The sequence below is a fragment of the Dipodomys spectabilis genome, unplaced genomic scaffold, assembly GCF_019054845.1.
Source record: "Dipodomys spectabilis isolate Male_0828 unplaced genomic scaffold, ASM1905484v1 ptg000091l, whole genome shotgun sequence".
NCBI classification, from domain to species: Eukaryota; Metazoa; Chordata; class Mammalia; order Rodentia; family Heteromyidae; genus Dipodomys; species Dipodomys spectabilis.
Window position 1 is genome coordinate 2560205 of NW_024870768.1, and position 72089 is coordinate 2632293.

The following is a 72089-nucleotide window of genomic DNA, read 5'->3' on the forward strand; positions in this document are numbered from 1 at the left end:
AACCTATATACAGGTGATCATTTGATTTTTGACAAAGTTGGCTCTATAGAGTTGTAGAGAGCAGTTTATGAATAAATGATTTCAGATTAATCAGGTATTCATATAAATACATCTTGAGTCTTATATCACACAAACATCCCTAAATCAATTTACCACGTATTGAGGTGTTAATATAAAAGACAGGACAATATGATACAGGAGAATACTTTTGTAACCTTGGGGTAAGAAAAAACTTAAGACAAGAGGTAATTATCATAAAGAAAGGGCTGGGCACTAGTGGTACATGCCTGTAATCCTAGCTACTCAGGAGGCTGAGATCTAAGGATCTTTGAGGTTCAAAGCTAGCCTGAACAGGAAAGTGTGTAACTCTTATCTCCAATGAACCACAAAAAGATGGAAGTGGAGTTGTGGCTCAAGTGGAAGAGCACTAGCCTTGAATGACAAATCGAAGCAAGAGCCTGAGATCTTGATTTCAAGTTCCGGTACGAGCGTGCATACTTGCATGCATGCATTAGTGCGCACATGCAGGCACACGCACACACGCATGAGCGTGCGCACACACACACACACACACGAGAGGTTGGAGACATGGCTCAGTTGGTAGAGCACTAGCCAATGAGCAAAAGCATCAGGATTCAATTTTGAGTTCCCATTTAGAACTAAAAAAGGAAAGGAAAGTGCTAATCCATTGAATATTAAAATTAGTAACTTCTGGTCATTAATAAAGAGAACAAAACTGTAATTTGGAGGCTGGGAAAAATATTTGTGACACATATATCAAAAGATGTACACTATGTAAAAACTGAAATATGTAACTTGAGGGCAGAGATAGGATGGGGAAAGAAAGGAGAGAAACATGGAAGCAGTGACATTGACCAAGATCCATTGTACTCATAACCTGACTTCTGGAATTGAAACCTCTTTGTAAAACTGCTTACTAATAATAAATAAATATTTTTAAAAAGTGAAATAGCCATTTGAATCCAGGTTGCATAAAAAAACTTCATCTGGAATATACTGCTCCTCAGAACTAGTAGGAAAAATAGGAGAATCCAATAGAAATAAAAGGGAAGAGGTTCAAGCCTTTAAAAAAAAAAAAGGTTGAGCTGGGCGCCGGTGGCTCTCGCCTGTAATCCTAGCTACTGAGGAGGCTGAGATCTGAGGACCATGGTTCAATGCCAGCCTGGGCAGGAAAGTCCATGAAACTCTTATCTCCAATAATCCACCAGAAAACTGGAAGTGGTGCTGTGGCTCAAGCGGTAGAGTGCTCATCTTGAGCTGAAGAGCGCAGGGACAGCGCCCAAGCCCAGAGTTCAAGCCCCACAACTGACAAAAAAAAAAAAAAAGGTTGTGTGTGTGTTGGGGGGGGGGAGGAAGATAGCCAGCTGACCAAAAACTTAGGAAGATGTGCTCAACCTCAGTGGTCATCAAGAAAACCTAAACTAAAGCTTCACCCATTAAAATGACTAAAAGGAGAAAGACAACACTGAATGTTGGTAAAACTGGTGATGAGAATATAAATAAATATAAACATTTTGGAAACTGTCAAGCAATATTTACTGAAAGTGACCATATGCACAATTCATACCCCATTCATTCTATATTTAGCTATAGTTTAGGTATACATAAGCATCAAAAATGCTTATACAGCTGGGCACTAGTGGCTCATGCCTATAATCCTAGCTACTCAGGAGGCTGATATCTGAGGATCACAGTTCAAAGCCAGCTCGGGCAGGAAAGTCTGTGAAACTCTGATCTCCAATTAACTACCAGAAAACGGTGAAACTGTTATCTCCAATTAATTATCAGAAAATGGAAGTGGCTCTGTGGCTCAAGTGGTAGAGTGCAAACTTTGAGGTGAAGAGCTCAGGGACCGCGCCAAGGCCCAGAATTCAAGCCCCACGACCAACCAAAAAAAAAAAACAATGCTTATAGACTCATGTGCCACATAATGGCATTCCAGCCAATGATGAAATACATGCCCAACAGCAGTTCCACAGTTTTATCACCTAGTGACATTGTGGATGTCTTAATGTGTGTAGGTACACCTCTAACATGTTTATAAAATGATGGAACCAACTGACAAATATCTAAGAACTTTAATTGATGCAGGGCTATGTATGTTTACCAAAAGACATATATGATAAAGCCCTATCTATTTTATGTGCTGTTACTGGGGTTTGAACACAGACCCTTATGCTCTTCCTTGGCCTTTACACTCAAGATTAGTGTTTTGCCTCTTGAGCCACACCTCCACTGCCAGCCGTTTGCTGGTTAATTGGAGATAATCTCATGGGCTTTTCTGTCCGGGCTGGTTTTGAACTTTGATCCTCAGATTTCACCTTCCTGAGAGTGAGCATTACAAGCAGGACCCACCAATGCCCAGCATAAAACATGACTTATAATAAAGCCAATGGGAAGCAACCTAAGTGCCATCAGTATAAGAATGATAAATAAGATGATAGGTTTGCACAATACAGTATGACACATCAATGAGAAATGTCCCACATCTACAATGTGGATGAATCCCACACAACCAATTAATGAAATAAATTCTACATGAAAGAGCACATACTGTATGATTCCATTTACATAAAGCTCTAAAAACAGGCAAAGCTGATTGATTATAATAGAAATCAGATGGCAGATTATCACTGGTGTCTGAGTAGAAGACTCAAGAAAATTTTCTAGAGCCATAGAAATACTCTTTCTTGACTTTGGTGCTTACTACATTACTTAGAAACAATTCGTTATGGCTGCACATTCATGCCTTCAGTCTTTTTTTTTTTTTTTACTCTACTGGGGTTTGAACTTCACCTTGCATGTGCTAGGCAGGCACTCATCCTCTTAAGCCATGCCCCCAGCCCTTGAGTACTTTTCTCTCTGTGTATTATGTTTCAGGGTTCTGGGCATCTGGATGCCAGGAGCTCATGCCTATAATCCTAGCCACTCAAGGGGATGAGATGTGAGGATCACAATATGAAGACAATCCTGGCAGGAATGTCCATAAGGCTCTTGTCTCCAATTAATGACCAGAAAACTGAAAGTAGAGCTATAGCTCAAGTGGTAGAGCACCAGCCTTGAGGGGAAAAAGCAAAGGGACAGCACCTAGGCCCCTGGTTCAAGTCTCAGTAGTGGCAAAACCAGAAAAAATACAAGAAAATTTCTACTTGGTATGTAAATAGCTGAGAATGGCATGATACATTTCTCATCCATGTTAGCTGTCCTGGTTACTGAATCTAAACAGGCATTTTACTTCAGACTTGAATAAAAATCCTCCTTTACACTTTCTCTGAAGTTTTTGTGTTTTTTTTTTGGTCCAGTCGTGGGGCCTGAACTCTGGATCTGGGCGCTGTCCCTCAGCTCTTCAGCTCAAGGCTAGCACTCGACCACTTGAGCCACAGCACCACTTCTGGCTTTTTTTCTTTTGGCTTATGTGGTGCTGAGGAATGGAACCCAGGACCTCAGGTATGCAAGGCAAGCACTCTACCACTGAGCCACCTTCCCAGCCCTGAAGTTTTTTTTTTTTTTAAAGAGATGGGGTCCTTATTCATTCTCTCAAAAAACCTTTCATTTATCTAAAATGCATTGGGATACAATGAATTATACAGGATTCTAGATACTCGTACACAGTAAGACCAAAAGAGGATATTCTTAGGAGAGAAACACAACGGCACAATGTCTAAGTGCCTCTTCATATTTATATAACATACATACCGAAATGAACTCCAAGTGTGGGAAACAAGGGCCTTCTTTTTATTTTCTCCTTTCTTTTTTGTTTTTAGGTTTTTTAAAAAATGGTTCTGTCTTCTTTACCTTATGCATGGTGTATTCACATGTATATCTTCAGAAGGGTGGAGGAAGATTACAGAACTCCAGGGAAAAAGAGTGAAAAAGTGCAGCAGTGGAACTTGCTGGACACTGATGAAAGTGAACTATACAACTCGTGGGTGGAAACAAGAAAGAGAGACTGGAAGAAAATGAGGGAACAGAAGACACTGTACTAAAGGAAATGTACTCATTACCTGACTCATGTAATTGTAATCACCTCTATAATCACAATAAAGTAAAAATAAACTTTCATTAAAATTATTAAGATTTTCAACATGAATAGAATAATAACCATAGACATACACACACACTACTTACTTTGGAAAATGAATAAGATTCTAGTCACATTTGTTTCATTTATTACATTTTTCTTTTATTGAACTTTTTCAAAGCAAATCTCATATATTGTATCAGATCACACTTCAGTACATATTTATAAAAACAGGCATATTTTAATAAAAAAACTACTCTATCATTATTACATTTAAGCATAGCAACAATTCTTTGGTAGTGCCTAATTATAGCAAGCCCACAATTATCTAATAATCTTAGAATCAAATAACGTTTTATAGTGGTCTTGTTCTAACCATAGCACGCTGATTTCCAGTATACTTCTTAATTTGGAACAGATCCTTGTAGCACTCCTTTAATTTTATTGTAAAGATGCTGTACAGAGGGATTATAGTTACATGGCCTCTTAGCACTTCTTGTTCTGTGCATTTAACATGCTCTTTCTGCCTCCATTTTTCTGGGAAACAGAAGTAAGTTCTCAGGATGCACATTCAGGTTATTTATTATTGTTACTGTGCAAAAATAACAATAACAAAACCATAGATAGTGATGTGATGTGCCTATTTCATCACACATAATACCTGGTGGTCCTGCTTATAATGATGAAAAGATTCATAAGTAGCCTAATCCCTCTATGCTAAATTTCTCTACCAATCTATTATCTAATGATTTTTAATCTATCAATTACTACTTGAATCAGTTATTTTATTAGGACTTTCAAAATGGTGATCTTTCTATCACATTTCTAAGTTTATTAACCATAAGTAAAACTTTTCTTCATCAAATTGGGCTATTGTGTGATCCCCAAATACAGTTTATATAAGAAAAACAATGGCCAAGAGCCAGTGGCTCACACCTGTAATTCTAGCTACTCAGGAGGATGGATCTAAAGGGGTATAGTTCAAAACCCAGCCCAAGCAGATAAATCTGAGAAATTCTTATCTCCAGTTAACCAACAAAAAGCCGGAAGTACAGATGTGGCTCAAGTGTTAGAGCACTCAAGTGTTAGAGTGAAAAAGCCAGCAAGAGAACAAGGCCCTGAGTTCAAGCTGAAAACAAAAGCAAAAACAACAAAGCAAAACCTAAATAGTGTGTTCTTATGTTTCCAAAAGTAGTACACCTATCCTCTCTGGAAGCTATGACAGCAATGTGATAGAGAGAGGTTTATAATCACAGTTTATTTTCAATTGTTAGAGGCTGATTCTTACTTTGGGGGTGGGGAGGGGAGTCCTGGGGTTTGAACTCAGTGCCTGGGCACTGTCCCTGAGCTTTTTTCACTCAGTGTTAGTGCTTTATCACTTGAACCACAACTTCACTTCCAACTTTTTGGTAGTTTATTGGAGGTAAGAGTCTCATGGACCTTCTTGCCCCTGGCTGGTTTTGAGTTGCTATCCTTATATCACAGTCTCCTGTGCAGTTGGGATTACAGTCATGAGCCACCACTGACTAGCTTAATTCTTTTTAATTTGAATTTTAACTTTCTAATATGTAAAGTATTTTCATTTCCAAGGTCCCATCTGTATAACTACATAAGTTTACTTTAGAGATGTCATTTCATCTTCCCTACATTGTGTTGGGCCCCCTCCCTTGTAGGTCACCTTATTTATTAATTATCCTTGCAGAGCTGATCTATCTCTACATAGATAGTTATATATCCTAAATACATAAGATACTTAGACTTTGCATTACTCCCACTTTTTTGGTGCCAGTCCTGAGCTTCTGAGCTTCTTTAGCTCAATGCTAGCACTTTAACACCTGAACCTGAACAGCTCCACTTCCAGATTTCTTTTGTTGGGTGTGTATGTGATTTATTGGAGATAAGAGTCCTACGAACTTTTCTGCCTGGAATGGCTTTGAATCACAATTCTCAGATCTCAGCCTCGTTCATAGCTAAGATTAGAGATATAAGCCACTGGCACCTAGCTTCTTACCCCCCTTTTTTTGTTGGTTGTGGGGCTTGAGCTCTGGGCCTGTGTGTTGTCTGAGTTCTTCAGCTCAAGGCTAGTGCTCTACCACTTGAGCCACAGCACCACTTCCAGTTTTCTGGTGATTAATTGGAGATAAGAGTCTCATGGATTTTCCTTTCCCCAGCTGGCTTTGAACTGCGATCCTCAGATCTCAGCCTCCTAAGTAGCTAGGGTTACAAGGTGTCAGCCATTGGTACCTAGGCCCCCTGCCCCGCCCTTTTTTATATCAGACTGGATATATTGCTTTCCCCCTTCCACAAGTGTCTACAGAGTGTTTGTTATGTTCCCAGCTCTGAGCTGAGGCAGTCAGGCAAGATCCTACTTATCACCATGTCCTAGTGTGTTTTTTGTGTTACAGTTAATTAGGGTTGCCACTCTTATCTCTGTCACTCAGGCGACAGTATTCTCAGGTGCCACCTCAGTGCTGCTTATTTATCTCCACTATCTTATGTGAGCACAGACAGTGACAAACACTTGTCTTTCAGTATGCCAAAAGAATACACATATTTTTAATAACACAAGTAATGCATGAGAACATGCACATTGTGAGACACTGGGACACCCCTAGAAGTGTATGGAATGAAAAGCCACCATTGCCCCTTTGCTCTCTTGCAATCAATCTCCTTTCACTGTCTGAAACAGATTATATTGATGTGAAATGTTGCTTTCTTGATTCCATTATTTATTCTATATTTATCAATTATCATTCTAAAGAAATGTGTTCTTCTCTATATTTACTCATATATTCATTCATTCATTTAGCCAGTTTTATCACAGAGCTTTGTGTATTTTTCTTTCATTTGATGGGTTATGAACTGCTATGTTCATTATTTTTTTTTATTTATTATTTTTTTTTATTGTTCTGGGGATCCACAGAGCTCAGGACCTCAGACATGCTATGCAAGCACCTACCATTAAGCAACACCTTTTGCAGGAGAGGAGAGGAATCTGTGTGTGTGTGTGTGTGTGTGTGTGTGTGAGAGAGAGAGAGAGAGAGAGAGAGAGAGAGAGACAGAGAGAGAGAGAGAGACAGAGAGAGAGACAGAGGGAGACAGAGACAGAGACAGAGACAGAGAGAGAATGTCCTGTGTCTTGAACTCAGAGCCTAGGTGCTGACCCTGAGATTTATTGCTCAAGGCAGGTGCTTTACCACTTCAGCAACAGCATCACTTCTAGCTTTTTGGTAGTTAATTATAGATAAGGATCTCCAGAAAGCACTTCAGCCACTTTTTACCTCAGGGTAGCTACTATTCTGACTTTCAAGGGTATGGTTTAATTTTGTGTGCTTTTCTTTTTCACTTTATGTAAATGAAAAACTAATATATTTCTTTTATTTGATTTTATGTTTGTGAGATTTAGCCTCTCTGTTGACTGAATAGATCTTTTACTTCATTGAATAGCATTTTATCACATGAATATGCCACCATTAAAGAAAACATCCAATTTACTGGCAGTGTTGGGAGTTTGAGTTGTATATACACAGTTTATAAAAGAGGGAAAATGTAATCTGTCTACCTCACATTAGACAGAAAGATGAGGTAGAAAGTTGCAGGGTAACCTGGGCACTGGTGGCTCATGCCTGTAATCCTAGTTACTCAGGAGGTTGAAATCTGAGGATTACAGTTTAAAGCCAGCCTAGACAGGAAAGAGAATCTTATCTTGAATTAATCACCAGAAAACTGGAAGTGGCACTGTGGCTCAAAGTCGCAGAGCACTACAGCCTTGAGCAAAAGAACTCAGAGACACCATGCAGACCCAGTGATCAAGCCCCACAATGTACAGTATGTTCTCAAATAAAATAAAATAAAATTAATTATAAAAAAAAACCAAAAAAAAAAAAGAAAAAAGGAAAAGAAAAGACAGTTGCAGAATAAGTTCTCCATGAGCGTTTTATACATATTACAGATATGAACCAAGAAACCTAGAGTTATTAGAGCTAAAATTTGAAGGTTGACAAAATTGGCTCTCCTTAGGATAAGGGAGAGCCCCAGAAAACATGAAACTATTAGCATTTTTGAAAGACTGGGTCAGAAGTTTTATTTGGAGGTGGAGTGAAGAAATGAGGTTGCATGATTGGTTGGTCAAGCACAAATATGCTTACAATGCTAATTTAAGAAGATGGGTTTATTTATATATTATGTTTTGTGCTGGTACTGGGGCTTGAACTCAGGGCCTGGAAGGTGTCTTAACTTTTTTGATCAAGGCTGGAACTCTACCTATTAAGCCACTGCTCTATTTCTGGATTTTTAGTGGTTATTTGAAGATAAGAGTCTCACAGACTTTGTAGCACAGGTTGGCTTTGAATTGAGATCCTCACATCTCAGCCTCTTGAGTAGCTAGGATTACAAGTGTCTGGCTAAGAGGGGTCTTATAAATTTTAGCATTTTACTAACTGTGTAGTGGTACTGAACCACAGTTTCAATTTGTATTTTCCTATTGACCAACAAAGTTGAACATTTTTATTATATATTTTTTATTGTAAAGATACTGTACAGAGGGGTTACAGTTATATGAGTAAGGTAATGAGTACATTTCCTATTGAGCATTGTTACCTAATCCTTTGTTTTTCCCCTGCCATCCCTTCCTTCCCTACCTCTCCAACTCCTCCCCCCACCCAAGTTGTAAAGTTCATTTTCAACATAGTATCTTGTACATCTCATTGTTACAATGGGCCAACCTGTATCCTTATATCAACTTTTGGTCTTTCTCTTCCCCTCGCCAAATTAGAAAAATGTGTAAACAAGATGTAGGGCACCAGAATCAAATACAGTGATAACAAGGGTTATACCATGGGGGAAGAACATATAAAAGAAACAAAAAAAATCACATAGTACATTATAAATACATTAAAAACAACAGCAAAAAAGATAAAACCTCATGTCCCTAACTTGGGGTTCATTTCACTTAGCACCATCTTATATGGTCATATGTACATGGCTTTTGACCTTTTCTGCTTGTCCTAGGCATATACTAGTTATTGCAAATAAGGGAAAACATGGGACCTATGTTTGTTTGGGCCTGGCTTACTTCACTTAATATAATTTTTTCCAAGTCTTTCCATTTCCTAACAAATGGGGCAATGTCATTCTTTCTGATGGAGGCATAGAATTCCATTGTAAAAATATATCACATTTTCTTGATCCATTCATCTACTGAGGGGCATCTGGTTTGGTTCCATATCTTAGCTATGGTAAATAATGCTGTGATAAACATAGTTGTGCTGGTAGCTTTAGTATGGCCTTGTTTGTAATCATTTGGGTAAATGCCCAAAAGTGGGATTGCTGGGTCATAGGGGAGCTCTATGTGGAGTCTTTTGAGGAAGCACCATACTGCTTTCCAAAGTGGTTGAACAAGTTTACACTCCTACCAACAATGCAGTAGGGTTCCCTTTGGCCACATCCCCTCCAGCATCTGTTGTTATTAGATTTCTTAGTTATAGCCATTCTAACTGGGGTTTAGTGGAATATCAATGTTGGTTTGATTTGCATTTCTTTTATGGCTAGAGAAGTTGAGTAATTCTTCATGTATCTATTGGCCATTTTTCCTCTTCAGAGATGTTTCTCTTTAAGTCTTTAGTCCACTTATTAATCGGGCAGTTGTTTCTTTGAGGATCTGTTGTTAGGGTATTTAAATTTTTTTAGTTCTAAGTATATTTTAGATATGAGACCCTTGTCCATTGTATGGCTAGTTAAGATCTACCAATCGGTGGGCTTTCTATTGATCTTGCTAGCTATGTCCTTTGCCATGAGGAAGCTCTGCAGTTTCATGCAATCCCATTTGTCCAACCTTTCTTTGATTTGTTGTGTTTCTGGGTCTTTATTAAGAAAATTTCAGCCTGTGCCAAGGAGCCCTAGAGATTCTCCTATTCCTTCCTGCAATGTTTTCAGGGTGTCTGCTTTGACTTCGGGTTGGAGTTGATTTTGGTAGAGGGTGATATATAAGGATCTAGCTTTAGTTTTCTACAGGTGTTTAACCAATTTTGCCAGCATCATTTACTGAAGAGTCTGTCTTTCTTCCATTCTATTGTTTTAGCTCCCTTATCGAAGGTTAAGTGGCTATGGGTCTGTGGGTTCACTTCTGGGTCTTCAGTTCTATTCCACTGGTCCTCAGGTCTGTTCTTATGCCAGTACCAAGCTGTTTTGATTACTATGGCTTTGTAGTAGAGTTTGAAGTTTGGTATTGATATTCCTGTTCTTTCTGGTGTTCTTTCTGCTAAGGATTGTTTTTGATATTTGGGTTTTTTTTATTGTTCCATATGAATTTTTGGGTTGCTTCTTCTATTTCATTGAAGAATGAGGTTGGGATATTGATAGGTATGGAATTGAATTTTTAGATAGCATTTGGCTGTATTGCCATTTTCACAATGTTAATCCTCCCAATCCAGGAGCATGGGAGGTTTTTCCACTTCCTTAGTTCTGCTTTAATTTCCTTTTTCAGGTTTTTAAAGTTTTTTTGTTGGTCATGGGATTTGAACTCTGGGCTTGGGTGCTGTCCCTGAGCTCTTCAGCTCAAGGCTAGCACTCTACCACTTGAGCCACAGCACCATTTCAGTTTTCTGGTGGTTTATTGGAGATAAGAGTCTCACAGAAGTCCTGCCCTGGCTGGCTTTGAACCATAATCCTCAGATCTCAGCCTCCTGAGTAGCTAGGATTACAGGCATGAGCCACCAGTGCCCAGCAGGTTTTTAAAGTTTTCATCATAGAGGTTCTTCACTTCTTTAGTTAACTCCTAGGTATTTTATTTTTTGTAGGGCTGTTACAAATGGAGTTGCTTTCCTGGTTTCAGTCGCGTACTTCTCATTATTGGCATACAGAAAAGCCATTGATTTTTTTTTTTTTTTTGGTCGGTCGTGGGGCTTGAACTCTGGGCTTGGGCGCTGTCCCTCAGCTCTTCAGCTCAAGGCGAGCGCTCTACCACTTGAGCTACAGCGCCACTTCCGGTTTTCTGGTGGTTTTTTTTGGAGATAGGAGTCTCACGGTCTCTCCTGCCCGGGCTGGCTTTGAACCGCGATCCTCAGATCTCAGCCTCCTGAGTAGCTAGGATTACAGGCGTGAGCCACCAGCGCCCGGCAAGCCATTGATTTTTGAGGGTTAATTTTATACCCTGCTACTTTGCCAAAGTTTCAGATCAGCTTGAGTAACTTGGGAGTGGAGTCCATGGGGTTCTTTAAATACAAGATCATGTCATCTGCAATGAGGGTGAGTTTTACTTCATCTTTCTCTATTTGGATCCCCTTTATGTTTGCATCTTATCTTATTGCTGTAGCTAGGCATTCTAATACTAAAATGAAGAGAAGTGGAGAGAGTGGACATCCTTGTCTTGTTCCTGAATTTAGAGGAAATGGCTTTAGCTTTTCACCGTTAAGTATAATGCTGGGTGTAGGTTTGCCATACACAGCCTTTATTACATGTTCCATGGATTCCTATTTTTTCCAGAGCTTTCATTATAAAGGGGTGCTGCATTTTGTCAAATGCTTTTACTGTATCTATTGAGATAATCATGTGGTTCTTATCCTTGCTCTTGTTGATGCGATGAATTATATTAATTGATTTGTGTATATTGAACTAGCTTTGCATCCCTGAAATGAATCCTGCTTGGTCGTGGTGTATGATTTTTTGATGGGTTGTTGAATTCAATTGGCCAAAATTTTGTTGAGAAGTTTTGCATCGATGTTCGTCAAAGAAATGGGTCTATAGTTCTCTTTTTTTGATGAGTCCCTGCCTGGTTTTGGGATGAGGGTTATGATGGTTTCATAGAAAGAGTTCGGTAGTGAGTTTTCACTTTCCATTTCATTGAAGATTTGGAGGAGTATTGGTGTGAGTTCTGCTTTGAAGGCCTTGTAGAATTCTGCTGTAAATCCATCCAGTCTTGGGCATTTCTTGGGTGGAAGGTCTTATATTGCTGTTTCTATTTTGATGCTTGAGTTGAACATTTTTTAATGTTCTTAAATTGTCAGCTACAGATTTTCTTTAATGGAGTACACTTTCAGATATTTTACCAATTTAAGAAATTGGATTGAACGGCACATGTTTTCTCTCATATGTAGAAGCTAGATCTACAATGTCCCAAGGACATAAGTTATACAGGACTCTGGCATTCGAACACAAAGGTGTAATGCCTATGTGCTTCTTAGCATATAAAATAACATTAATTGAAATGAAATACAGGAAATGGAAATAAGAGACTTTTTGTTGTTTTGTTTTCTTTTTGTCTGGTTTGTTCATTTATATGTCTTTGGGAGGGTAAGAGGGGACACAGAAATGGAAGGACAAAGGGTGAACACATGCAGTAGTAATACTCACTAGATACTATGTTGAAAATGAACTATAACAATTTGTGTGTGAGCAGGAGGGAATAACTGGGAGAGCGCAAGGAAAAAGGGGGGTATTGTCCAAGAAAGAAATGTACTTATTACTTGATTTGTATAACTGCAACCCCTCTGCGCATCACCTTTACAATAACAATAAAAATTTAAAAAAGAAATTGGATTTAAAAATATTTTTATTACTAAGTTTTAGATTTCTTTACATATTCTTTTTTTTTTCCAGTCCCTAGGTTTGAACTCAGGGCCTGGAAGCTGTCTCTGAGCTTCTGTGCTCACAGATAGACTCTACCACTTGAGCCACAGCACCACTTTCAGCTTTTTGGCCATTCCCACAGTTTCTTCCTTCAACCCACAGACTCAGCTCTGCATTGTTGTCCCATCACACAATGCAACACTCAAACAGCTCCTCCTATAAGGAATCAGCACTCTCCCCTCACCTTTCAGTGAGGAGGGCTGGGGAGGGCTCTGAGGACCTAAAATGAGAATGAAAGTGTGAAACTGAGACCTGCTGACTAGGGTTGGGAGAAGGGGATAAAAGGTGTTCTGGCGTGGAAGGGAGGACTTGTGGCCCATAGTGGAAGGTATTTGTGGAGACAGAAGAGATGTGACAACTGTTACCAGGAGAGGTAGTTTGGGAAGAAGACTGGGATGTTTAGAGATTTAGGCAGTGTGAAGAAACAACCTTGGGCTGGGAAGGTGGCTCAGTGGTAGAGCGCTTGCCTTGCATGCCTGAGGCCCTGGGTTCAATTCCTCAGCACCACATAAGCAAAAAGAAAAAAGCCGGAAGTGGTGCTGTGGCTCAAGTGGTAGAGCGCTAGCCTTGAGCTGAAGAGCTGAGGGACAGCGCCCAGGCCCAGAGTTCAGGCCCCACGACCGGACCCAAAAAAAAAAAAAAAAAGAAAGAAACAACCTCCCCCTTTCTGAAATCCAGCAGCTTACAGTGAGTACTGAGTGGTAGGGATGTCTGGGCCCATGGATCTTCCTCTGTGCTATGGATTTACTCTGAAGTTCACATGGGGCAGGACACAAAATTCATCATAATCAGGGGTGACCAGAGATGGTCAGATGATTACCATTTCCAGAACCCAGACCTTTTTTTCCTTTCTTTAAATTTTTTTTGTTATTATGAAGGTAAATGTCCAGAGGGGTTACAGTTACAAAATTCAGGTAAAGAGTACTTTTTTGTCAGTCATAGGGCTTGAACTCAGGGCATGGGTGCCATCTCTGAGCTCTTTTTGCTCAAGGCTAGCATTCTACCACTTTGAACCACAGTGCCACTTCTGTTTTTCTGGTGGTTAATTGGAGATAAGAGTCTCATAGACTTTCCTGCCTAGGCTGGCTTTGAACCATGATCCTCAGATCTCAGCCTCCTGAGTAGCTAGGATTACAGGCATGAGCCACTGGCACCTGGCCCAAGATTACATTTCTTTTTGGACAATGTCAACCTTTCCCTCACTCTCTCCCAGTTTTTCCATCCCATTCCCACCCACAAGTTGTATAGTTGATTTTCAATATAGTGTCTAGTGAATACTAATGCTGCATTTGTTCACCCTTTGTCTCTCCATTTCTGTGTCTGCCCTTTGCCCTCCCAAAGACAGACAAATGAACAAACAAGAAAAAAAAGAGCAGCAAAAAACTCTCTTGATTCCATTTCCTGGAGTTCATTTTGATAAATACTATTTTATATGATCAGATGCACACAGCATTGTGCCTTTGTGCAGAACCCAGAGTTTTGAGCTCATTTTTAGAATCCTGAAGTCCCAGGAAGTATTCCTCATCCTCAATGCAAACTTGACTTCTTATGACAATGTTGTGGCAACTGAAGACAGGGGGAACTGTGACACCTGAGCCATCTATCCAACAGGGCTCAGTGTCCCTGATCACTGTAATCTTTTAGACAGGAAGTGTATCTTAAAGTCTCCTGTATTGAGCGCTTGGTTTCCAGGCAATGATCTTATCTAGTGAGTGATTGAAAGCTAGGTGCTGGTGGCTCACACCTGTAATCCTAGCTACTTGGGAGGATCTGAGGATTGCAGTTCAAGACCAGCCTGGGAAGGAAAGTTCCTGAAACTTTTATTTTCAACTAACCACCAGGAAGCTGGAAGTGGAGCTCTGGCTCAAAGTGGTAGAGTGCTAGCCTGGAGCACAAAAGCTCAGGGACAGCAGTCAAGCCCAGAGTTCAAGCTCCAGGACTGGCAAAAAAAAAAGTAATTTGATCTTGAAAATGATAACTTTATGAAAGAGTTGACTAATTCATTGATGAGTTCATACTGACTGGGCTGTTAGGAAGTAAACTCTGGCTGGAGGAAATGGTATCATGGTTTTGAAGGGTGTATCTTCTCCCTGGCTTTTCCCCCTTTTACTGCTTCCATTCTGTCATGAGGTAAGCAACTCTGCTCTGTCACTTGCTCTCTGCCAAGAAGTTCTGCATTATCATAGCCTAGAAACAACAAAGCCAAGGGATCATGGACTTAAACTTGTGAAACTGTGAGCCAAAATAAATCTTTCCTCCTGTAGTTTGTGTGTGTGTGTGTGTGTGTGTGTGTACACATATGTACGCACACACACGTGCATGCTCATGCTGGTACTGAGGCTTGAACTCAGGGCTCGGGCACCGTCCCTAAGCTTTTTCATTCAAGGCTGGAGCTCTACCATTTGAGCACATTTCCACTTCTGGCTTTTTGCTGGTTAATTGGATTTCAGCATTCTGAATAGGTAGTATTACAGGCATGAGTCACTGAATCCCAGCATCAATTTTTCTTACTTCACTGGTTTTTTTTTTTTTTTTTGTTGGTCGTGGGGCTTGAACTCTGGGCCTGGGTGCTGTCCCTCAGCTCTTCAGCTCAAGGCTAATACTCTACCACCTGAGCCACAGAGCCACTTCCTGCTTTTTCTGCTTACTTTGGTGCTGAGGAATTGAACCCAGGGCCTCATGCATGCCAGGCAAGCACTCTACCACTAAACCACATTCCAGCCCATCTTTTATTTTTAATGTGTGTCACTCCTGGGACTTGAACTCAGGCCTGGTCACTGTTCCTCATCCTTTTTTTTGCCCAAGGCTGGTATTGTACTACTTGAGCCATAGCTCCACTTCTGACTTTTGGTGGTAAACTAGAGATAAGGGTTTCACAGATTTTCCTGCCCAAGCTTTTAACTATGATCCTCATATCCCAGTCTTCTGACTAGCTAGGATTACAGCCATGAGCCATCAGCGCCATTATTTTATTAGGTACTTTGTCACAGTGATGAAAAACTGATGAACATATTCACATAGCAGCCCTTAACTGAATATTTGTTTGTCTCTGTCCCAGGTTGTATCTTCACAAATGGTTCAGACCTAAGGTTTGCCCAGAGATCCTTTTGGTATCTATGCAGCTAGGGAGCTGTTACCTAGATGTAGAAATCTCTGAGCTGGTTGAGAGTCTATGTCTTTAGGCATAGCATCTTTGAGGTGTTTGTTGGTTATTGTCTAGGATGAGAGATCTCTGAATTGTTGGAGATCTCTGTCCAGAAAGTTAGATATCTGAACTGCTCATGTACCTGCATCCCAAGGGGTTTTTTTTTTCTTGAGGGAGGCAGGATAGAATTTTCCTATAGGATTTTACAGTGCTTAGAACAAGACTTTTGATGTCACATTTGATATGATTTTTTCTCTGAAAGCATTCTCAAGGAGAGTAAGTTCTCAATAATATACAATTTGTAGATGTCCATTGTAATAATTCTAGTAAGAATAAAAATACCTGCTGACCTTAACCCTGTTCTCACTAACAGCCAAAACCTGAGACAAAGTCATATACAAATACTAACTCAATCTTCCAAACACACTATAGAGAGGTTGCCTGTTGCAGATTAGGAGGCTTAAGCCAAGTGAGCATGGGCGATATCTTCCAATTTTCAGTTCATGGGAAAGGAGGAAACTGGATATAAACTTGGATTCACTAGAGAAGTCAAGGGAAGGCTTAAGTACTGCTGAGGTCAAGTGGGAAATGACAAGGAAATGAGAAAGGCAAAGGTTCTCCAAGGATCATGAGAACCCTGCAAAGGACTCCAGGATATTTGTTTCTCTGTCTCTCTCACACACATTGTTGGTACATTCTCTGTGGTGGTAACAGTATAAGGCAGAAATAGAGTATCTCTATAGATGGGGAAATGACTCAGAGTCATCAATTTTCACAAAGCTCCACAGCAAATGTAGGGATCCCTGCATCTCTTTCTTTCTTTTTTTTTCCTGTCAAAATAGGTCCTGAACTCAGGACTTAGTTTGGCTTTTTCACTAGAGGCTCAGGGCTCAACCACTTGAGCCACAGCTCCACTTCCAGTATTTTGCTGGTTAGTTGGAGATAAGACTCTCTTGGGTTTGTCTGCCAGGGCTCTAGCCTCAGATCTCAGCCTTCTGAACACCTAGGATTAGAGGGATGAGCTGTGGGCACTCCAATCATTTTTTCCTCTTTTCTTTTCTTTTCTTTCCTTCCTTCCTTCTTTCCATCCTTCCTTCCTTCCTTTCTCCCTTTCTCTCTCCCTCCCTTCCTCCCTCTCTTTTCTTTCTTTCTTTCTTCTTTCTTTCTTTCCTTTTCTTTTTCTTTCTGTCTTGTCAATCATAAGGTTTGAATTCTGGGCCTGGGCACTGTCCCTGAGCTCTTTTGCTTAAAGTTAGCACTGTGCCACTTTGACCTAGAGCACCATTTCTGGTTTTCAGGTTGTTAATTGGAGATAAGAATATCATGCACTTTCCTGCCTGGGCTGGCTTTGAGTTGCAATCCTCAGATCTCAGCCTTCTGAGCAGCTAGGATTACATTCATGAGCCATCAGCTCATAATAAATAAATAAATGCTTGGCACTGAGAGTCAGCAGGAGAGCAGAAAAAGGCTTGCAGTGGTGTGGTAATATGCTGTGTATTGCATGGGCTTCCCATAGCTGGAGCATTAGCTTGTCTTCTTATATAAAAGGTCCTAATGTGTATCAAGGCAGTAGGGAGGGTCTTCTCTCATGATGCAGGTCTAGGCCAAGGGAAGCTGAGTCAGTTCTTAGAACCAGTTCCTAGGGGGAGACTCAGTTTCTACTGTAGAGACGGGTATAGTCCCCAATAGCATGGATGGGAGTGGCCAGAATTCTGATTGCAATTCAGGGGGACAGTCAGGTACAAGAAATAATCTCTCTGTCCTAGGCTTGCTTTCTCTGTGTCTGTTACTTTGTTCTCTCACACTTGGAGCTATGTGTGATTTCATTCATACCAAAAGGACCTTGCAAAGTCTCTCCTGAGTGTACGGTCATTTGACATGTCATTTAGGGGGAAATTTGGGGGGAAATCTATGGTCTGGAAAGGTGCGTGTACGCAGTTGCAGAGTAGAGTATAGGGTCCTTGATGGGGAAACCAGGTGTTCTTCCCTTGTATTGGTAGATCTGAAACTCTAGCCTCTGAACAGAAGAGGCATAGGAGCTCTTCTGCTAAAAATTCTCCCCCCAAAGTTCACTCAGAGTAAATCAAAATCCTCAGAATGGCCTAGAAGGCCCTATATAATTTGGCTTCCCTTACCTCTCTGACTTTATTTTCTACCTCTTATTCCTTTGATCACTCCATGTCAGCAACAATGGCCTCCTCACTGCTTCTCACATATGGTAGCAGAATTCCACTTTCACATGTTTTCACTGGCTCTTACCTTTACCTGTAATGCTTTTCTCCAGGATGCTAATTTCCTTTAGGTTTCCATTCAAATCTTATATTCTTTTTTTTTCTTGCCAGTCGTGGGGCTTGAACTCAGGGCTTGGGCACTGCTCCCGAGCTTCTTTTGCTTAAAGCTAGCCCTCTACCATGTGAGCCACAGTGCCACTTCTGGCTTTTTTTGTTTATGTGGTACTGAGCAATTGAACCCAGGGCTTCACGCATGCTAAGCAAGCACTTTACCACTAAGCCCCATCCCCAGCCCTCAAATATTATATTCTAAGAAACCTTCCCTACTCATTCTAGAAATGTTCCTATCACATTTATTCTACTAACACTGACTTAATTTTCAGTACAATTAGGATTACTTGACAAATTATATACTTACCTTTTGGTGCTGTATGATCCCAATAGAACATTAGCTACACAGGGGCAATGTTGTTTTGTTTTTGTCTTTTTGCACAGCTATATTCCTAATGCCTATATGGTGTGTGACATATAATTTGTGCAGAATGAATGAATGAGGGACTGACTAAGCAAAGTTGTGGAGATATAACTAGACAAGTGGAGCAAGGTCTGTTTTGTTGTGACAGGACGATGACAGGATTAATTTGAACTACTTAGAGTCCTTTCCCTGACAGAACTCAAAGGTCTTCCTGACTCCTCTCACTAACTACTGGAAGTGTGAGACAGAGACCTTGTTTACATCAGGCATTCTAACTTCCCAAGAGCTCCACCTCTCCTGCCCTTTGGAAAGCTGTAGCTGGGTTCTCAGGACAGCAGCTCTTCCTCCATTAGACTGCATTACCTAGGGAGGCACAAGGGGGCACAATTGACAGCACATAGTAAGCACTTAATAACGCTCACTATGATCACAGTGGACACTGCGGGGAAGTAAATTTCAGTTTAGGGGACTTTCCCTAGGTTCTAGAGAGCAGCAAACAACGCAGTCATAACCTTTCATCCTGATTTTGCCCTCTCATTCTTTGGGTACTACACTGAAATGGTCTGATGCATGGGCATCAACCAGTAATTCCTCGTTTGCACCACGAAGGGGCGTGCGAGATGAAAAAAAAAAAAATCAGTCTTGGGACATACCACTCCGGGAAGCAGAGGTAGGACAGTCCACTCCGGAGGTGTCTCTGAAGGGTAAGGGTCCATTAATTTCTCGCAGGTATGAAAGGACTGAAGATCTTAAATCCACGTGGAGGATCAACTACTGTCCCCAATACAGGCACAAATGTCCCCGTTGTTCGGTCCCTATTCCTACCTCTTGGTTCTGGCAGACCGTACCATTTTCACATTTCCAACCCCGCCCCCTTCTAAGTAGTCAAGTCTAACCGGAGACCACAAAGGGCCTAGCTATTGGCTCTGAGATTTGGGGGCGGGGTCAAAGGCTGTCTGGCCGAAGGTAACCTTCCAAGCATTTCCGGGGTACTCTCTGGCTCGGGATAGACCTCCCTCCGGGTTCTTAGTTCCCTTTGGCCTGGTTCCCATTGGCCTTTTGGGGGGCAGGGGCTGGGGGTGTACATAGGAAGATATATAGCTGTAATGGGGGTTAGCAGGGTGAGATGTGTGTGTGTGTGTGTGTGTGTGCGCGCGAGAGAGGGGGGGGGGAGAGAGAGAAAGGGAGGGAGGGAGGGAGAGAGAGGGGGGGGAGGGGAGAGGAGAGAGGAGAGGGGGGGAGAGGAGAGAGACTTTTCAGACTGTAGAATTCTTGGGACTGATCCAAAGGATCTTGAAGATGCTACTACCTACCTCCCTGTCCCCACAAGGTTTGTGGTGTTCACTTGCTCCTAGCCAGAGTCTGGCATTGGATGCATGGCGTGATGCGTGTCTTCCGCACACAAGCCCTTTCAATCTTGTTTATTTATCTCTCACTCGACAAGGATGGGGTGGCATTTTGGTATTGCACTGTCATTCCTACAGATACATTCAATTAATGTCCGAGGAGATTTGTTTGATGTTTGTCTAGGAAGTAAAATGTGTAATGCAGTTAGGGGATATGTGCTGCTAGGTAGAGTATCTTTGATGACACTGAGCCTTTTGGGGATTTGTATTTCAGTGAGATATTATACATGAGTGGATTTTGTTAACTTTTGGAGCATTTGAGTTCCTGTATCTTAACTCATGTTGAGCTGTTTGTGATTCTGGGTCCCAAATTATATTGTTTCTGAGCTGCTGATGGAGGGGAGTTTGCATGGTGGTGGTGATGATGATGTGGTTGGACAAAGAGGTTATAATTCCATATTCTTTGTCTTAAGGTGTAAAAGATCTAAGCTCTGTGGGAATCTTTGTTCAGGATGGAGGTTTGCTAACTTGTCTATGAGAACTTTATGTTATATGGTGTGTCTGAACTATTTGAACTGCTGTTTCTGTTTTAGCTGGCTTCATATTAGGTTGAAAGCTGCCTTTGATGGCTTGGGGGTCTGTTTTTAGAATGTGGATTATCTGAATTGTTTTTCTTCCCCCAAGAGTTGAGACCTTTAATCTACTGGGGGGGGGAGGTTTGTGTGGTCTTTGTTTTGTTAGGGGGTTTTTATCTCAAGTTATGAACTCTAAGGCAGGATTTTTGGAGCCTCGATTGTGAGTTCAGTGAACTGTTTTTGGTGTATCTTGGAACTGGAACTGCTTGAGGGGTCAGTATCTCAGGAGTGAATAGCTTCCTTTTTTGATTATGAAGTCTCTGTCTAGAATTGTAGGTTTTGGCTTGGTACACATGATTTCAAAGCCTGGAGACTCCAAATATGGGTCATATGATGGACTTTAAAACAGTAAAATATAGAAACCATCATCCTTTCTTTCCTTCATACACCCTCCACAGGACCCTGTGGGGGATCGAACTGATCAGGGCCTTAAAAGTGCTATGAACTACATCCCCATCCCTATGTGTGTTTTATGTATAATAAGGTTCATCATTCTTATGCATGCATAACTCTCAGCTCCTGCCCCAAACTTTGGATTCCTTGTTTTACATGTGGTTTCTCAAATGTCACTGAGAAGGGTTTAAGTACCTCTGAGAAGTCCAGAAGATGAAGTGGAGAAAGGAAATGTGTCAAATGTTGACACAGCCAGATTCTATTTGTGTGAACTTGGGCAAGTCACTGGTACTCACTGAATCTGATCCTCATTCATAAAAGCAGGTTGATACCCATCAATCAGAGTGGTGTATGTTTAAGGGAAAACATGTAATGAACCCTCATCCAGGAACATATCCCATAGTGATTGATGCAGCATAGCAGCACAAGCAAGAGGCTGGAGTGACAAAGTCCAGGCATTGATCCTATGCCATAGGATGGGCCAGTTTCTCAGCTCTCTACTCTTAGTCCACCTCTAGCCAAGATAGTATCTTTTGCTCATTAGGGTTATGTGGAAGCAAAATGAGATGACACAGTAGTAACTTGAGTGAAACCTTGTCATCTTTCACCAGAACCTTTTAGTTGCTATAAGCTTTTGTAACACCTGCACCCTCTACCAGTTTATGGATTATTATAATAGGAGTGATATGGAGAGTGGGGGTTTCCCCATGCACCAGGTACTCTCCTGCCCTGGTGAGACACTGGACCCCCTGTACCCTCCTGAGGGGACTGGCACTTTTTCAATCTTCCCTGTCACTGAGGCTGACAAGGAACAGGGTCACCACCTCAGCATTCTAGTGATTTTATCTTGTAGTCACAGGGCTGGGTGTTTCTAACACAAATGCCTAGGAGAGAGGGAGAAAGGGAAGGAAGAAGGATGCATGTTCCTACCTGAATAAATTTCTGATTGGCAGTGAAGTTAGTGGCTTAACACCATAAGTTTACTATCTTACAGTTATGGAAGTGAGATGTCTAACATAACACATAAAAATAGACATTAAGCCAGGCTCGATGGCTAGCACCTGTAATACAAACTACTCAGGGGGCTGAGATCTAAGGACTGAGGTTCAAAGACAATCCAGGCAGGAAAGTTCTTGAGACTCTTACCTCCAATTAACCACAAAAAGCCAGAAGTGGAGCTATGGCTCAAGTGGGAGAGTTCAGAAACAGTATTCAGGCCCTGAGTTCAAGCCCCAGGACTGGCAAAACCAAAAAACAACCCCCCAAAAAAACACTGAGATCCTTAGAGGTAATTGCTGTCAAAGAAGATCTTTCTGAAACATATCTTCTCTAAAGGTAATTTAAGTCTGTATCGTACAGTTTCTGGGAAAGAAAGATTGGGAAAGAAAAAAAATTATTGTACTAGCTGGTTCAGTCCTCAGGACAGGGTTTCTTTTGTGTGTGTGTGTGTCAGTCATGGTGCCTGAACTCTGGGCCTGGGCACTGTCCCTCAGCTCTTCAGCTCAAGGCTAGCACCCTAATACTTGAGCCACAGTGCCACTTTTGGCTTTTTCTGCTTATGTGGTGCTGAGGAATCGAACCCAGGGCCTCATGCATGGAAGGCAATCACTCTACCACTGAATCACCTTCCTAGCCTAAGGACAGGGTTTCTGCTGATACTATATAGCACATACTATACATCCTGATTTAGTTCACATACTCCTCACTGTGCATGTACATGCACTGTACAAGTCGTGCAGTGGGACATAGTATTTTTCTTCCTTCTGTCAACTTTATTTTATTTAGCCTAAAACTGATGGTAAGTCTTCATAATAGTCCTTCCTGAATTTTAGGGTGACTGAGTGTGGAGAGGAGAGGAGCCAGAGGGTTTCAGCTAGGTTTGGCTTGTGTTCTGTGGCCTGTAGGTGGATGGGCTTCAAGGTCATCATCCTTCCCCCAACATGTTCCACTGCTACCATGAGCCTTTGTCATATGTCATGGTCTGGATGAGGGAGTAAGGTGGCCTCTACAGGACATGAGTAGTATGAGAGAAGTGAACTTGTGGTTAATGCCAGAAGCACACACTGAGCCCCAGAAGAGGGGCACCTGGGACATACCTATGGATGCCCAACCACAGGACAGACACCTTTGTGGGAGCCCCAGAAGACTGCGGAGTGGTGAGGGCATGGAAACCAATGTCCCACTGCTTGGTAAATGGGTTTGTCCCATTTGGGGTAAGCACTAATAAAAGAGCCCTAGACTACATACACAGCATAGTACAATGCATCTTGATCAATACTGTCATTTCTAGCATTGCCCTCTATAGTTGTCTCAACCCGACTCCTCCCCTCAAGTTTCCTAGTTCAAAATTCACATATGTACAATGAATATTATGACTGTAATCACCTACTATTTTCTCCATTTGTCTGTCTAACCTCCCCTTAAGCCCAATCCCTCTAGGACAAAATATGTTTCAGCTTCCTAGGATAAATTCTGTCAAACTGACCTTGACCTCTATTTTTTTTTTTTCAGTCATTGGGGACGGGTACTGTCCTTGAGCTTTTTGCTCAAGGGCTAGCACTCTACTACTTTGAGCCACAGCTCTATTTCCAGTTTTCTGGTGGTTAATTGGAGATAAAAGTCTCACAGACTTTCCTGCCCAGGCTGGCTTTGAACCATGATCCTCAAACCTGTCTCCCGAGTAGCTAGGATTACAGACAGGAGTCAGCAGCACCCAGCCTGACTATTACTTTTTCAAAACTTAAACCACTGAAATCTACCTCTGCCTATACAATAGCCAATTTGTGTATATATGCATATGACTTTGCAGATGTTTTAAAGTATGTTTATAATTTAGATCTAACTTCCACACATAAGTGAAAACATGTATACTTTGTGGAGATCCAGTTTCACTAGTGCAGCAGGAGTTGGTGGGAAGGTAAGGGAAACACCCATGTGTCCATTTACACTCCTGAACATCTACTCATTACCTGTCCACACATCCTAAAAGCAGGCTATTTCTTAGCCCTATCCTCAGGCGTTAGCCAGGGAAATATGTAGAAGTATCTCTTATTTGGAGAAACATGGAACTGAGTTTCTGCCTGCTTACTTTACACTGTACTGAGTACAAAAGCTCTGTATTCAGACATCTCTATTTTTCTGAGGTCTTAGCCCAAATCCTTGTGCTTTCTGACCTGGGAAACCAACTGTTCAGGTTCTGAACTGAAAAAATAAAGTTGTAGGTCCAACACCTTCACTCCTTAAGGAGAAGCTAGAATGGGGTATGGGTATTCCTTCCCAACTGTGGCCAGGGTGGGATTTACGGATAGAGTTTACTTAAGGTTATTCTACTCACTTAAAGGTGGATTTTTAAAATTGATTCTGGTTTGCAGGATTTGTCATAATAAATCTGCTTGAATCTGGTTTGGACTCAGGGCATCCCCCTTGCTAGGCCGACACTCTGCCACTTGAGTCACTCCCTAACACATTCTGCTTCCACATTTTTTTGGCTTTAGAAGCTCAAACTCAGAACCGGATGCCTTTGTTCATTGGCTAGTGCTCTACCAACTGAGCCACACCTCCAACACAAAAGGACTTCCTCAATTGGAAGTCCTCAATTGTCGTCATGAAGGTCTGGCACTCAAGAATCTTTTACACACACACACACACACACTCTGAATCTTTTACACACACACACTCAAGAATCTTTTACACACACACACACTCTGAATCTTTTACACACACACACACACACACACACACACACATACACACCCTGTCCTGGGGCTTAAAGCTTAAACTCAGGGCTCAGATGCTGTCTCTGAGCTTTTGTTTTTAGTGCTCAAGGCTAGTGTTCTACCACTTTAGCCAAAGCTCCACTTCTGACAATATTTTTTTGGTGGTTAATTGGAAATGAGTCACATGTGCTTTCTGCTTTGAACTGTGATCCTCAGACCTTGGCCTCCTAAGTAGCTATGATCACAGACATGAGCCACCTGAGCCTGGTTAACCTTTTAAACTTTAAGGGCTTACCTGGAAACTTATCCTTATGCAAATAAAGAGATGCTTTTCTTGTCGATGACAAGTTTGTGTCCATCATAGAACCCTGGCACAAGCACTAGACACAGGTATGTTATCCACCAAGATACAAAATTATGTGCATTCATTTTCTATAATGTTTTTAAACATGGAGGCATATGTGTATGTACATATAATATACGGCCAGGTTAGTAACAGAGTTACTATGTATAAATTCTTTGAAAGACAATTCAGAAAGCAAATGCCTTAGTACTTGAGTTATACAATGTCACTTAACAAACAAATTGAAGTTGTGCATGGTGAATATCCCCTTTAATCCTAGCTATTCAGCAAGCAGACACTGAGAGGACTGTGGTCCAAGGCCAGCCTGGGCACAAAGTTAGCAAGAGTTCATCTCTACAAAAAAGCAGGTGTGTTATATACCTGTATCTCAGATCTGCAAGTGGTTCAGGAATGGCCTGGCAAAAAACACAACAAAGACCAAAAAAAAGTGAAAAAAACTAGCCAGGTGCTGGTGACTCACACCTATAATCCTAGTTATTCAGGAGGCTAAGATCTGAGGAATGCAGTTCAAAACCAGCTCAGGCAGGCAAGTCCATGAGATTCTTATCTACAATTAGCCACTAGAAAAAAAAAGTGGTGTTGTGGCTCAAAGTGGCAGAGTGCTAACCTTGAGCGAAAAAGCTGAAAGACAGCATCCAGGCCCTGAGTTCAAGCTCTATGACTGACAAAACAAAAACAAAAACAAAAACCCTGAGATCATACTTGAAAAATAAATTAAAGCAGAATGTGTTATGGGGTGTGATTAAAATGGTAGTGTCTGCCTAGCAAGGGGATTGCCCTAAGTTCAAATCACCATACTGCCAATAAAGCAAAACAATCAATCAAACAAAACCCTGAACAAAATTGGATGAAAGCTATATGGAAACCAACAATATGAGAGCATTTTCTTAATCTTGATTATGACTTCTACCAAAAGCTAACATTTCAAATTCTTTGACACTTTCTGACTTTAAAAATATTTTATGCATTAGCAAAACCAATTTTAATAAACAGTATAAGATGGTAAAATAGTGTCTAGTAGTGGCTCTAACATATTTTGGGAATTCTGGACAAATCCCTTAACTGACAAATTCGTTTTTGATCTTATTTTAAATAATAAGTTCAAGTAAGAATATAAAACAATTTTCAATGCTGATTATTGCATTCACTGGTTTTATTGGATAGAATGTAAAAATATTCTGGTTTACAGGATTTGTCATAATAAATCTGCTTGAATCACATTTGAACATCTGAAATGACATTCATTTTTACTACATGAAGATGCCAACAGATTGCTTGATGGTGTCTTTCTTTAGAACATGAATGCTTGTTCTTACATTCTGTCAAATTCTCAATTCTCTGGCTCTTACAGAAGTATTTTTCCCTCCCCAAATGAAACCTGGAGTGACCGAATGATAAAACATCAAAGAATGGTCTAGTTCCTTACTCCCTGTGGCTGTTGTAGTGAGGGTGTACACAGGTAACTGGTATTCAAGCTGGGTGTGAGTAAAATGCCTGTGTTATGCACATGGCCTTCCCAGGTCAACCTTCATGAGAGACTATAACATAACAACAGTGGAAGCACTATACCATAGAATCAACTGTAGCCATAACATGTTGTACTATGGAAGTTCTTGTCTTCAGATATCAGTTAACAGAATCTATCAGGTAGTACTTCTTGAGTAGTTAACTAAAGTAATTATATGCATGCATTTTCCAGATTGCTGACCAGTTCCAAAGTTTAGCCTATTTTTTGATGTTTAGGAAGAACATTAGCTTGCATTAATCTGCTAAGTATTTTCCCTCTACATTGCTGAACCATTCACATGAAATCTCATCTGTAGACTATTTCCAGGAGCCTGGTGAATATGAATAAACTCTATGATTGGAAAATTATAGTCTTCACAGAAACATCCATTAAAACATGTAAGAAATTTTGTTATCATCCATCTAATATATCAAACAGTATTTGCAACAAAATAAACATAAGAAAAAACAGAAGAGGTACTTAATAAAGAAGTGGTATTAATCATTAAAAAAAGAAAAAGCAGCTGGGTACCAGTGGCTCACACCTGTAATCCAGCTACTCAGGCAGCTGAGATCTGAGGACTGAGATTCAAAGCCAGTCAGGGCAGGAAAGTATGTGAGACTCTTATCTCCAATTAACCACCAGAAAACCAGAAGTGGAGTTGTGGCTCAAGGTGTTCAAAATAAGCAAAAATAACTCAAGGACACTGCCCAGGCCCTGAGTTCAAGCCCCATAATAAAAAACAACAAAAATATTTTTCTTCCTAAGTTAAAGTGTCCATTACTTGACATAGGGCTGACAAACATGAGAAAAGCTCAACAAAGAATATGAACAATAAGAACATGAACAAAAACTGAATATGTTGTATAACTGAAAGGGAATATTCTTTTTACAAGCCAGGAGTGGTAGTATAAATGTGCAATCTAAGCTACAATTGTGGTCCATGGCTAGCCTAGTCCAAACTCCCCACATGCAGGTAGCAGCTCTGCAGCACAAGTGCAGCCCAGACTGAAGAGCTGAGCAGCACCTACCTTGCAGAAAGTGGGTGCCACAGTGTATCAGAACCAATTGCTATAGCCTGGGATCAGCCCAGTGTACCAAACACTGCCCATAATAGTCATTAATGGCAGATCCTGGATTTCTTTCCCCTGGAAACGGAAGATCCTCAGGGTGCCTGGCCCATGATCCTGAGGAAAATGCTAGCTGACCAGATAACAAATTCTAAGAAATGTTTCCAATTTCTCTCCTCTTTTGGGCCAGTCCTGGGACTTGAACTCAGAGCCTTGGCATTGTCCCTAAGCTTCTTTTTGCTCAAGGCTAGCGCTCTAATACTTTAAGACACAGAGCTACTTCTGGCTTTTTCTGTGTATGTGGTACAGAGGAATTGGGCCCAGGGCTTCATTTGTGCTAGCCAAGCATTCTACCACTAAGCCACACTCCCAGCCCTTTTCCTTAATTTTCATTCTCTCCTTCTCCTATCTCTTTTATTGTTTCTGTCCTTATCTAACTCAGGAGGCTGGCAATGCCTTACTGTGGCTCAATCTTATATGGACTGCACATGGAGTGACTTTGTGGGTATCTGTTCTGCAAGACAAAACAAATCTGACTTGTGTAGTACACTGCATCCAGACTGTGATGTCTCTGACCCTTCTGGAAATCCATGTCACTGTGTCTAGGATTGCAAATCTGAGCCACATGGGAATCTGTGGTCCCTTAGATGTTGCTTGCACGATGGCTCTGTGTTTGCTGTACCTGTGCAGTCAGCTTTTAATTTTTTTTCTTGTTATTATAAAGGTGATATACAGAGGGGTTACAGTTACATAAGTCAGGTAAAGAGTACATTTTTTTTTGGTTCTGGGGCTTGAACTTGGGGCCTGGGCACTATCCATGAGCCTCTTTGTGCTCAAGGCTAGAGCTTTACTACTTGAGCCACTGCCACTTTTAGCTTTTTCTGGGTTTATTGGAGATAGAAGTCTCACAGACTTTCGTGCCTGGGCTGGCTTCAAACCTTGATCCTTAGAGCTCACCCTCCTGAGTAGCTAGGATTACAGGTATGAGCCACCATCACCTGGCAAGAATACATTACTTTTCTTTTACTTTTTTTTCTTGCTGGTCCTGGGGCTTGAACTCTGGGCCTGGACGCTGTCCCTGAGCTCCTTTTGTTCAAGGCTAGCTTTCTACCACTTGAGCCACAATAACTTGTCCAGCTCTTTTCTAAGTAGTTAATTGTACATGAGTCTTTTCTGCCCAGGCTGGCTTCTAACCGTGATCCTCAGATTTCAGCCTCCTGAGTAGCTAGAATTACAAGAGTACATTTCTTTCTTTCTTTTTCTTTTTTGGGTTGGTCATGGGGCTTGAACTCGGCTTGGGCGCTATCCCTGCGCTCTTCAGCTCAAGTCAAGCACTCTACCACTTAAGCCACAGCACTACTTCCGGTTTTCTGATGGTTTATTGGAGATAAGAGTCTCATGGACTACTGCAGGCAGTAGGTAGACCTATGTAATTCATGACCTAGTAAGCCCAGTATACTCAGGTTTCCAGAATGCTGAATTTGAGAAAGTGAGAACTATAGACAAAACTACCTAAGATGTCAGCCATCCCTTAGAGAGCTAAGCCAAACTGCAAAATTATTAACTTAACTATTAGAATTGGGTTTTTGTTGTTGTTGTTTTATGTGGTTGTTCTTATTGTTTTGTCAATTCTAGTGCTTGAACTCAGGACCCGGGTGTCCCTGAGCCTCTTTGTGTTAGTGCTAGTGCTCTAATACTGGAGTCAGAGCACCACTTCCAGCTTGTTCTCAGTAGTTTGAGTCTCACAGACTTTTCTGCCCAGGATAGCTTCAAATCACAATCGTCAGAAATTAGCCTCCTGAGTAGTTAGGATTATAGCTGTGAGCCACCTCCTAAATAGCTTTTAAACAAGAATATTACTCAAAGTTGCTGATATTTGTTTTAAGAAATGAATAAAATCAAATTTGGGTAACTAAGGAAAAATAGCATTTTATTCTAGTTTGCAAGATCATAAAATCAAAAAATAGGCTCCGAGATTTGATTGATTGCCTGTTGCTTTTGTTTTAATTAAAAGTTTTACTTTTTTTCTTTTTTAGACAATTGTTAGAGAAATGCAACTAAAATTTGTTAAATATGTATTTACTCTTCCAGGCATTCAATATGATGCTTTAATTAAAAGCATTGTGAAATATGCAAAAAAAAAAAAAAAAAAAGAGTCTCATGGACTATCCTGCCTGGGCTGGCTTTGAACCGTGATCCTCAGATCTCAGCTTCCTCAGTAGCTAGGATTACAGGCGTGAGCCACAGGCGCCTGGCAAGAGTACATTTCTTTTTAGATAATGTCACCCCTTCCCTCCCTCTCTTACAGTTGGAAAAACTGGGAAACTCTCAATCCCACCCACAAGTTGTATATTTTCAACATAGTGTCTAGTGACTACTAGTACTACTGCATTGGTTCACCCTTTGTCCCTCCATTTCTGTGCCTTTCTTACCTTCCCAAAGACAGATAAATGAACAAACAAGACAAAAAGTAAAACAACAAAAAGAAAAGACCTCTTGTTTCTGTAAGCATTATGCCCACCTTTGGTCCTCAGATCCACCCAGATCTGAGTTCCCACCATACAGCTGGACCCTCCCTCTCTCCACAAGAGCCATCTGAGCTGGCACCTACCTCACTTATTGCACTGAGACCCTCCTGCTACTGGGATAGTGAAGGGTGCCATGTGCCCCCTCTCTGGGGAAATATGGCTCCTCTAATAAACCTTGTAATATTCTTTCTCCTGTGCCTGCCTGCCTCTGCATAGTCTCCTGGGATGGATGTGAAGGATCCTTTCAGTTTCTACTTCCTGGAGTTCATTTCAATAAATATTATTTTATATGATCAGAAGCATATAGGCATTGCACCTTTGTATTCCTCCCCTAAGAATGCAGTCAGTTTATTCATGTATCTCTATCCCAGGGTATGGGTTGGGAATTTTGTGGCTTCCTGAAGTCTTGGTCTATGAGCCATCTGGTTGTCTGGTTGCAGGGTAAGAGACTGCTAAAATGGACATGGGTCTATTTTAGAATTTCACCTCCCTGGGCCAATAATGTGTCTCTCTCCACTCAGTGAGCTTTCTGGCTCCACTCAGTGAGCTTTCTGGGGAGATTCAGTTCTGTGAATCATTTGGCTACATGTATCTCTAGTTTGGGAGCCTCAAAGCTGGGCTCTCTTGGGTTGCTATCTGGGTTCTGTATGTTACTAAGCTATTTGGGGTTTGTGACCTCCGGTGGGAGGCCTCTGAGGTATATTGGAGTAAGTGTCTATTCTGAGTTGACAGAGGATCTGCATCCCTGAGTGAAGTCTACTCTGTCTCTGTTGTTTTCAGGGTGTGAAAGACCTGACTCATTTGGTGTTTCACCTCCAGAATTCGATATTGTCTCATCACCAGGGTCACACGCTGGGTGCTTGTGACCATATCCAAACGTTGTGATCTGACAACTATAGACCACCTGCTGAGAAGCTTTCCTGGGGTAAATTCTGAGAATTTGCCCCCACCCACTCTCAACATCCCAGCTTCCTTGTCTATACCCTTGACCTTAGCTCCCCTTAGACCCTACTCTAGGGTCAAGACTCCACCACCACTTAGACTTAGAAAGTCACTGGTTCTACCTTGGCTCCAGTTATAGAGTTCTTACTGACCAAAGACACAAGGACTTATTCCATAGGGATAGATAGGATGTGTCCACCATTTTTCTGGGATATGTAGGTCTCCCTCCTCTGAGGCCTCCATGACATGAAGAGAGGAACCCAGCCCCTTCTGCACTGTAGGTTTCCATCCCCATATTTCATGGCCTGCCTCCTGAAGCCCTGTTGGGATCAAAGGAAGATCTAATTCTTGGGAGCATCTTTCCAAAGCTCAATTTGGCCTTTATCTAAGGAGGTTTCATAGTACTTCATCCAGTACCTTCCCTCAATTACAAACATCTTTGGAGGATGGAGGAGCATGGAACTGGGATTTGAACTCAGGTATTGATTTTGGCTAGGCCTCTACTGCTTTTGCAGCCCCTTTTGTTTTTCTCATTCTATTGTTAATATTTTATTCTTGAATAAGCACATATTTATTGTAAGGTCCATTCCTGGACGGCGAACAGACCTCGCCCAGTACCTGCGTTACCTAGGCAACTGGGACACCTGGAAGAGGTCACATCCGCATCCGCTGAGGTCACATCTTAACCTGATGTAGCCACACCTTTCTCCCACCTAATCCCACTTCCCTATACCTGGACACACCCTTCTCCCCCCCACCCCATTTAAGGCCTAATCCGGGGCCAGATGCTTCTTTTCTTTTGCCAGCCTCGTGGAGTGCCAACCTTGCCTGGTCCCAGCAGGTCTACTGAATAAACCTACCCCTTACCTAAATACCACGTGCGTGGTGCAGTTCTTACTCGGCTACCTCTTTTTAAAAACCTAACATTTATAATATAAGAGGGTGTCATTTTAGTTTTTATATACAAGGACATAGTTCACTTGGAACAATCAATCCATCTATTATATTTCCATTCCTCTTCTCCTCCCTTCCCCCTTTCAAACAGCATTTGGTGGGTTTCATTATGCTCTGGTTATTTTTAAGATAGGGTCTCACTTTTTCCCATGAAGGCCAGGAATACATTTTTCCTATTTAAGTTTTCCATTATAGCTGGGATAACAGATACATATCACCACACCCAGACTTTTCTGTTGAGATGTGGTCTTGAGAATGTTTTACCTGGGCTAGCCTCAAACCCAGTTCCTTCCCATACTGCTTCTGGAGAACCTAAGATTACAGGTACAAGTCACCAGTGACTGGCCATCAGATACATCTTCTGAAAGCAGAAATCACTCAGGGCTGGGGAATGAAAAGACTGCAACCAAATTTCACCTATGCCTATAGGATAAAGTGCTCCTGACACTATGTCAGCTGAATCATAGGAAACAAGTGGACAAATCAACTAACAGATATGTACACAAGGCAAAAGAAACAGCAAACTGCCCCAGAATATTATCTCCTGTATAAGATACCCACATTCTTGTCCTATCACATTCTGAGGACTGGAACAACATATTTGTACCATGCAACGCAGATTCAAAGAGAAACAGAACAACCTGTTTCCTTTCTGGCAAGAGGACAAGTCTTTGTCCTTGTTATTCCATAAAATGTACACATTAGGGTCTGATTGCAGGTGCAGATGAGTTTTTCCTTGGACCTATGTTTCAAGTAGATTTGAACAAAGCAGGAATTGCCATATTATAACCCTTTGTCTGATACCAAGCAACCACATGCTTATTTTCACCTGTCCCCCTACTTAGACAGTTATTAACATCTGTGCAGCAAAGCTACCAAGCAAGAGGATATTGCCAACCCCATGCTGTGGAAGCTTCCTTCTTGGGTGACAGGTAAGCCTTGCAGAAACTCACCTTCCTACTACTGAGCCGTACTTGCTGTGGAGCCTGCTGCTTCACAGACCCAACTTTTCTGTATCAGAAAATTAACTTCTTGTGAACAACACAGCAGGTCCTCAGTGGCCAGGCTCCAGGAAGAGCCATTCACACTAGGTCAGATGGGAGGGAAAAGATGCATTAGTGTGGCTGGCAAGATGCCAGGACCCTTGGACATGTGGCCTGCCCTTCAGCCAGAGTAGGGGCACTGTGCTAAAAAAGCAATAGTTAGTATGGACCATAGAGAATGAGGCTCATCCTAACAGTTTGCCCTGTATCACGCTGAAGCAGCTGTGGATTTGATCACATCCCAGCAATGGCAGAATTTGTGTATTACCTCCCAGGGTCTGTCGTACCTACTGAGGACAACATAAGGGTTACATAAAATCTTCCAGTAGAATTTCTTGGAAGATCTCCCTGAGTGGGAAGCATCTGTTTCTGGCCTCCTGGATGACCACAAAGACACGTAAGTAAATTAATCCCCTGGTAAAGGGAGGACAGCTCAGTTAGTACACTGTCATTACAGAAATCTCAGATTGTAACTTACACTCATCTTTAAGTAAACAGTATCTCCACAATACTGAGCCCACAAACTAAGGCAGTTCAAGTCCTGTTGATTTACTTTACCTTTTTGTGACACCACATAGTGGTATGTTTTAGCTGTTTTCCTTTCCTTGTGAGATAGGTCCTTAGCCTGGTTCTATCACAGAGTAAAACCTGCAGCCACAATTCTAAACTCCAAATTATGCGAACCAAGGGGCAATCTATTTGCAAGTGCTATTTTGTTTCTTAAAATCTTTGACATAAGCCAGGAACCAGTGGCTCATGCCTGTAATCTTAGCTACTCAGGAGACTTAGATCTGAGGATCAGGGTTCAAAGCCAGCCTGATCAAGAAAGTCGATGAAACTCTTATCTCCAATAAACTACTCAGAAAAAAGCTAGAAGTGACACTGCAGCTCAAGTGGCAGACTGCTAGCCTTGAGCACAGAGAAGCTCAGGAACAGAGATCAGGCCCTGAGTTCAAGCCTCGGGACCAAAACAAAAAATCTTTAACATAGCTATGTGCTGGTGGCCCATGGCTATAATCCTAGCTACTCAGGAGGCTGAGATGTGAGGAGTGCAGGTCAAAGCTGGCCTGGGTGGGAAACTCTCGTGAGACTTTCTCTCTCTCTCTTCTCTCTCTCTCTCTCTCTCTCTCTCTCTCTCTCTCTCTCTCTCTCTCTCTCTCTTTGTCGGTCATGGGGCTTGAACTCTGGGCCTGGGTGCTGTCCCTCAGCTCTTCAGCTCAAGGCTATCACTCTACCACCTGAGACACAGTGCCACTTCTGATTTTCTGAGTGGTTTATTGGAGATAAGAGTCTCACGGACTTTCCTGCCCGGGCAGGCTTTGAACAGTGATCCTCAGATCTCAGCTTCCTGAGTAGCTAGGATTACAGGCGTGAGTCACTGGCACCTGGCTCTGTGAGACTCTTATCTCCCACTAATCACAGTAAAAGCTGGAAGTGGTGCTGTGGCTCAAATGGTAGAGTGCTAGCTTTGATCAAAAAGGAGCTCAGGGACAGTTCCCAGACCCAGAGTTCAAGCCCCATGACCAGCAACAAACACAAACAAAAAACCCAAAAAAACCCTTTGACATATATGCCTTAATTATTTATGTACATTTCATGATTGTTTTTATACTTATTTTTATTTTGGATAGGTAAGGTGCAAAACATGATGCTTTGCAGTATATGTACAATGAAATGATTTCTATAGTCAAGCAAAGTGGTCTGTCACCTTCCATAGTTACCTTTTTTGGAGTCTATTTGCAAGTAAGCCTTTCTAAGAAAACCCTGCTCAGTTTCCAATTCTAATTACTCAGCCCATTTGGGGAATTTGTAATGATTCTCTATCAGGAGCTCTTTAGTAAAATATGAAAACCTTCGGGTACACTTTGGGTACAGCCATGACCTACAGAAAATGGAAATTGCGTTACCTGGCCTGAAAGCTGCAAGTTTTAGTAGGAATCAGGCAGGAGGAAAAAGGAGGTTACACAATCTGTGAGGCTGCAGAAGTAGGGGTGGGGGAAGGGGTAAAAGTGGCACCTGCTAGGCAAAGGATTAGACTGGCTAGAAATTGAGGAGGATGGTTTTGCTACAGAGGATGAATCTGGACCACACAGTGCCTCTTGTGCCTGCTCTGGAAGGCTGGACATTATTTGAACAGCAGCAGGCAGTACCTGCAGAATTTGAGCAGGGATGACATGTTCTGACCAGCAGGTGGAGCAATTCCAAGCCTCTAGAATAGCAACCAGCTGATTGCTGGCTGGAAGAGCAACTAGCTATATCTTGATGTTGGTTGTCCATTACAGAGATGGGAGTGATGGGACTACAGAGCTAAATATGCTGACAGGGGATAAGTGTAAGGCTCTTACTGATAAAGTAATAGTGGAGGGTATTGACTAGGCTTGGGGATTGTGGGGCTGATGGAAAGAGGCCATCAAAGATGGCTTCAAACATCTCTAGACTAGGCAGTGGGTAGAAGGTAGTGCCACTCAGTAAGTGAGGCAGCATTGGAAGAAGAGCAGGCGTGCAGAGGATGGGTTGATGGCTTCAGATTGAGAAATGAACGTGGGGCTTTGGCTGTTGTGGGACGAAAATCACTGACTGAGTGCTGTTGGGGAGCTGGCCTAAGCTATCAGTAACTAAGATGTTTCATCCTTATAGAACAATTACAATAATAATCAGGAAATACAACTGATTGGTTTCATTCACTTACTTTCGAAGAATGTTCTCTTTTAATCCATCAGAGTGAGGTGGTACCTCATATAAAATGGGTATGTTATTCATCTACCTGTTTGGTTTGGCATATACACATTATGGATATTTTCACCACTCAACAAAGTATTGCTAAAGGTAAATTGAGTAAATAAAACAAATATTGGGAGGCAGAGGCAAGAAGTGCAGGAGCATAAGGCCTGAAGGGTATACATAGAACTTCCAGGTGATAACATGACCCTGACTTAAAAAATAAGGTAAATGAATAAATTGAGCACAGTGTTGATTATCACTTCAGTGGAATCCTAGAGCCCACCAGTCCATCTCAGAGAGAAATATACCCTTAACTTCCCTTCTTCCCCCTAACCCTTCCCCCCAACCCTTCCCCCCATCCCCATCACAGCCTCTAAAATCCCTCCTACTGCACTTTTCTTTCTATAGGGGGTATAATAGGGTTTGGAGACCCATGTTTTGTTCGCTATGAAATCATGGTGGATTCAATATGATTGGAGGGCCGTAAGTTGGATCAGACGGTCTCTAGAGGGGACACATTTCTTTTTCTTTTCTTTTTTTAACTTTTTATGGTATTGTTGGAGATAAAACCGACGTTCTCTCTCATCTTCCAGTCAAGTTCTCTAGCATTAGGCCATATCCCCAGCTGTCAGTTAACTTTTTAGGGGCTAACAACGCAGCTCAGTGGTAGAGTACCCACCTAGCTTGTGAGAGATGGAGTTACTTCCCCATCATTGAATGGATCACTTCAGGATAAAAAGTATCTCTTCACACCTGTGTCAGGAATAAAAAATGCCCTGCTTCTTTTCACCTTGTTGAGAACGATAAATTTCACTTGCCTCCCTGAAATGAGACGTGGTGAAGAACTCACAGTAACACTTTTGTGTTCAGAGCAGGTCTGACCATCAGGAACCACCCTCTCCTATAAGGAGTCTCCTCAAGGCTTGCTCTCTGCCCACCCTTTGTTAAAGCTTCCAGAACACTCTAGAATAACTGGTCCTCCGACTCCCTGTGCTTTATCCATCTCAAGGACAGTCCATATTGATGAGAAGTTTCTTATCAACTATCCCCAGGAACAGAGATGAACATTCCCTGCTCAGCGTACCGAGAGTTCTGATTACAAAACAGCCCCTTCTCTGTAAACCTGCCCACCCGCGGCAGGCAGGCGTGTCTCCTCCTTATAAAGCTGGAAGGCCGGGGCAGCCCCGCAGGACACTGCTCTCCACATCTGGAGCGCTCCTCCTGGGCTGTAGCCCGAATGCGCGCAACTTGTAGCCTGCGTTCAAGAACCGCTGCTTCCCATGGCCCAAAGAAAACCCGGTAAGTCGGCCAACTCCAAGGTAAGCACAGGTACCCCCAAAGCGCTCGAAACCAGAACTAACCGGCCCGTCCCGGAGCAGGCGGCCTCAGGGGTCCCCGCGCCGGCTCCCGGGGGTCCGCCACTGACGTCACCTCCGCTGCCCACAGTTTCTTCTCAGAGCCGTGTCCGGAGGCCCCACCCCACCCCACCCCAGGGAGAGGTCGCGCCAGGTCGCGCGTCGCGCTGCTGGAAGGGTGGCCAAGACGCCGCCAGCGTGGCCAGCGTTGTCCGGAGCCGACCCTTGCCCAGACGCCAAGGCGCGGACACAGGCAGCCGCCACTAAGCTGCCTGCCTCCCACACTCGAGCCGTGGCAGCAAACCAAGGACCAGATCTGTGCGGAGGCCCCGCCCAGTGGTGCTGGCTGGGCCCGCAGACCCCGCCCTCCTCAGAGCGGCCTCTCTAGCCTCCGGAGCGCAGCTCCTCTCGGTGGTCTTAACCCTTGGCTTCTCAGCGCAGCGCTGTTTTCAGGACTTGAGCAGAAGAGGCGGCACGCAGGGGACTGGATGTCCAGACGAGCTCCGGAGCAAGAACGCGCGTGAGACAGCCCGAGAGACACTGAGAAGGAGAAGGGGGTTGGATGAGGGACTCAGAGAGGCCGACAAACAAGGAACTGAGAGAAAAAGAAAAGAGTGGGAGAGAGGGAGGGGGAGAGAGACAGAGACAGAGAGAGACAGAGATAGACGGACAGACAGACACAGACAGACAGACCTGGATACTAAGGTGGGAGATATACAGAGGAGGACAGAGGCGGAGACAGACTGTGAGACAGTGGTGTGGGTGTGTGTACGCAGAGGGGGAGAGAATGAGTGTTTCATTTCCTAGAATAGGCTACATTGGAGTAAAAGACGTGAGATTGACTCTGAGAAAATTGCTTTGAACAGTCCAGGTGTACATTTGAGTCCTAGGACAACAATTGTGCTTTGGCCTCACATGAAGATCGCTTTCTGGTTGGACCCCCGTTTTTTGTTTTTTTTGTTTTTTTTTTTTTTGTTTCTGTTTTTGTTTTTTCTCCAGATAATCCAGCGCTCTAGTGTCAGTATGGCAGTTAGACAGTCCACTCGTGGTGTATTTCTTTCGCTCTAGCTGGGAATAGTCCTTTTAAAGCTGATAAAAGGGACTGAGGTTGAGAATCGTTAATCGCCTAAAATATCACTGGGCTCAAATCAATGTTCAATATGGCCACAAATAACCTTTTTCCTTGGCCTTGCCTCCCTCCCCACTGTCATCTCCCACCCAATTAATAGAAGACAAACATCATTAAAATGTTTTCAAAGAAGGCAACATTTGCCCAATGGAAACACGAGAAACTCTTTCTGGGACCTGTGAGAGACAGGGGTCAAGATAAGACTTAGGAATAGGTATGATTTTAGTAAGTTCCATGATGATAGTATGCAAATATGTAGAGCACTTTAGTCAAATAACTGTGCAAGCTGCAAGGTGCAAGCTGTAGTGTCTGATTCTCAGAGGAAGAGGAATCAGTAAAGTCCAGCCAATTCTGGACACTAGATTCTGCAAGATCAGAACTTGGTATTAGAATTATGGAATTCCGCTGAATTCCTCATGCAGCATCTTTACATTGACACATGCTCATTGAACATACTGATTTGTGTGTGTGTTGACCTGTGTGTGTCAGGGTTGTTTTGTTAATTTTTACCCTAAAGGACAAGTGGATGTCTTTGCTTGGATAATCCTCTTGGTACCAGCAATGGAAATAAAGGTCACCAAAGGAGATTACTATGTTTTAAAGAGCAGAATTTCAACAGCTACCTGTCAAGGGCAAGAGGAGGAAACATCTTTACATTTAAGATAATGCTTGTGAACATTTTTGTAGGCAAAGGCTTATTACTCTTTTCAGTTGGTCATTGATTACATTGAAAATCATACCTGAGGCTATGTGAAATAGCTGGGTTAAAAATAACCCTCAGCAGTCCATTTTCTTTCTTTGCCTATCATGTGACTGGGAAATAAACTCAAGAATCTGGACTTCACATCTGGGGTGCTAGGAATGTTACATTTGCTAAGTAATAGTGCTGTGTTCAAACAGAAGGTATATAGAATATTTAGTAGATGGTGTGAGAATTTAAAGGTAAGCAAAAGCTGGGCACTAGGCTTACACCTTGAATCCTAGCTACTCAGCAGGCTAAGTTCTGAGAATCATGATTCAAAGCCAGCCCAGGCAGGAAAGTCCGTGAGTCTCTTATCTCCAATTAACCACCAGAAAACTAGAAGTGTCACTGTGGTTCAAAATGGTAGAGTACTAGCCTTGAGTGAAACAAGCTCACTGACAGTGCCTAGGCCCTGAGTTCAAGCCCCATGACTGACCCCCGCCCCCCCAAAAAAAGTAAGGTGGGCTGGGAATGTGGCCTAGTGATAGAGTGCTTGCCTAGCATTTATGAAACCCTGGGTTTGATTCCTCATTACTATATACACAGAAAAAGCTGGAAGTGGTGCTGTGGCTCAAGTGGTAGAGTGCTAGTCTTGAGCAAAAGAAGCTCAGGAACAGTGCCCAGGCCCTGAGTTCAAGCTCCTGGACTGGCAAAAAAAAAAAAGTAAGGAGATCCACAGATAAATATAAGATGAATACCATTAAAACAGTTGAAAGAAGAGACTGATATACTGAATAGCATGGAATTTTAGCATGTATTTTAACAGACCTAGGTGAGAAGTGGTCACTGTCTAGACTAGTTTTGTGATCTGCAGTGAGGGGCTGAACCTCTCAGATCCTCAGTTTCCTTACCTGCACATTGGGGGTAAAAATACCAACTGAGCATCCCTAATCTGAAAGCCTAAATTCCAAAATATTTCAAAACTCTAAACATTTTGAGTACCACTATGACACCACTGATGGAACATTCCAAAGCGGATCTGCTCTGATAGTGTGTCGTTAGGATGCAGGTGGGGTTGGGAATGTAGGTCCTTGGCAGAGTGTGGGTGCTTATGTACACATGTGTGTGCATCTGCGCACACATACACGTGTAGATCACTTTTAAGTTATATGTATAATCTTTATTTGAAACAGAAATTAATGTTGTGTTTATACTTGGGTCCCATGTCCACACACACATATACACATACACATATGTGTGTGTATAAAAATAATATGAGCCAGGCGCTGGTGGCTCACACCTGTAATCATAGCTACTCAGGAAGCTGAGATCTAAGGATCATGGTTCAAAGGCAGCCTGGGCAGGAAAGTCTGCGAGGCTCCTATCTCCAATTAACTACCAGAAAACCAGAAGTGGCACTGTGGCTCAAGTGGTAGAGCACTTGCCTTGAGCTGAAGAGCTCAGGAACAGCACCCAGGCCCAGAGTTCAAGCCCCACAACCTTCTCTCTCTCTCTCTCTCTCTCTCTCTCTCTCTCTCTCTCTCTCTCTCTCTATATATATATATATATATATATATATACACACACACACATATACATATATATATATATATATATATATATCCAACATTGAAAATCATCTGAAATTGAGAGTACTTATAGCCCTAAGTATGTCAGAGGAAGGTTACTCAGCCTATAGTATATACACTATGCCCATAGTGAAACCCTTTCTGACCACTGGGGGGTGGGCACTCACTTCAGTTCTCCCCCAACTCCTGATATCACTATGCCATGTTGTAATTTTTAGTATGGCTCCCTGCCCCACAGACTGTAAGTCCTCTGAAGAGTTACCCTCCATGATATATTGCTCATGACTGGACACAAAAAGCATCTATTGCTGTTCATCCAGAGAGAATATGTGGTTTTTATTCCCAGTGTCCAGGTCCACAACCACGTGGTCCAGAACCAGTGCAGTAGCCACGTGTCCCCATTCACAGTGTGTGGGTGTGGGGGTTCTCATCTAGAAATAGTCTACTGTGAAGGAACAGACATGAGATTTACTCTGCTGGAATTCCTGATCACTTCACAGAGTTAGAAGGATTGTATCCTCTGTCCCCACTCTCTTCTCAAGTGTCTAGTGTCAGTGTGGACCCCAACTCTTCCACTTACTGTATATGTTGGAGAGCCTTTTGCTTCCTCAGACTGAGCTCTGTCCTCAGGAGGGGGCTATATTGGATATCTCAGTGACCAGACCTCTGTACAAGTGTGCCCTCAGTAAAGACCTGTTGGATGAATAGACCCTGGCCAGTCAGGTTATCTTGTTTTGTAGTTGAAAGGTGTAGATATTACTGGCCCATATGAATAGACATCACTAACTAAAGAACCATGTATTGTGTTTATGTGCATGCATGCATGTGTGCACGTGCACACGCATGTGTGTACATTTCTGATCTGGGGCTTGAATTCAGGGTTTGAGCACTGTCCCTAAGCCTTCTCTGCTCAGGGCTGGCACTCTACCACTTGAGCCACAGTGCCATATCCAGCTTTTTCTGTTTACGTGGTACTGAGGAATCAAACCCAGTGCTTCATGCATGCAAGGCAAGCATGCTGTCACTCAGCCACATTCCCAGCCTCTTAAGTTTGATTTTTAAAAAGTGGAAAGTCAAGATTGGGAATGTGGCTCAGTGGTAGAGTGCTTGCCTAGCATGCACGAAGCCCCAGGTTTGATTCCTCAGTACCACATAAACAGAAAAAGCCAAAAGTGGTGCTATGGCTCAAGTGGTAGAGCACTAGCCTTGAGCTAAAGAGCAGAGGGACAGTGCCCAAGCCCTGAATTCAATCCCCAGGACCAGTACTAATTACTCAATTAAGTTTGATTTTTAAAAGTAGAAAGTTGGGGGCTGGGAATGTGGCTTAGGGATAGAATGCTTGCCTAACATGCATGAAGCCTTGGGTGTGATTCCTTAGTACCATAAAAATAGAAAAGGTGAGAAATGGTGCCATGGCTTAAGTGGAAGAGTGGTAGCCTTGAGCACAGAGAGGCTCAGGGATAGCATCCAGGTCGTGAGTTCAAACCGCAGGACTGGTAAAAAAATGTAGAAAGTAACATGCTACCTGCAGAGGTCATCCTGAGAATGTCTTTTATTTTATGTCAGGCTGCCCTTCCAAGAGCTAAGTGATCTGTTGAGACCTCACCCACTCCAGATACCTGCACTTATCCCTTCTGGATCAGAGACATTTGGTAATCACCTGGGATAGGTCCAGTCCCCTAGCCTTATAGCCCTGCCACACAGGAACCAGGTCTATAGCTCATGAGTCTTTGGGAGTACTGAGATGTAGCTTAACCACAGTCCCCTTGAGTCCCAATTGCCACAATGTCTAAGAGTAACCCTCAACTATTTTCCTGTAGCTTCCCAGCAAACTACAAATAGATAAAAAAACATTCAAGTGGAATCCAGGGACCTGCAAGACTCTTGATATCAGCTTGAGATAAATCAGGTACATTCCAGACAAGATGAAGTTATTACCCTTATTCTAACCCAGTTTATATGCCTCTCTTTATGACCCATGGGATCCCCTTGGACTTGGGGCCACTCAAAACCATGTTCATAACTTCAGGCCAATGGCTCAGCCTGTAATCCTAGCTACTTAGAAAACTGAGATCTGAGAATCACAGTTCAAAGCCAGCTGGGTTAGGAAAGTTGGTGAGACTGAAAAAGAAATGTCCCTGTGAGACTCTTATATCCAACTAGCCACTCAAAAACTGGAAGTGGAGCTGTGGCTCAAAGTGGTAGAGCACTAGCCTTGAGCAAAAGAACTCAGGGACAGCACCCAGGCCCTGAGTTCAAGCCCCATAACCGCTAAAAAAGTGAGTCTTGCAAGGAGCCATCCTATTATAGAATGTGTTATCTAAGGTGATTGTGCTCATCCATTCCACTGGATCCAAACAAACTGAGGAATGGAGAGTGAATCAGCATTGGCCAAGGTGAAAAGAACAGAAGGTCTTCTGGGGATTTGTGTGATACTTGCTCATTGGAAAGGTACAGGAATACAAAATGCCTTCCTTGGGCTGGGAAGGTGGCTCAGTGGTAGAGTGCTTACTGAGCATGTATGAAGCCCTGGGTTCAATTCCTCAGTACCACATAAACAGAAAAAGCCAGAAGTGGTGCTATGGCTCAAGTGGTAGAGTGCTACTAGGACTTGAGTGGAAGAAGCTCAGGGACAGGCCCTGACTTTGAGTCCCAGTACTGGCCAAAAAAAAAAAGAAAGAAAGAAAGAAAAGAAAAGAAAAGGAAAGAAAAGAAAGTGCCTTCCCTACCAGGCACCAATGGCTAACGTCTGTAATCTTAGTTATTCAGGAGGTTGAGATCCTAGGATTGCAGTTCAAAGCTAGCCCAGGCATGAAAGTCTACAAGACTCTAATCTCCAGTTAACCCCCAGAAAACCAGAAGTGGTGTTGTAGCTCAAACTCGTAGAGTACTAACCTTGAGCAAAAAGCTGAGGGATAGCACCCATGCCCTGAGTTCAGGCCCTAAGACCAAAACAACAACAAAAAGAAACTGCCTTCCTGCACGTGGACATTGCCACTTGAGGATTTCACTCCTGGACTGAGTGGAACAGAAAAGACCCACGGTTCTTCAAGGTACCAGGGGATCACCCTTCCCCTTGACTGTTTTATATGATACTGAATGGCCTTTCTGAGTAGGCCTGATTGAGGGTGTTTCTCTTAATTCATAGTGAAAAGCAGAACTCCTTATATACTGAACATTGTAGATGTTTGGATTTGTTTTTGTGAAAGCAATATAGTGTAATGGTTAAGGACACTTGCTGTTATTCCACAAAACACCCCCATTACCCGTTCTGTCATGTGTACTTGGATCTGCTTGAGGAGCTAAGTATCTTGACTTATAAATGTATTTGCTATTAGTAAATCATAATCCATAACTCATAGGGTTGTACTTGTAAGGATATAATGGGCAATGCAGGGAAAGTACTTAGAAAGGAGCCTGGCAAGTTTCCTATGGTTTTGTCTGCAGATGCTGCCAGAGGATACTTTGAAGAGAGGGCTTAATGCTGCACTTCATACATTAGAGGGAAGGACATTAATGTCTCATTAGATTTCACTGATCAGGCTGAGTACCTTTCTTTCTCTGTCCCACTTTCAACTTTTCCTGGATGCCCCTTCACCACAATGCTAGCAGTCTCATTGTGGGGTCCCTGTACAGAGACCATAACTGAACATCATCTTAGACTGTTTGCATCTTTCCAGTTCAATTCCAGCTCTTGTCATTATGTGTGGCTGAATTTTGGATTGAGGTATGCCCTAGGTCAGGTCACAGAAGAGATGGTTTTTGTGTTGCTTTTCATGGCCATTGGAAGGTTCCCAAGACCTGTCTCCTACTTCTTTTACTTAAGGCATTTCCAACCTTTCCAGATTTCCAAGCCTTTTCTCACCAGATTCCAACCTGGGCCCTGCTATTGAAGTCTGTCTGCTTGTACACTAGTCTACCTCCCCACTTGTGAAATGAAAATGGCTCTGCCAGTTTTAGAGGTTGGTTGGGAGACCCAAATGAGACAAAGGAATGGGTGTAAAACAACTACATCATATTCAGGACACATGGGAGGCACTACATAAGTGAAAACAGCTTTCTATCATCATATTCCTTGTCATCCACATCTGTTGGCACTGGAGAGTAACACAACTCAGTCAGTGTTTTGGAACTGAGATATGATATGGTGTTTGTGGGTAAATTAATCAAGACACTGCAGAGTAAACAAAGCAGTAGTATTTTCACAGATCCAGGTAGCTATGCATATCTGCATTGAGCTATGGATAGACTTACTTATTTCAAAGCATTGTCTGCATGGGGTTGTGAGTGCTGGCAGATCCAAAAGCCAGAGAGCAGATCACACCACTGAGATTGGACATTGCATTCTTGAGTGTGAAATCTGGAGGAGGGCCAGCATGCTGAAACTCAAGCAGAGGTCTTGTGTTCCAGTCTTCGGACTGAATTACTTTTACCCTGAGAAGCCTCAGTCTCTGTTCTTGAGACCATCAGCTGACTGGAAGAAGCCACTCACATGCTTTACTTCAAGTCTGATCATTATAAGAGGTTACCACTCCCACAGATACCTTCACGCCAACATCTGCACTAGTGCTACATCGCCAGGGCACACTAGCCTAAACAATCTAACACACTAAACTGACCATCCAGGTAGGAAGCAATCCCATGTTGATGGTCAGGACAACACATCCCAACTGAAATTCTGAGGAATAAAGTCTGTGGGTTCACTTATGTGCAGTGGTCTTCTCCCTGTCTTCAGAAGCTGCCTTGAAATGGGGAGGAAAGAAACTTGAGGCCTAAGTGTTTTAAACAAAAATTTAATACAAAGTCTTTATCCCTCTGGACCAAGAGATTCTTAAAGGATGAGATGAGTAAGATGATGGAGGACTGGAAGTCACGTTTATTGCCCCACTTCTTCCCCTGTCCCCAAACAGAGGAGTTCTTGAAACCTCATTACCCTTAACACCTCTGGAGAGGATCCTGTGTAACTTCACATGTGTGGTTCCAGAACCTGTGGTGCCTACAGAAATAGGACAGACAGTATGTATCATTCCCATTAGAGAAACAGCATCCTAATTTGGATACTGATTCAGAGCACACACACTCTTACAAGAAACAGACAGGAAAGATTGAGTAAAACCTGGGTCAGTGCGAGTTTTTAAAATCTCAGTATTTCTTCATAAAAAGATACTTGTGAGAATTCTTTTCTTTCTGTGAGAATTGGCTTTGTAAATGAAGAAATAGGATGCTGAGAGGGTGAGTCCCTCTGACATGCGTCTATAGGTTGAGAGATAATTTGGTTAAGATTATGTTCCAGATGTCTCTCACATAAGTATTTATGGGGCATGCTGTTGGCTCTGGGATGTAATTGGACAAGCTTGTTGGAAACAGCTTCCAAGGACTGAAATGTTAAGAGACTCTCATTCTGTGATGCATGCTTCTTGTTTGCATGTATGCATGGTTAAATGACATGATTTGGAAGGTTTTAACATTCTTTTGTTTCCTAGTGCAATATTTAATTAACAAATATTTCTGAGTCCCCACTGTGCTCCAAAACCACAAGCAAATTCTTGGTTTCCAGGTTTTCTAAAAGGATAGAGCCTGGATTGGTGCTCTAAAGTATCAATTTAACATGTCATGCTTTTTATAAAATTCTTCCGAGATTTGTTTTTTTTTTATTGTGAAAATACTGTACAGAGGGGTTACAATTACATGGGCAAGATAATGAGTTCATTTCTTATCAAGCATTGTAGCCTCCTCCTTTGTTTCCCCTTCCCATCCTATCCTCCCCTCTCCCCCCCCCAACCCTCCTCCCCCCCACCAAAGTTGTAAAGTTCGTTTTCGACATAACGACTTGTATGTCTCATTGTTGCAATGGGTCCACCTGTATCCCTATTTAAACGATTTGTTTTTTCCCTTCCCCTCCACAAATTATAACAACATCAAATACAGTGAAGGCAGGGGTTATATCGTGGGGGAGGGACAAACAAAGCAACAAAGAAATCATCTTATAAATATGTTAGAAACAATCACAAGAAAGAAAAAACATTTGAATACATATCTTAGAGTTCACTTTCCTAACATAAAGACTTGGAAAAAATTATATTAAGTGAAGTAAGCCAGGCCCAAAGAAACATAGGTCCCATGGTTTCCCTTATTTGCAATAACTAGTATATGTCTGAGCCAAGATTTGTTTATTGAAAGATTATGGAGAGATTCTCTTATTAAAGCATCAGCCACTTGTGGTTTTTCAATCAACATACAGTAAAACTGTGTTATATTGTTTGTGCTGTTTCTGGGGCTTGAACTCAGGACCTGGGCACTTAGCATTTTTATTCAGTGCTGGTGCTTTACCACTAACACATCTCATCCTGTTTTTTTCTTCTGGTCATTTAGAGATAAGAGTCTCAAATGCCTAGGCTGGCTTTGACTCATGGTCCTTTGATAGCACCCTCCTGAGTAGATAGGAATACAAGCATGACCAACTAGCACTCAGCAAGACTATGCTATTTTGTTTTCTCACTAGCAAAGCATGAGAGTTCCAATTGCTTGGCATGTTCAGTAGTCCTTGGTATTTCCAGTGCTTTTCATTTCACTCATTCCAGTAGGTGTGAAAGGGTGCATCATCACACTTTAAATCTCCATATCCATAATGGTTTATGATGTTTCACATCCATAACCCCATTTTCTAACTTTGGGTTATTTGTTTTCCTACTATTAAGGTGTGTGTGTGTATGTGTGTGCACACGTGCGTGCACGCGTTTCAGTAGTGGGCCATGAATTTCATGCATAGCCTTTTGGTTGGATTTCTCACTCAAAGCTTGTATTCTGACACTTGAGCCATACCTCCACTTCTGGCTTTTTTCTGTTTACTTGGAGCTAGAGTTGCATGGACTCCTCTGCCTGGACTGTCACTAAATTGCAATGTGCAGATCTCATCTTCCTGAGAAGGTAGGATTTTAGGTGTGAGCCACCCATTCTGGATACTATTAAGTTTTGTATGTACTTTCTATATTATGGACATTTGTTAGGTCTGTGATTGACAAGCATTTTATTGAGTGTGCAACTTTGTTTTTATTTTTTTAACTCACTGTTTTATTCATTTTTTTGTTGCCAGTCCTAAGGCTTGAACTCTGGTCCTGGGCACAGTCCCTGAGTTTTTGTGCTCAAGCCTGTTTTACCACTTTAGCCACAGCTACACTTCAGATACTTTTGCCACTCCTGGGGCTTGAACTCAGAGCCTGGGCACTGTCCTTGAGCTTATTTTTGCTCAAGGCTAGCACTCTACCACTTGAGCCACAGTGCCAGTTCTAGCTTTTGTCTGTGTATGTGATACTGAGGAATTGAATTCAGGGCTTCATGCATGCTAGGCAAGTACTCTACCACTAAGCCACATTCCTAACCCAACACTTCCAGATTTTTGTGCTTAATTGGAACAAGACAGCTATCACTGTCCAGAAGAGAATCAATACCTTCTGGCCTCTGGTGGCTCAAGACTGTAATCCTAGCTACTCAGGAGGCTAAGGGCTGAGGATCTTGGTTTAAAGCCAGCTCTGGCAGGAAAGTTCGTGAGACTAATCTTTAATTAACCACCAGAAAACCAAGTGGAGCTGTGGACCAAAGTGATTGAGCTCAGGGACAGTGCCCAAGCTCTGAATTCAAGCCCTACAACTGACAATAAAATAAAATAAAATTACTATTATAGTATATTTAATATAGTAACTAGTATTTTATTAGTATAATATCTAGTATTTACTATTGTAACTAATAATATAGTTTTAGAGAATAACATAGTTACTTTCTTTGTTTACTTGGGTTTGAGACAGGAGCTCTCTAGTTAGCCACAACATAGCCCAAGCTGGCCTCCAAATCTCAATCCTTCTGTTCAGCCTCACAAGTGCTGTGGAGACCAGTAGGGTGCATGGCCTGACCTTGTTTATTCTTTCATTCCTGAACTCACTTATAATTCTAGGAATTTGGATGAGACACATTGAGTGTTCCATGTAGACAGTCATAGAATCTATAAGAAAGGGCTACTTTATGTTTTTTTTTTCTTTTTTCATTGACATGTTATTTACTTTCCTGGCATTGTTGCACCATTTAAGCTGTCCAGCATGAAGTTAAATAGTCACAGTAGGAGAAGCTGATTTTGTCTTATTCTCAACCTCATGGAGAATACATTCAGACTATTAAGTAGGAAATCAATTGTAGGTTATTTTGAACATGCCCTTTGACTGGTTCAGAAAGTAGACTTCTATTCCTAGTGTATTAGACTTTTTAACATCATGAGTGGATTCTGAAACTTATCAAATGATTTTTCTGCATATCTGGATCTGATGCTATCATAGTTATTTCCCCTGACCTCACCATCTGTGGAGTACATTGATGGGATTTACGCCTTCCTGAGAGAAACATGTTGGCATTCCTGGCAGAAAATCCATCATGGTTTATACTTGTTTTCATACATTGCTGGCCTGGAACTGTTGCTTTTCTTGAAGAATTTTGTTCTTATTCCAAGACAGAATATCTATCTGTAATTTTCCTGGTATCAGTGCAGTGCTAGACTCATGAACACATTTGGAAATGTTTGCTCTGCTCTGTATTCTGAAAGGAATTGTGAAGAAAGGGTATAATGTCTTCATTTCATATCTAGTAGAATTTGCTAGTGAAACTCACCAGGAAGACTCAGTAATTATTTTTTTTATAATTCCACTATCTCTTTTTTATTTCATGCTTGTCCTGAGGCTTGGATTCAGAGCCTACGCTATATCCTTGCACTATTTTGTTCAAGGCTAGCATTTTACCACTAGACCCACAATTATGCTTTTGTCTGGTTTTCCTCTTTTTTGTAGTTAATTGGAGATAACAATCTCACAGCTCTTTCTGCCAGGTTGGCATTGAATCAAAATCCTGAGATCTTAGCCTCCGAGTAGCTAGGAGTAGAAGCATGAGCTACTGGTGCTTGACACATTCCCACTTTTATGGTGTCATTATTCACAATTACCAAGGGGTTGAAATTCTATAAATGTCCTGTGATGGGCTAGTGGATACAATTTATATCCACATGTACTTATATACAATCAAATGAATTATTACTTATCCTTAAACTGCTGTTATATTTTGATGAACCTTGAGCAATCATAGAAGTGAAATAAGCAAGTTACAAAAGGACTCCAACTATTGATACCTTATTCCAATTTGTAGGTATTCAATGTAGTAAAACTGACAGAAGCAAAAATTTGAATGTTAGTTTTCAGGGGCCTGGAGATTTTAGGGAAAGGTTTCTAACTACTAGTTCAGTTTCTGTAAATGAAGTAGCACTGTGCACACTGTGCACACTAAGTGACAGCTCATGATTTTCCAGTAATGGATATAACACACAAAGGTTTTGAGTGTATTGATGTAGAGCTGATTTTAGAATTAGATGTTTGTGTATCTGTGGTTAAAATCTATTCTTTCATTTCTGCTTGGTTTTATCCTTTCCTATTTCTTCCATTCTCACAAGTCTTGGTCAGTCCTGCTACAAGTTTATAAAAAATATTGATCAAGTTAAGGAAACAGAGTTTTTTTTTTTTTTTAACAGTTTTTTACTTGGTTGAACCCCCACCCACTTTGAAAATTCTTGAATTTTAAAATTTCCATAGTGAGAACTTTGAGGTGATTTCCATAAAGAAGAGCAACAGTTTTAATTAGATGTAAAGTCAATGATCACAAAGGCAAAAATTCTCAAGGGAGTGACATCATGGTACACATACATACAATTTCATAATGTTTACTTCATACAAGTTTATGAATACATAGGAGAAGAGCACATGTTGGCCCCTTATTTAATTTTATTCATATAACTGTTCTTCAGAATGGCCTATAGGGAATCACAGCATTTCAATACTTTTATTATCTTTAATGAGTTGTACAAAGGAGTTTGGATGGAACAAAATCAGTTTATGAATACAGTGCATCGGATCAATGTCACCCCTTTCAACGCATTCATACAACCCCCACGAAGATGTAAAATTCATTTCCAACATAGTGCCTTGTGAGTATCATTGTTGCAATGGGTCCTTGTTTCAGCATTTTGTTATTCCCATTCCACTCCCCAAATTAGATAAACGTGTATACAAGACGCAGGGTACCAAAATCAAATACAGTGACAACCAGGGATAGATCATAGGGGAAAGAACAGACAAAAGAAACAAAAAAAAATCACATGGTACATTAAAAACAACAAAGAAAAACCACTGAAGGGGATGTGGCCAAAAGGGAACACTACTGCACTGTTGGTGGGAGTGTAAACTTGTTCACTCTGGAAAGCAGTATGAAGATTCGTCAAAAGACTATACATAGAGCTCGCCTATGAGCCAGCAATCCCACTTCTGGGAATTTACCAAAATGATCACAAACAAGACCATACTAAAGCTACAAGCACAACTATGTTCATTGCAGCATTTTTCACAATAGCCAAGATACGGAACCAACCCAGATGCCCCTCAGTAGATGAATGGATCAAGAAAATGTAGTATATATACACAATGGAATTCTATGCCTCCATCAGAAATGGAATTTGTTAGGAAATGGAAAGATTTGGAAAAAATTGTACTAAGTGAAGTAAGCCAGGCCCAAAGAAACGTAGGTCCCATGGTTTCCCTTATGTGCAATAATTCATATAGGTCTTATCAGATGAACAGAAAAGCTCAAAAACTGTACAAATGACCATATAAGATGATGCGAAGCAAGCTTTTTTTTAAAAAAAGTAATTTTATTTATATTACTAAGGCATTGTTTCATAAGTGAGGTAATGAGAACATTTATGTTCTTGGACAAAGTTTACACTTTTCATTAGATGTAAAGCCAGTGATCATGAACACAAGAGTCCCCAGAGGTTTGTCACCCTTGGTAAACATACTTACAATTTCATAACGTTTACTGTATGCAAGTTTAGGAATATTTAGGAGAGGAGCACATGTTAGTCAAATATAGCTTGTTCTTATAATCATTCTCCAGAATGGCCTATAAAGAGTCAGCGGTCAACAAATACTGTTAGTAGATTTCCATATTGTACGCATGCTCCATCGATGGAATAAGTAGTGCCATTTCTAAAACCAGTATGTCATTCAGCTGACTTCCTAAGCTCTGGATGTACATTAGCACATGGAATCCACAGAAGAAGCCTAGGAGGTGGTTTTGACACCTAGGAAGAGGAGGGACAGGATTGTAAAGTAAAATGCATAACCATGGACTCTCCTCCTTGTCCTGTTCCCCTTTGTTACAGTGTGGCCTCTGCTGGCAGCCCATGGTCTCTAGCTTCCTTCTGCTTACTGCAAGTCCTCCCTGTTGACCATCCCATCTACACCACACCCCAGTAGGGCTTCCAGCTCAGACCAGACCCCATGGATCCACTGGAGAAATGGAATGCGGCATTGAATTCCGGGTCTCCCCGGCTGACCATTACTGCGGCCTCCCAAGAGGTCATGATGGTCTCTGAGCCTTGTTCCTCCCAGCAGCTCAGGATGAGCTTCAGCGAGCTGAGCCCAGGTGCAGGTCCCAGTGCCTCTGCGCCTCTGCCCGAGGGGCTGGTTCAGCAGCATTACAGGGAGGAGAAGAGTCTGCTGAGGCAAAGGCGCTGGGAGAGGCTGGGGTTATCTCAGAAGAAGAAGGCGTCCCCGGGCCACGTGAGACGCAGGCACCGCGACCATATGGCTCCTTACGCAGTGGAAAGGAACACCGGATCTTCTCCAGATGACAGAGCTCAGAATCGGATCCGATGTGAATGTCGATACTGCCAGGGCCACGGGCCATCCACGGGGATTTCAGGGGAAGGAAATGCCACCGCCAGTTCTTCCTCTTGGGAGTCGCTGGTACAGGGCCTCAGTGGCTTGACCCTCAGCATGGGCACCAACCAGCCTAGCCTTCTGCCAGAGGGGGCGCAGCAGCAGCAGCAGCCACCTGAAGAGAGGTGCCCACGGGAGAGGCAGCAGGAAAACAAGAAGATGTTCCAGAGGCTGCTCAAGCAGTGGCTGAAAGACAACTGAGATGGTGATCCTCATGGGACAGAGACTGAAGGGAGGCAGACGTGCTGTGTGGTCAGCTTCTGGACTCGTGTCCCTCTTGGGCACAGTGAGCATTCTTCTTAGGACTCCCTAACCCTGTGCTGACCAGAATCCTCTTGGCATGACAGTTCGTTCGCTCCCGGGAAGTCTGTCATCTCTCCTGCCAGCTGTTGTAGGACAGTCGTGAGGCATTCTGGGACATGGGAAACAGCATATCGGTGGTCCTCAACTCATCACATGTGGTCACTTTCTCCACCTGGCTCTCCATCTTTGCTCTCTACCTTGTGCCAGTAAGATGTAAGCTGTCTCTGTGGTATGACTGCCTTGTCGATGTCCATGTGCTTTTGTGCCATTTTATTGACTGTCAGCCAGGAGCAGCTTTCTGTCAGTTTGAAGTGGCAGGATGTGACACTGAGATCCGGGTTCAAGAATCTGCTTTGGAACACAAGTGTGGGAAAGGGATGTCGATTTGGACTCTAGTGGGTCACCATTGTACTGTCTGTGTAAAGTATTATGACTATGATAAACTAACTGTGAGTAAATGTTTCTCTGCTCCTTAGCAATTGCGTGTTCTCCCACGCAGGACTTTTTCATAACATCACCAATACCAAATAAACGTGCACATGAAAGGAAATTAACTTTAGAATTGGGGTTTGTGAATCGATAGTGGTTTGTTTCTTGTGGGATCTGAGAGACTACCTTGAAATCCCTGACCAGTGAAGTGGAGCAGGCAACAGGCACTCAGTAGTGGGAGACTCAGGGTAGATGGGAGTAGAGTGTGTGGGGAACAGGAAGAGAACCTACTCTAGTCACCATCGGAGGCACTGGCAAGGACCAGCCCTCAGAGCAGGCAGCCATCGAGGTTGTGAGGGTATACTCCTGCACACAGGAGACTGGAAGCCGAGTCTACTTGCCCCCATAAGAGCCCTGAGGCTTGGCACTAATTTCCTGGCTGAGGTATCCAAAGGCCATTCCTGGTGGCCTGGTGCACTGGTTGGTGAACATGAATAGCAATCGTATGCTTGCTTCCTGGGAACCAGAGCATCATTGAGTTATTTCAAAGTCAATTTGGGAAGTAGACACCAGTCTTTATAATTAAGGAGGCCTGACTGATAAAAATCTGCATTTTTTCCCTCTATAGAAACCCATGATATGTTCCCAGCCAGGGGCTGTGCCGTTCTTCTGGGCTGAAAACAAATTCTTCTCTGTGTCAGTTCTTTTAAGGAAGCACCAGAGCTGCACTGCTGCAATCACCTTCTTGTCTCCTTCCAAGGGAACTGGCTAAAAAACAGGTGAGTTACTCACATTCTGGACTTGGAATCTCATCAGGGATGAAAAGTTAAACCAGCCTTGCCAGGACTATCTTCCAACGTCTGGGGAGAATGTATTGCATATGAATGTGTGTAGGTATGCGTGTATGTGTACATGTATGTGTACCTGGGTGTATATGTATGGTGAGTCTGGCTGTCTTTAAGAGAAGGCATCATGACATTGCACTTGGCTGATTATTTAATAGGTGTTAAACATTATTCTCTGTGTGCACGTACCTTAGCTCATTTCCCCTCTGGCATAGACACATCATTTTGGCAACAGTGTCAGGCTCCAGTTAGGGAACTTGCCAGGGTCTCACATCCAGCAAAAGGCAAAACTGACAAACAAACCAAGACAGGCTTCCATTGTAGCTGGTACCCTTCACCAGTCCCTTTCTGTCATGCTGTCATGACTGAGATGAAGTGTATGGACCCAGTGACCTCGATGGACAGTACATACCTTAAATGACCAGGGAGGTCTTCCTAAGATGTGTTGAATCTAGGCTCTGGTGGTTCATGCCTGTGATCCCATGAGTCATGAGGCTTAGATCTGGAGGATTAACTTTCCAAGCCTGTCACCGTAGAAGAGTCCTGAAGATCCCATCTCCGCCTAAGCATCAAAACAATGGACTACATCTTTACGATAAAATACAATTAAAAAAAATAAAATAAAAATAATAAAAAGACAATGGACTACAAAGGGGAAAAAACAACAGCCATGGAGTGCAGACATGGCTCAAGCCCCTGCAGACAATCTTGAGCCTTGTGCAAAAAAGCTAAGGAGAGTTTGACACCCCGAGTACAAGATCAATACCGGCAAAATAAAACATTGTTGTGGAATCCTTACTCAGTGGGCATTATGGGCACAATGGTTATCGTGTTGGAGAGACTTGACAGAGGTTGTAAAGTTTTGGTCAGCGACATAATCCCTTGTGTAATTCCCCACACACCAAACTGCATTCTGCAGACCTTCCAAGTCAATCCATCAGTCACACCTGCCTTGCCACCTGTTGTAATTGCTGGGACAGTTACCAACATTTTAGCTTTCTGGCTTTACCTCTCCGTTTTCCATGTTGTGCTGAGTGACCGCTGTGCTGGGGAATAAAGAGGATTTGTGGAGCTAGTCCTCACTTTCACTTGAGGAGCATTTCATCAGGGAGAAGGATCAGATACTGTCTTAGTTCAAGTTGGGCTGCTATAACAAAACACTACAGACTGAGGAGTTGATGAACACTAGAACTCTATTTATCTTACTTCTGAGCTTGGGAAGTCAACTGAAGATCGAGTGCTGTCCTCTGGTGTATAGTAAGCGCCTAATTACTAAGTCTTCACAGCTTAACATGGAAGGATAAACGTAGATGAGTGTTGTGTCCTCACGTGGCTTTAAGCCTTCTGTGCTCCCACAAATGCTGTTTAATCCCTGTGTCGTTATTTACCAGAACAGAGCCCTTACTATACACCTTCCAACACTGTGGGATTGGGGATTAAATTTCTGGGTAAACTTTAGAGAGGATAAAATGGTTGAACCATAGTGAGGATCATGGAATGGTGAGAGAGTACATAATTGATCCCCTGTGAGGCCAGGGTGGCCAGGAGAGGAGAGGGGTGGGAAGGATCACAGATGCATGACTGGACATGGAGGTCTTGCTGAGAAGTTCCTTTTCTGCAGTGTTATCTAAGATCTTCACGAGGAACATGGAGAATGGCTATGTGGATGTACTGAGGTTGTGAGATCCAGCTCCTTACAAGTGTTCCTTCCCAACCAGGTAAAAGGTATTTGAAGATTATAGGGCACTGGCGTCTGAAGTGGGGCAGCATCCCAAGTTATAGACTAGGATCCAGAATCGTGTGTTGTCCCCATCTCTTCAACATGTCAAAATCTAGACCAGACATTGAATTAAAGGTATCAGCACATGAGAAGATATTGGGACCAAGAGGATTAAAATGGAATGCACAAGTGGAAAATCTGGGTAAAAAGCTGGAAGAAAAGAAATGGGAAGAGAAATGAAGCTCTTCCTGCAATGAAGGTGCTAGGTACAGCTGGATGCAGGGTAAATTCCATCCAACATTTTTTGAGTATTCTTATTCTCTTTAAGTAGTTATACAAAGGAGTTGCCACTCAACAAAGCACTTTATGAATACAGTGCATCTTGATCAATGTCACCGCTTTCAGTATTCTCATCCACCACTCCCAATCCACCCCTTCCCTTATTTGCTTAATTTTCAGGTTATGTGTTGATTTTTTTGCCATTTAACAGAGCAGTTTATGTATATAATGCATCTTGATCTTTTAATCACTTCAACACCTTCACCCCCCCCTTCCCTTATATTTCTCAGTTCTGTGGTATATACAGTGAATTACTATCTGCATTCTTCCCCTTTCCCCTTTCATTCTTCTGTCCCTTTCCTCTTGGCCACAATCTTACATCCTTCCCTCTTGCAACTACCCATTTCCTAGTACTTACTATATTGGGCTTTGACTTATCAGGCTTTTCAAATAATTATACTATTTATGCTCTCCATAGAGTCTATTGCACTTCATTTAATTCATGTGTAACCCATTGCTTACCATCCAGTGTGTTTACTTATAGATTTATAGGCACATTCTAGCTACCTAGTGGGCTAGTGACACAAAGAGAGCCTTCTCAGAAGAAGTAAAAGTGGCCAATAGACCCATGAAGAAATGTTAACTTTTTTGGACATATAGGAAATGTAAATCATAACAACACTGAGTTTCCACCTCACCCCAGCAAGAATGGCCACTATCAAAAAAACTAACAATAACAAATGCTGGGTTAGATGTGGCCTAAAGGGAATCTTGTTCTACCACTCTTGAAAGGAGTATGGAGGGTCCTCAAAAAATCAAACATAGGCTAGGCAATGGTGGCTCACACCTGTAATCCTAGCTACTCAGAAGGCTGAGATCTGAGGACCGCAGTTCAAAGCCAGACCCGGCAGAAAAGTCCGTGAGACTCTTATCTCCAATAAACCACTAGAAAACCGGAAGTGGTCCTGTGGCTTAAGCGGTAGCGTGCTCGCCTTGAGCTGAACAGCACAGGGATAGCGCCCAAGCCCAGACTTCAAGCCCCATGACCGACAAAAAAAAAAAAAAAAATCAAACATAGATCTAACCTATGATCCAGCCACACCACTCCTGGGTGTTTTTCCAATACACTACAAACAAGGCCACATTAAAGCTACCACCACAGCCATGGTTATTGCAGTATTATTTATCATAGCCAAGATATGGAATCAGTCTAGGTGCCACTCAATGGACAAATGAGGAAAATGTGAGATATATATATATATATATATATATATATACACACACATATATATGTATGTATATGTATGTGTATATGACGTACACACTCAATTCTACTCATGTATCCCAAAGAATGATATTATACCATTCATAAGCATATAGAAAGACTTGAACAAAATATATTACATGATGTAAGCCAGACCCAGAGAAACATGGATTGCATCATTTCCATTAAGAATTTATTTATTTATTTATTTATTGGCAGCCCTGGGGCTTGAGAACTCAGGGCTTGGGCACTCTCCCTAAATTTCTTTTTTGCTCAAGGCTAACACTTTACCACTTGAGCCACAGAACCACTTCAAGCTTTTTCTGTGTATGTGGTATTGAGGAATCAAAACCAGGTCTTCATGCATGCTAGGCAAGCACTGTACTGCTGAGCCACATTCCCAGCCTCCATCAAGCCATTTTTACCAAGGAATAATACAAATCCTCCTCAGACTCTTCCAGAATATGAGAAAGGGGAGGTGTCAAGGGCAGCATTTCTCTATACATTCTGGAGACCAGGATTATTCTACTAAAGCCAGGCAGAGATCTCACAAGAATACTACAGACCAAGATCTGTCATGGATGTCAATGCAAAATCTCACAGAGAATTTCAACAAACCAAATCCAGCAGCATACACAAAAGATTACACAAAATTTCCAAGTAACATTTCTCCTAAGAATCTGTGATTGGTTAGCATTCAGATTTAAATTAAGGACAGAAACCATCTGGTCTTGTTTTATTTTTATTTTTATGAGCCATGGGGTCTGAACTCAGGGCCTAGGTATTGTCTTTGAGCTCTTTTACTCAAGGCAAGTGCTCTATCACTTTGAAACACAGCTCCACTCCTGTTCTGGTGCTTAATTGGAAGTAATGGTCTCTCAGACTTTCCTGCTTGGGCTGGTTTTGAACCATGAACCTTAAATCTCAGCCTTCTGAGTAGCTAGGATTAAAATCTTGAGTGACCAGTGCCCAGCCATATATCATCTTGATACAAAAAAAAAAAAGTCATTTCACCAAATCCAAGAGAGCAATAGTTAAAAATACTCAGCAAGGCATGGCTGTGGTAACTCATGTTCTAATGGTAGCTACTCAGTACACTGAGAGCAGAGGATCATGGTTTGAAGTTGGTCTGAGCAGGAAAGTCTTTGAGAACCTTCTCTCTAAATAATCACCAGAAAGTTGGAAGTAGAGCTGTGGCTCCAATGTTAGAGTGCTAGCCCTTTGCAAAGAAGCTCATGGCCCTGAGTTCAAGCATAAGTACTGCCACCAGAAAAAGTTCAACAAACTACGGATTGAGGGGAAGGGCTCCAAATTTTAAAGAGCGTCTACTATAACCCGCAGATGATCACAGACATTATGGGAAAGGAAGGAATGCTTTCCTTGTAAGACCAAAGAAAAAACACTAGAAAGGTGCTGCGTGCTGGTGGCTCATGCCTGTAATCCTAGCTACTCAGCAGGCAGAGATTTGAGGATCATGGTTCAAAACAGGAAACTCCATGAGAGTCTCCTTTTTGTTGCATTTCTTGGTTTTATGTGAAACTGCATAATTTTCAGTATCTTATGGTAGAATTTTATGCTTGTCATTTATACAAATTACAAGGTTCTACTTCAAGTCTATAAAAAAAATCCTAAAAATTCAGCCCACATACAGCACAAGAATATGCAAAATGACTTTACATTATGCACACATTTTATCAAAGAAGACACAAAATTCTGGCTTGTAGTTGTATACAAATACAAGATGCTTTAAACTAGACACAAAGGATTAGCAATATACTCCATGATGTCCTTATCTCCAATTGAACACCAAAATTAAAAAGCTAGGGCTGTGGCTCAAGTGGTAGAGCACAAACCCTGAACACAAAAGCTCAGGGAAAGGCCCTAAGATCAAGTCCCAGGCCAGCATAAAAGAAGAAGAAGAAAATGAGGACGAGGGGAAACAGAAGGAAAAGGAAGAGGAAGAAGAAGGAGGCAGTGGTGACAAGGACATGTGTTTCTGACTGCTCTCTGTCATTAGACAACAGCTCCCTGTGTAGGTCACGCACGGGAGGACAAACAAATGGAAAACATGGAGAAATTTGAAAGGAAGGTATATGTCCACATGCACTAGGAGTTGTCCCCTCCAAAAGACAGGATGAAATTCAGTCCCCGTTAAGAGAGTTTGAGAGGTAGGATCAGGAGAGACCTTTAAGAGGTGATAGTGCTCTCTCACGAATGAATTAGTACAGGCAATCCTCAGTAAGTAAATGATGACTTGGGATGAGGATCAGTGAAGGATCACTTGACTAGTATAAGCAGAGCCCTGGGTTTGATCCTCAGCATGGTGGAGGGAATTGGACTAATTAAAGTGTCATCTGGAGTGTGGGTCAGCTATGAGAGCCAGTTTGGCCCGGAATCTCTCATCCTCCATGACTTCTGTAAAGTGATGCCCTCCTCTTGCTTCATCTGAGAGCTGTGCCAGCAAGGCCATCACCGGATTCAGCCCCACAAAGCAAAATAAACCCTTTGTCTCCATACCTTGCCGAAGTCGTGGTAATGGGTTTTTAGTGGCAGCAAACAGAATAAAACATCATGTATTCTAATATCCATAAGCATCATCATTCAGGATGGCCCCAAAGTGAAAATTATTAGGCAGATATTTATCAGTTGGTGAAGGGAGAGATGAAAGCCGGTACATCCACACAGTAGAATGTTACTAAATGATGTACGTGGAAAAACTACTGATAGATGGTATTTCACATTTGCATCTCAAAAATATTTTGCTAAGGGAGAATCTCCACACACAGCCCCACTTATTGCATGAGTCACGTTATTTCTTTTCTTTTCTTTTTCTGAGACTGGCACTCAAACTCCGTACCTGATGTTTTCACTCATTGGCTCTTCCAACTGAGCCATGTCCCCAACCACACGGAGGAGTCTCTTTATACTAGTTCCCCAGAAACAGTACATATGTTAGGGGTTACTGGAACCTGGAGCGCTTAGAGATTACCAGAACGATAAACACCTATGTGGGTAACAACATCCTGTTTTGAAACGACATTGTGCCCTATACAACTGTCTAATTTACTTAAAAATAACTGCATTGTTCCTTTAGATATATGAATTTTGTGGTATGTGGATGATGCCTCAATAAATCTGGCTTTTAAAAAAAGTAGTGCAAATTTGACAGTAATGGTGTCATGAGGTAAAATACTCCGTACCTTCTGCTTTTACAGTAGTGAGGGATTCGGTGCCCTCTCTTTCTGTGTTCTGTATCTTGTCTGCATTTGTTACCCCCTCACCTGCTTCCTGCAGGTGTACTTACTGCTCCCACCAGATGGAGTCACTCTGCACACCTGGGCAGAAAGAACGCTGGTGAGCTGAGCATGTTATGCATTGTGTGTGTGTGTGTGTGTGTGTGTGTGTGTGTGTGTGTGTGAAAGAAAGAGAGAGAGAGAGAGAGAGAGAGAGAGAGAGAGAGAGAGTGAGAGTGTGTATGCATGATCAGGAGCAGCACCCTTGGGTACCTGACCATTGGCTCTCAGTACCATCTCTGTGGGCAGGTTGCTAAAATGCCTTCTGCCCTCTGCTTCCTGAATCCCACGTACCTCATTTTCTATTCATGTATCTCCAGGACCTGGCTTTGGTCTCCCTGGTAACCAAACTCAGCTCTCAGCCTCAACCTCTGTTCCTAGGAAGACATCAGAGGAGGAAGGGCTGTTGTCTCATCCCAGGGCCCACTGTGTCCCCCTGGGGATGAGCAACAGCATGGTTTCCAAGACAACAGCATTCAGAGCCTCCCCACCTGTGAGGCTGCCTGGCTAGCAAGGAGGAGAAGCGCCCTCATGGAATAAAACACAGAGTCCTTGAGACCCATCTGCACACAGCTGTGAGAGCAAAATCTCAAACATAGCTCTTGATAAAGATGAGGCATAATGAAGGTTTTAGAAACCAGCAACGACGTACAAGACTGTAAAGTCCAAGATAATATTTGCAAACCATCTGGTGAAGTGGACTGTTGTCAGCTCCTCTGTGCGTTGGACCTTCCATGGAGCATTTGTGAGAAGTGGATTCAAAGGCCCCATTGCCAGAGACCCTGACTTAGTCACTCTGGAACGGGACCCCCAACATGAGTATTATTTTGCACTCCACTTTGGAAAATGTAGGCTATAACTGTGGCAATGGACTGGTCTGTTTTCTGTTTTATGGAGTAGTAGTAGTAGTAGTAGTAGTAGTAGTAGTAGTAGTAGTGTGTGTGTGTGTGTGTGTGTGTGTGTGTGTGTGTGTGTGTGTGTGTGTGTGTGTGTAGGTGGGTGGTATGGGGTTTGAAGTCAGGGCCTCATCAGTTGCCCCCATGACCTGCTAGGTAGGCATTCTGTCTCTTGAGATACACATTCAGCACAAGTGATCTTTAGAGGAAAAAATCCAAAATGAGAACTTTTTTCGACAGTGTTGGGGGTCTAGACATAGTTCCTGAGCTTTGTCTCAAGGCTAGCATTCCACCACTTGAGGAGCCACTTCTTTTTTTACAGAACAGAACTTGTAGACCCATATTTTATTTTATTGAAAAGGTGGTGAGTAGGGGGGTTACAGTTACATAGGTAAGGTAATAAGTACATTTGTTTTTAATCATTGTTACCCCATCCCTCTTTATCTCCCCCTTACCCCTCCCTATCCACCCAAGTTGTAATGTTCATATCCAACATAGTGTCAAGTGAGTATCAATGTTGCTGTGGTTCACCATTGTTCTGCTGTTTCTTTCTGTGATTCCCTTTCCCTTCCACATCAAGCATTGTCTATTATGCAAAACATGAGGTATAAAAAAGCTCAGAGAAAAGAAGAAAGAAAAAGTAGAGAAAAAGAAAGAACTATATACAGGGTTTAATGAGAACCTCTTGCTTTCATAAGTTGGAGTTCATGTTAATAAGCTTAATTATCTATAGTCCTTTGCACTGAGCAGTTGGGTTATTGAGATCCCCTGTTAAGAATATCATATACAAATTCTAGTTCTTACGCATGAGGGAGATCATGTGACCTACTTTTCTTTGGGTCTGGCTTACTTCACTTAATATAATTTTTCCCCAAGTCTTTCCATTTCCTTATGAATGGAACAATGTTATCCTTTCTGATGGAAGCATAGAATTCCATTGTGTATCTGTACCACTTTTCTTGATCTACTCATCTACTGAGGGACATTTGAGTTGGTTCTTTATCTTGGCTATGGTAAATATTGCTGCAATGTGGTGCAATGGGTAATGTGTCTGACTGGATCAGAAGATTCTAGACCCTTATTTTAAGAGAACTGATTTTTTTATTTTAAAAACAATTTATTTTGTGTGTATGTGTGTTCATGCATGTGTGCACTCATGCATCTGGTGTATATGTGTGTCTGTGTGTGTGTGTCACAGAGAGAGATAGAGAGACACAGAGACAGAGACGGAGAGACATAGTCCTGAAGCTCAAACTCAGAGTCTGGGTGCTGTCCTTGAGCTCTTTTGCTCAAAACTAGGGCTCCACCACTTGAGCCACTGCTCATATTAACCTCATGGTTAATTCGAGGTAAGAGTCTCATGGACTTTTCTGCCTGGGCTGATTTTGAGCCATGAACCACAGATTGTAGCCTCCTTATCTGGTAGCCCATGGCTTACCACCTCTGTAATCCTAGGTACTCAAGAAGCCGAGGATCACTGTTCAACCCCGCCCAGGCAGAGAAGTCCACAAGACACGTTTCTGCAATTAACCACCAGAAACCCAGAAGTGGAGCTGTGACTCAAATGGCAGAGAGCTAGTCTTGAGTGAAGAGGCTCAGGGTCAGCACCAAGCCCTGAGTTCAAAGCCTCAAGATGGACAAAAGAAAAAAAGATTCAGCTTCCTGAGTTCTAGGATTACAGGTGTGAGCCACCAGTGCCAATCTCATTTTCAGTTTTAATTATTTATTTTAAATTATATCTTTATTATCTTTAAGTAGTTGTACAAAGAGGTTTTAGTTCAGAATGTCAGGTTGTGATCCATGTCACAATCAGTTTTGGTCAATGTCACATTTTTTTTATCATTTCCCCCCATTCTCTTCCAACCCAAAACCTCCTCCCAATTAGAAAAGCAGGTTTTAATCACTCACTGTTGTGCTGAACAGATTTCTTAGGATAAGGAATGGAAAAATGTTTCAAAGTAAGTGTGTATTTTCAGACTTCAACTGTTCTTGCCAGTGCCTATGTTCCTACAATCACCGTTTTGTTGTGCAAACCTTGACTTTGTTAACAAAACATATGCCTTGTTCTTTCTTGGCAGGATGTCTCTTGCTTGGGTCATTTTCAAAGTTAATCAGACATTGCACTGATACGTTCATGAGACGATTGTGCCTTGAAAATGGAAGATGGCTCCAATCAGTTGCTGTGGGCAATTGGCCGTTAGGCATATTTACTAATTGTGTTGAGTTGATGTTGTTCACTTTCTACAAGTCAATTCATGCGCTTCATTTAACTGTGAAGTAGTAGCAAGAGATTTGTGATGAACTTTAACATCCAACAATCCATTCCCTTGTTTCATGTAAATCCAAGGAGACATGACTCTCCAGATGTTCTCTTCTTAGCTGCTTCTTCTGTGTTTCCAAAAGATGGGCTCATATGCTAAGTTCTGATGTATCTTCTCACTACGCATTGTCTGTTAAAAATATTGTTTTGCTTTTCATCGTGTGTGTTTGTGTGTGTGTGTGTGTGTGTGTGTGTGTGTGTGTGTGTGTATCTGTGTTGGCAGTGCTGGCAATTGAATCCAAGTCCTCATGTCTTCTAGGTAAGAGTGCTAGCACTGAGCCACCCTTACAGGACCCAGGTCTTCTGCTTGGAGTTCATGCTGTGGGATGGAAGACATTCAAACCAAGGCATATGTCTTTGTTCAAGATGTGTTCAGAGAATCTCTGTCAAGAACAACATCTTCACAAGAGACTTTCCTGGCTTCAGTGCCAACGATAGCCCTTTCTGGAGGGAGCACTGGGGAGGAACACTTGGGTGATGAAGAACAAATGGAAGAGCATTCATAGGATTATGCTTTAGGAGAATATGTGGATGGCCATGCCTAATAGGACACAAGGGACACGGGTGTGGGGGTCACCATCTGAGTGTAGAGATTGAGAGAAGTCTGGGTGAAGATATTCCATACTCTGTGCCTTATACAGCATCAGGGGCTGTGCTTCTAATTCCTGCATGAAACGAATCAAATGGAGCCATGGTGATGCACACACAGGACCAAAATATAAACTAGTTGGTTAAAAGCTCTGGGTGGAGATGTGGTCACACAAAATTATGTACAGTGGAGTGATAGGAATCCAGGCAATGATTCAAAGCTAGGAAAAATCAGGAGTTTGGAGGCAGGCAGGAAAATTGTACCAATGAGGAGACCTAGGATTAATGAGGAGAGGGTAGGAGAAAGCTAGGATACAACTAGTACAGATGTGGAGAAATTGTGTTTTTTTTTTTTTATTATTTTTTATTTTTGCTTATGTGGTGCTGAGGAATCGAACCCAGGGCCTCTGGTATGCAAGGCAAGCGCTCTACCACTGAGCCAACTTCCCAGCCCCAGAAATTGTGTTTTTTAAAAAATATGAACCATATTTGTGACCAGGAAAATGTTACATGTGCTGGTTTGGAATGTGAACCTTGTTGGACTTGTGTGTGTGTGTGTGTGTGTGTGTGTGTGTGTGTGTGTGTGTGTGTGTGTGTGTGTGTGTATGTGTGGTACTGGAATTTGAATTGAGAGCTGAATTCTTTCCAAGGTACTCAACCAAATAATCCACACCGTCACCCATTTTTGTTGTGTCTAATTTTTTGGATTCTTTTTGTAGGTATAGGGGCTTGAATTCAGGACCTAAAGTCTCAGCTATATTTGCTCACAACTGGCTCTCTCTCACTTGAGCCACACTTCCAGTTTCTACTGTGGTTCTTTCTGAAGTAGGCCAGCATGGGCTGTGATCCTCTATTTGTGCTTGACACACAGCTGGGAAAGAGACACATGGCTCTCCATCCAGCTGTTTCTGTCCAGATGCGGAAGGGTTATCAGCAAGTTTTTTTCCCCAGGCTAGCCTGGAACCTCCATCCTTCCTATCTCCACTCTTGCACAGCTGGATGCCAAGCAGAGATGACTGGCACATGCCACTGTCTCCAGCTGTTGATTGAGATTGAAGTGTTTCAATTGTTTTTTCTTGGGCTAGCCTAGATATGGGGTAATCCTGATCTCTATCTCGCAGGTAGGTAGAATTATAGGCCTCAGCCACTGGCACACAGCTGGTTAGAGATTTTAACAGGGTAATAATGTTTGACATATATGAGTGCATACTGAGGACTCTGGGAGAAGGGGGCAATTAATTGTGGTGTCACAGTCTACAATTCACCAAGTTTGGCTTGAGAGTCAAAGACACACGATACGGTAAGCCATGGACTTTTCAGGGTACAGTAGTTTCTATTTCCCCAAAATACCTAAGAAAACCAGTGAGATGGAGATACCATCAACTGATTATTGTGGCTGGTGAACAGCTGCCTGAGATACACAGAGTTGGGATTAGTCTCGATGGACTCAGTGGTCTTAGTGAAGCAATAGGGCTGCAGGAAAGCTGCCATCATCCCTCCTTCCACATTCTGGCCTCTGCTCCAGGGTAGTGTGGGCTGGGAGATACCACATCTTCCATGGAAAAGGCCTCAGAGGTGATGGTATGGGACATTCCAAGACTGAGTTAACTCAGGAAAAAGTGAGATCAGGGGGGTGGGTTTGAAGGTTTGGCCCTGGTGTTGGCATCACTGGAGCAGTACTCCCATGGTGGGAGTGGGTAGCAAGCAGAGAGCAGCCTTGGGAGGGAGACAGCAGATACAAAGGGGCTGGTTTTAGGTGAGGGTATGCGCTTGATTAATGGGGGCATGGGCCTGATCTGGAGATTCAGGCTGAATGTCTGAGACAAGGGAAGGTGGCAGTACGGTGAGCCGTTGTCAGTTTGGAGGGCTTGGCCTAGTGAAGGGCCCTGTCCGGGATTGGATTTGCAACCTCTGAAAGACTCATGCCTGATCATGAGATTGGCCTTGATGTGACACAACTGGCAACATCGAGGCTTTGTTTCCTCCACTTCAAGAGGGGTAACAGAGAAAAAGAGAATGAGCTATCAGTGACAGACTGATCTCCCTTGTGATTTTGGCCTCTATAGAAATAGAGTATTATTGTACCAAAAGGAGTGTGGGGCCTATCACTGAGGTGGTGTCCGCATGTACCGGAAGAGGTCAGAATCTTGGGAACAATGATCTTAACCAAGGGCTATTTGTGTCTAGCCACCATAAAATAATCAAAGCTGTGTGTTTTCCCCTGAGTGAGCAGGGTCAAACCCCAGGGAGAATTTTTTTTGTATATTTTTTATTGTAAATATACTGTACAGAGGAGTTACAGTTACATGAGTAAGGTAATGAGTACATTTCCTGTCGAGCATTATTACCTCCTCCTTTGGTTTTCTCCTATCATCCTCTCCCTTCCCACACCCCTAACTCCTCCCTCCTCCCCCGAAAAGTTGTAAAGTTCATTTCAACATACTGTCTTGTACATCTTATTGTTACAATGGGTTAACCTGTCCTTATTTCAGCATTTTGTTATCTCCCTTCCCCTCCCCAAATTAGAAAAATATATATACAAGATACAGGGCATTGGAATCAAATACAGTGAAAACAGGGGTTATACCATAGAGGAAGGACATACAAAAGAAACCAAAAAAATCACATTGTCTATTATAAATACATTAAAAACAACAGCCAGAAAGATAAAACCACTTGTGTCCCTATCTTGGGGTTCATTTTGCTCAGCACCATCTTATATGTTCATTTGTACATAGCTTTTGACCTTTTCTGCTTGTCCTAGGCATATACTAGTTATTGCAACTAGGAAACCATGGGACCTATGTTTCTTTGGGCCTGGCTTACTTCACTTAATATAATTTTTTCCAAGTCTTTCCAATTCCTAACAAATGGGGCGATGTCATTCTTTCTGAAGGAGGCATAGAATTCATATATATATATATATATATATATATATATATATATATATATGCCACATTTTCTTGATCCATTCATCTACTGAGGGGCATCTGGTTTGGTTTCATATCTTAGCTATGGTAAATAATGCTGGGATAAACAGTTGTGCTGGTAGCTTTAGTATGTCCTTGTTTGTGATCATTTGGGTAAATGCCCAAAAGAGGGATTACTGGGTCATACGGGAGTTCTATGTGTAGTCTTTTGAGGAACCTCCATACTACTTTCCAAAGTGGTTGAACAAGTTTACATTCCCACCAACAATGCAGTAGGCTTCCCTTTTGGCCACAGCCCCTACAGCCTCTGTTGTTATTAGATTTCTTGATTATAGCCATTCTAACTGGGGTGAGGTGGAATCTCAATGTTGTTTTGATTTGCATTTCTTTTATGGCTAGAGAAGTTGAGTAATTCTTCATGAATTTATTGGCCATTCTTATTTCCTCTTCAGAGAGGTTTCTAAGTCTTTAGTTTACTTGTTAATCGGGCAGTTGTTTTTTTGAGGATCTGTTGTTGAGGATTTAATTTTTTGCGTTCTATGTGTATTTTAGATATGAGACCCTTGTCCATTGTATGGCTAGTGAAGACCTTCTCCCAATCTGTGGGCTTTCTATTGATCTTGCTAGCTATGTCCTTTGCCATGAGGAAGCTCTGCAGTTTCATGCAATCCCATTTGTCCAATCTTTCTTTGATTTGTTGTGTTTCCCCGGAGACATTTTTCCCCCGCTACTACCTGGCGGTGGACCGGTCATCATCAGGACCTGAATGTCTTTGCCAAAGAAACCACCTTTGCCGAGCTTCTTAAATTGTGGTGGTAGAGGTGCAGAATTCCAGATCTGAAAGGAAGCCCCAGTGACAGGGAAGGAAGCATATGGGAGAAGGTAAATGGAGTGTCTTATTCTAGCATTAGAAATGTGTACCAGTGGTTCACACCTGTAATCCTAGCTACTCAGGAGGCTGAGATCTGAGGATCATGGTTTAAAGCCACCCAGGAAAATGAGAGTCTGTGAGACTCTTATTTCCAATTAATCCAGAAAACCAGAAGTAGAGCTGTGGTTCAAAGTGGTAGAGCACTAGCCTCAAGCATAAAGTTCAGAGACAGCACCTAGGCCCCCAATTCAAGCCCTATGACACACAGAATAAAGAAAAGAAAAGAAAAGAAAAGTATGGGACTGGGAAGGTGGCTCAGTGGTAGAGTGCTTGCCTTGCATGCATGAGGTCTTGGGTTCGATTCCTCAGCAGTACCACATAAGCAGAAAAAGCCAGAAGTGGCACTGAGGCTCAAGTGGTAGGTAGAGTGCTAGCCTTGAACTGAAGAGCTGAGGGACAGCACCCAGGCCCAGAGTTCAGGCCCCACGACTGACAAAAAGAAAGAAAGAAAGAAAAAAATGTACAACACTCCAATGACAGAAATGAATGGACAAACAAGGGATATAGGAAATTTTGTCAAGGCAATTTACTTTTGCACAAAAGGGTGCAATACCGTGACTCTACCCAGAGCTAGGTAGCCACACCTTTCAGGGCAGTTTGCCTGGTTTTTATCCCAATACAAACTGTCCTTTCTCCTTGTCAAGAAGTTAGACTTATAGTCCAAGTACAGTTGCTTGTCAAGGATATGAATGGGGCCATTCTTTAATTTCTATCAAACGTTTACTTTTTTTTTCATCAGGGCTGTCTGGGAGTGAGATAACTGGAGGAAGTTGAGGGGGTCAGTGGAAAGCTCCCACTAACATTCCTTTTTAACTCCATTGATAAAGATTTCTCTTCGTAACAAGCAACACACTTGGTAATTACAGTTTATTATTTTGACTCCTTCAACACAAATTTAGCTCCCTAGCGTGGCTAGCTGGTCATAAGCAGCACAGATAATAGTCAAAAAGCAAATAATTCCAGGCAATATCAATGCCAAAATATAAATATATAAGACAGAAGCACTTTAGTTTGACAGAAAAGACTACTTTTTCTCACACAAGTCAGCCCAACAGAGATGCTCAGGATGAACCACAAGAGCCCTAATTGCCCTCCGGGGCCCATGTTTTGGTTTCCCCTGCCCGACTCCATTTCCACAGGACTAGTCTACTTTAGCAAGATGAGGCATGACAGGCTACTTCAGATGATAAGCTAGAAAGTTTATCATGTGTGGTTCTAGAACCAAATGAGGCCAAAAATGTGTATAACAGTATTTTCCAAATAATACATATTTTGGTTCTACTGCCTCCTATTGCTTCTACTATTAAATGGGTCTCCTAGATGCAAAACATACTCAAAGGGGCCGAAGACAGCACCCTGGATGGAACTGAGAGGGGAGATAAGTCCTTTGGACTTTATTTTTCCTCCAGAAGTAGAGAGTGAACCCAGAGCTTTAGGCTTGTATGTGCCTTATTGCTTGAGCCATTCTCACAGCCTTTCAATTTTATCTTGCTTCTGAGACAGTGTCTCCCCTAACTTTGCTAGGGCTGCCCATAGTCTCTTACTTTCTTTTTTTTTTTTTTTTTTTGTCGGTCGTGGGACTTGAACTCTGGGCCTGGGTGCTGTCCCTCAGCTCTTCAGCTCAAGGCGAGCGCTCTACCACTTGAGCTACAGCGCCACTTCCTGCCCATAGTCTCTTAATCCTCCTGCCTCTGCTTTCTGAGCAGTTTAGATTCCAGGACTGAACACACCACTAAGTCTGGCTGAAATGAACCTTGGGTAGACTTTCATTGCCTATCTCTCAGGAAAAAGCACAGTGCCAGGCATGTGGACATTTGAGATTGAAGGGGAAAGTGAAGGATATGTGATCTGACAAATATTTGAGTTGGACATTAGATCCTGGGAGATATTTCTAGATATCTCAGAAACGATTAAAATCCCTACTGGTTCCTCTCAGTCCTTGGAAGGAAACTGGCTTATTTACCTTTTTTAAATTGTTGGTCCAAGGGCTTGAACTGTGTGGTGTGCTGAGCCTTTTTTATTTTATCTTATTTTATTTTTTTGCTACAGGCTAGCACTCTTGCTGCTTGAACTGCAGCTCCACTTCCAGCATTTGGATTCTTAATTGGAGATCAATCTCACAAACTTTCTTGCCTAGGCTGGCTTTGAAGCACGATCCTTAGATCTCAATCTTCTGAGCAGCTAGGATTACAGATGTGAGCCACTGCATTCTACTCTTATTTTATTTTTGTCAATCGTGAGACTTGAACTCAGGGCCTCAGTACTGTCCCTGAGGTTTTGTGCTCAATCCCAGTTCTCTACCACTTGATCCACAGCTCCACTTCCAGCTTGTTGATGGTTAGTTGGAGATAAGGGTTTCAAGGACTTTCCTTCCCTGGCTGACTGTGAACTGCAATCATCAATCTTCATGCTCTTGAGTAGCTAGGATTGCAGGCGTGACCCACCAGCTATGGCTCCAAAGTACTTACTTTAGAAACATTGACCTTCTGTATTTCTCCCAGGGTTCTGTTCCTCACTTTACACGTTTCCTGAGCCTAGTACTCAGGGCTCAGGCCCTAACATGCAGACCCGTATCAAGAAAGGACAGTAGACTAGACAAGGCATCACTCATGGAGGGCACCAACAAGCCTTGAGGAGTCCTCTCTCACCTCAGCGATAACCCTCCTCTATCACTTCACTCACTGGGCCTGATTTCTGGTCCTCTCAATGCTGTTTGGTGGGTCTGTTAACAGGGGCTTAAAGGAAACGCAGCAGGGATGCACCATTCCCCCATTTAGGAGGGGTGATAAGACAGGGAGCACGAGGGGGGTAGATAGATGGTGTGCACAGACCACAAACTTACTCGTGCCTCTCTGAGCCCAGTGCACAGGGGTCCATTTATTCTCTGCATCTGATCTAATGTAGATCAGATCTAATGTGTCTACCTTCTGCCCTGGCAACTGAGAGGAAAACAAACACTGGATTCGTGTTGGATTTGGTGTCATCTGCTGCTATTGTGTAAAGGTCCATCTGGAGGAGCACTCAGTCCATTTGGGTGAAAATGCCCCGTCTCAGGTTTCCACCACAACTCTCCCTCCCTCTCCAAGATGGATAGGAGGCTGTGTGGCTTTAGATCATCTGTGATAAGCAGGACGGGGTCTGTGACAGTCTCACATTGCCATGGTGCCCTGTATGGTTCCCCAGAGCAGGATCACCCTTGTCTCCCAGGTCCTGCTGGTCATGCTGACCTGCCCACCTGTGTCTGCTTGCTGTCACTTGCACTTTTTTTTTTTGGGTCCAGTCGTGGGGTCTGAACTCTGGGCCTGGGCGCTGTCCCTCAGCTCTTCAGCTCAAGGCTAGCGCTCTACCACTTGAGCCACAGCGCCACTTCCGGCTTTTTTCTTTTTGCTTATGTGGTGCTGAGGAATGGAACCCAGGGCCTCAGGCATGCAAGGCAAGCGCTCTACCACTGAGCCACCTTCCCAGCCCTGTCACTTGCACTTTTGTGTCTTCCTTCTTGGTGGAGAACTGCTGCTCCCTGTCTGACTTGGCCCCAGCTCACCTGTGCTGGCTGTAGAGCACTCTCATGGGTCTCATCCTCCATCCTGCCTCTGCCATTGCCCCTGCCTGACTACTGCACAGCCTTGACTGCATGGGCACATGGCCCCTAGCTGGGCAAGGCCTTTCTCATGGAAGCATCCCAGGCTCTTGCACCAGCCACTTCATACCTTCCCCTTCAGGGAAGGCAGCCCCTGGGGTCTCACCTACAACACAACAGGAACCACGATCAGCTCTATAAATTGAGATTCCTAAACTCCAGCCAACCCAGTCCTGTGCCCAGAGAGACTCCTGGGTCATTCTGCCAAATGAACTCCAGTGAATCTCAAACGTGTAGGGGGTAAAACTGTAAGTTTCTACCTTTTTCTCTGACCCTCCTCCTCCTTATCTGAGATGTGTGCTAGCCTGTCACTTCTCCTGAGGACCTTCAACCCTATGGGACTGAAATGAATCACTTT

At 42.5% G+C, this 72089-nt stretch overlaps 1 protein-coding gene across 2 annotated transcripts; it reads left to right on the forward strand.

Annotated features, from left to right (window-relative positions):
- Positions 1-36676: 36676 nt before the first annotated feature.
- Positions 36677-53149, forward strand: Fam156a (family with sequence similarity 156 member A). Of its 2 annotated transcripts, none has more exons than XM_042684880.1 (2): positions 36677-37036; positions 51738-53149. In XM_042684880.1, the coding sequence occupies exon 2, from the start codon at positions 51856-51858 to the stop codon at positions 52495-52497; it is 642 nt and encodes a 213-aa protein (XP_042540814.1). In that variant the 5' UTR covers positions 36677-37036; positions 51738-51855; the 3' UTR covers positions 52498-53149. The 2 variants fall into 2 exon arrangements, with proteins under 2 accessions (XP_042540814.1, XP_042540813.1); XM_042684879.1 differs by lacking the exon at positions 36677-37036 and adding an exon at positions 37484-37612.
- Positions 53150-72089: the final 18940 nt, after the last annotated feature.

Bases quoted from the DNA above. Each gene is read 5' to 3' on its own strand.
- Fam156a (XM_042684880.1), top strand. From the start codon at position 51,856: ATGGATCCACTGGAGAAATGGAATGCGGCATTGAATTCCGGGTCTCCC.